Source organism: Xenia sp. Carnegie-2017, unplaced genomic scaffold (genome assembly GCF_021976095.1).
Source record: "Xenia sp. Carnegie-2017 unplaced genomic scaffold, XeniaSp_v1 HiC_scaffold_14, whole genome shotgun sequence".
Lineage (NCBI taxonomy): Eukaryota > Metazoa > Cnidaria > Anthozoa > Malacalcyonacea > Xeniidae > Xenia > Xenia sp. Carnegie-2017.
Window position 1 is genome coordinate 2,711,010 of NW_025813447.1, and position 52,339 is coordinate 2,763,348.

The following is a 52,339-nucleotide window of genomic DNA, read 5'->3' on the forward strand; positions in this document are numbered from 1 at the left end:
TCAAGATATTAATAATTAAATATGCTTAAAATAAAAAAAGGCGATATTAATGATTACAACAATATTGAAATATTTACAATTCAACCATTACGTTATGTCTAAAGATCTAAAAATCAAAAATTTATATAAAGATTTATATTTGGGCACCTAAAATGGTTAGAATATTCTCTGAACACATGAGCAACCGATTTTAACTTGCATGAACCTTATATTTGTAGACTCAAGTTTCACCTGCCACCGCCACCCTCCTCACATTACAGCAAGGATATGCAACATCTATTCGACGTAAATATTCTCTTTTATTTTAAAGGCTATAAGCATGCGTCTTATTTATACAGAATGTGAGACTTCCAAGATTACGCGTTTTCAAATCCCTGTCACATGCTACAAAAAAGGTGTGAGGTTCCTAATGACCTTCCCTCCTCCCCACCATACCCCAACAGGAATGCTGGAAGCGCCGTCAAGAAAAACAAAAGAAAAGAAATAGTTAACGAAGTTGATAAATGTGCTACAATACAATTTCTCCATATTCAATGTTCACTGACGTTACGCTCAAAAGATGAATTTACTAAAATTGATTGGACATAAATAGCCAAATATGTAAATAATATGCCAAAAAACAACGTTTCTTGGACATTTAGACATTTCAGATTAAAATTGAAGTTGAAAATACGATTGCCGTCAGTCCCAGATTTATGGAAATGCATTACCCAAATCAAAACTTTTTGTATAAATCATTCCCGATAGAGTGTACATTATCAATGTATTTATTTGCATATAGCGACTTAAAAACCTTAATTAAAAATTGAATTATTACATAATTTAGTGCAAGTGAGGCATATTTTGCCTATGGTATAGATACACGCAAATTTTTATGGAGCTAATCCCTCAAAAATAGTGCAATAGCCTTAAAAATAAAGTTAAGCGATGCACACATGTGGGTCCGATAACTATCTAAACAATTCTGCATTTACAAGACGCCCTTCATTACATTGCATGTCACGTGACTGTGCTTATTGAGAAAAGTAAAGTCCAAAAGATCATGCATCGAAAACCATTTTTGCTGTGAATACTTTATCCTCAAAAACTCTTTTAAAACAATTTTCTGAACTGTACATATTACGTAACTTTTGCGTTTTACATAAATAGGTTAGCGATATTTTCGACGATGTAACTTTTATTTCGTCTTTAAGTGAGGATTAACGCTTCATATAATGCAACTATATATCGATGAATTATACAAGGTCTTTGTTGTACTGATAACATCACGAAGTACAAAATGCTATAAATTTTCGATCACAATGCACTGAGCGAGCGACGCATCAAATACAGCAAAAATACAACAATCTTAATAACTCAAATGACAAATTGCATTTTAATTTAAGTTCGCAGAAAATTTTTGGCCTTGCTTTCGCTTTGAATATTTCTCAAGCACAAACATCGGTTATCAATCAGCGCATGCGCAGAAGATATCACAAATATTCAAACGGTCATTACGTTTTGAAAAATAATTAATTCGTAATCTTTACACAAACAACCAATCAGAAAGTTTAAGATAATTTTCAAACCGCCCAAAATTCATAAACCGTTTACTTCAAACGAATGATCAATACATGAAATTAAGGCCCGGTTCAAACGTCGCATTTTACATGCGCCGAATCAAATGCGAGAATTATGTGCATGTAAAATGCGACGTTTGAATCAATTAAATTCGACGGATTTTAATTTAATGCGACTTTAGTCGCATATTCGACTGAGTTAGTCGAATATTCGACGGAAATTCGATGTTGATTCAAACGTCGCATTTTACATGAGCCGAATTTAATGCATAATTTATTTTAAGATATTTCTAAGCAAAACAATTATTTCCATGCTAAATGCCATGCGCAAAGTTGTAAAACATGGCGGCGGCGAGTGATGGTAATGGCCCTTGTATTTCGTGCACAAGTTTAACAAAATACACTTGTTTAAAGTGCAAAAAATTTATATGTACAAGGAAAGTTTCCTCGAGATACACGAAATGTTTTTTTGAATCAGAATAAATACTCCAAACTTTCTTCCACCAGCCGGAATTTCTACTTGTCTTCGACATGATCGATAAGGAGGGCTACGTATGAAGGCTTTTTTTTGACCAATTAACGGTAGAAAAACATGGGAAATTTGCATAAGCTGCCGTCTCGTTTCTAATAGTTTATTTGCTGAAGCATGCATCAATATTCGTCTTTTCCTATTAACACGAATCATATTTGAAATGCATAAACTCTACATTTTTCTGTTCGCCATTTTAGGAAATTAGTACAAGAAAATGAATAAACTATGAAAAAGTGGAAGCATAACTATAATAAATGCGACTATTAAATTCGACGTCTGAATCAAACTACGCATTAAACTATTTTAGTCGACTAAAACTCAGATTTGATTCGGCGCATGTAAAATGCGACGTTTGAACCGGGCCTAAATATCCTTTGCGTACCTCAAATCGCCCATGCTCGATTGCAGATCGCATGCCATTCCGGTTATCGTGCCAGCGAAGATATAGGTTTTTCCGTGCTAGCAATTTGTTTCTAATCCCAAGTTCAACTAAAATTTTCCCCCAGAAGCTATTTGACTTTCTGTAAGAATTGTTTTGGTCGCCAGACACATTTGACATAGCTGCAACAATTGCATTCACGTAAAACGTGTATTTCGATGGACGACCAGCAGTGCGCTGAAAAGCACAAACAAATGCAGTGAATGATAAAGGACATGAACGACCGTAAGACAAGAAGAAGCGATAACGTACCTTCATCATTTAGCGTTACACGAAAACGAGAAGAGCACAAAAGATTTAAATATAATCCTGAATTAACTTTTCTCGCAAAAGTAATAATTGCTTCGATAATACAGGAAAACCGTTGACATCAACGATTCAACGGTCAGTCAAGAAAGACGCAAACACAGGATACGACAAAGGTTTTAAACCGTGAAATTCTTAAAATGACGTTTGCATAAATTAGCATAAACTCAACAATTCGACGAAATAAATAAGACAAATATGTTCTATATTGCAACAAATTATATAGCACAAAAGTGTTGTTCTTTTCATAAGCCGTAGATTCTCTCCTCGAACTTGTGCCACGATAATCAGAACATCTTTCCAATCTTCAGAATCACATCTTTAAAATGGTACCCAATGAAAAATGATTGCAGCGTGTTTACCACTACTTCAAAATTAGACGTAAGTACATCTCATTTAAATAACGCACAAATTAATTAAACCAAAAAAGAAAACTATTTCATAAGCTGTAGAACCGCTTCACGAATTTGGACCAAGATAATAAAGATATATTTGTAATCCTCAGAACAAGATCTTTAAGACGATACTAAACACAAGTAAATTGTAGCGTGTTAACTTCATCAAAATTTGATATATATAAACATGTCAGTTAAGTACCGCGAATATTAATTAACGCAAAAGTCTCCACATTTCGCTGTAGATTCGCTCCTGGAATTTGGCCACAATAATAAAACATATTTGTAATCCTCAGAACAAGATCTTTAAGACGATACTAAACACAAGTAAATTGTAGCGTGTTAACTTCATGAAAATTTGATATATATAAACATGTCAGTTAAGTACCGCGAATACTAATTAACGCAAAAAGTCTCCACATTTCTCAAGCTGTAGATTCGCTCCTGGAATTTCGGCCACAATAATAAAGATATATTTGTAATCCTCATAGCAAGATCTTTAATCTGATACCAAATACGAGTATATTGCAGCGTGTTAACTAGTTCAAAACCCGGCATATTTAGACGTTAGTGAAATAATGCAACATGACAACTTGCCTATTAATTAACGCAAAAAGTCTCCACATTTCTCAAGCTGTAGATTCGCTCCTGGAATTTCGGCCACAATAATAAAGACATATTTGTAATCCTCAGAACAAGATCTTTAAGACGATACTAAACACAAGTAAATTGTAGCGTGTTAACTTCATGAAAATTTGATATATATAAACATGTCAGTTAAGTACCGCGAATATTAATTAACGCAAAAAGTCTCCACATTTCTCATGCTGTAGATTCGCTCCTGGAAATTCGGCCACAATAATAAAGATATATTTGTAATCCTCATAGCAAGATCTTTAATCTGATACCAAATACGAGTATATTGCAGCGTGTTAACTAGTTCAAAACCCGGCATATTTAGACGTTAGTGAAATAATGCAACATGACAACTTGCCTATTAATTAACGCAAAATCTCCACATTTCCAAAGCTGTAGATTCGCTCCTGGACTTTGGCCAATAATAAAGACATATTTGTAATCCTCAGAACAAGATCTTTAAGACGATACTAAACACAAGTAAATTGTAGCGTGTTTACCGTATAAAAACCGTACTATCTTGAATCCTGTGGTACCTTCACAGTCCACTTTGCATGGCTGTAGATTCGCTCCACGAATTTGAGCCACAAAAGTAAAGATATATTTGAAATCCTCAGAAAACGTACTTTCGGATGTTACCAAACACAAGTATTTTCCAGCGTGTTTATTTCTTGAAAATTAGGCCTTTTTAGATGTCAACATTTATGCATTGTAAACATCGCGCAATTATTTAACGTAAAGAGACAAAAGCGGAAGTAGTCTTTAAAAGGCTGTAGATTTGCTCCAAGACTTTCGACCAAAATAAAAATAGTATAATCCTTGTCTAAATAACTTGGTCTTTACAACGGCACCAAACACGTGTGCATCTTTTGCTTTTTTGTAGCAAAAAATACGGTTTTTTTCTATTTTGTTTCTGAAACTGATGTTATTTAATAATATTAAAATGAATGTGGTGTCAACTTCACACTTTATGCTAATTTTGAATGTTGTGGTGAATCCTGTGGTGAATGTGAGGACGAATGTCAGGATGAATGTCAGGATGACTCCTGTGGTACCTTCACAGTAGTACAATCACAGGATGAATGTCAGGATGAATGTCAGGATGACTCCTGTGGTACCTTCACAGTAGTACCTTCACAGTAGTACATCTAGTCGGGCTCATTTTCAAAAGCGTGACTTGAATTTTGAGCTTTCGAACTATACGTTCGGAAATCCTCATAACTTACATTACAATGGCTTCGGCTAATGAAATCGATATTATAAGTGAACTACAAAAGAAACCCTTTCCTGTTCGACAATCAGGCGAGCAAAATATACTCGTAAGGCAGCGGCCAATTCCAAATTTACAAGCGACTACAGGCAATAGAAGCTTTCAGGAAAGTTGGTACTCGAAGAAAGATTGGCTTTGTGGTAGCTCAGAAAAGAATGCATTGTTTCGTTGGCCTTGTCTTTTATTTTGCCCTGGATCGTCATCTTTATGGACGCAGACGGCATTCAAAAACATGAAGAATTTCTTATTCGATTGTAAGAAGCATGAGAAGGCAAAATCGCACATGGGTGCCTACAAGACCTGGAAGACCTATGGTTTTCAGCCAAGTATCGACTGTCTCATGTCACAAACTAGACGAAGAGATTCAGCGTCATAACGAGGAGGTAAGGCAAAACAGGGAAAAGTTGAAAACCATAACAGAAGCTGTTTTATACTTGTCTAGGCAAGAGCTTGCATTTGGGGGACATGAGGAATCTAGTAGCAGCATGAATAGAGGAAATTATAGAGAGCTACTTGAAAGTTTTGCCAAGATGGATTCTGTTTTTGAAAGGCGATTACATGGAAGGCTTGCTGAAACCCACCTTGCTGGGGGAGGGCGGTTTACTGGAGTCTCTCCTGATATTCAGAATGATTTAATTGATTGTCTTGATAAGATAATAGAGGATGAGATTTTAAAAAAATATATTACTGCAATTTCTTAACTATACAGGTTGATGAGGCAACTGATGTTTCTACCAAAGAACTATTGAGTGTAATTGTTCGAATGGACAAAGGGGAAAGTGTCATTGAAAGACAGCTTGGGTTTGTTGATGTTAGTTGTGATAGGACTGCAACTGCTATATCATCAGTGGTTAAGGGTAAGTTAAGTCAATATAATAATGTGAAAGAGAAATTTATTGGACAGACTTATGATGGTGCATCTGTTATGTCTGGTCATCTCAATGGTGTTCAAGCTCAAGTTCAGCAGGATTATCCTTATGCTCAATTTGTTCACTGTGCTGCCCATAGACTAAATCTAGTATTATGTCAAGCTGCATCCTCCATCTCACCTGTTAAGATTTTCTTTGTTAATAGTGCTTTCTGCACCTTTACTAGCAATTCCCCAAAGAAAAGCTTTACTATCATCCCATAGGCTTGAGTTTCCTAGTCCTGGTGACACAAGATGGTATTATAGGCTCATGTCATCAATGTCTTGCATTCTAACTATGAGAAACTGATAGACATATTTGAAAATCTTACTGATAATCCAATAGGTTGGGATGATGAAACGTTAAGTAAGGTTACTGGTTTACTTGGCTACCTTAATGGCTTCTTGTTTTGTTTCTTGGTACATGTTTTCCAGAGAATTCTTGAGCAGTCATCCATACTTTATTCTATCTTGCAAGACAAGGACACTGACTTTCATTATGGAATGAGTAGGTTTGAGAGATTCAAGGCCTTTGTTGCTTCTCTGAGAAATGATACAGAATATTGTCAGGTGTACGACCTGGCTGTTGAGAAAGTGGGACCACCAGTAACCAGGTATGACCAACGGCATAATTACAAACAAATGTTTTTTGAAATTCTTGACACAATTGTGACTATGCTGACTGAGCGATTTCAGGATAAGGAGCGTTTTTAAGTGCCCTCAGAAAAGATAAATCTTCTAATGGAGATTTATGGTGATATGTTTGACTTACCAATTCTAGTTAGCCAACTTTGTTTTATTTACAGAGATAAAGACTTTCACTGTGATTCATGCGATGAATTATTGAAATATATTTTTCAGTTCCATTATCAATCTAGTATTCCAGAAGTTGTAAAACTGTTAAAGATAAATGTCAATTACAAGTGCTTCAGTTGAGAGGTCATTTTCTTGTTTGAAGAGGGTAAAAAAATTATCTTAGAAATACTATGAGCCAAGGACGTTTTAGTTCTCTTTGCAGGATTTCCATTCACAAAGACATACTGTCAGAGAAAGAAGACGCCAACACATTGCATGATGAGGTAGTAAAGAAGTTCATTGAAAAACCACGAAGACTTGCTTTCTTATACAAATAGGTATTCATATATGGCTGATAGCAAGCTGATGATGTCTTACGTCCATGGCATGTGAGAATTTTTCCGGGAACTTTTTAATGCAGTCAATGATGATTGTCATTTCAGCACGACAATTTCATCACAACTTTTGATAGTTGTTGATGACAAATCTGAGCCTTTTTCGGTTCTTTTGTCAAAGTTTCTTTACAAGATGTACATAGGTATCTATTTATGTATGTGGTGTTGAGAAAATAAATCACATATCTGCAACTATTTTTGAACTGTTTCTCTGCTTTACTATAAGATCCTTCGGCAATTTAAATTAACCGAAATGGTTCTATTTCCTGCATAAATATCACGCATTTGCTTTCTAAGATAGCCGTTTCCGACGTTCTAGGGAGTCTAAATTTGGAAAATTTTCTCGCTCGGCGCCAACCAAATGTTTTCCGCTAGCTACGCCACTGCTCATAATGACAACTTATATATCTTTCAATGCATTTTACTAAAATCATAATCAAATTTTTCAATCAGCTTTTTTCACGCTTAGAGTCATATATGAAAATTATTGCAAACACGCGCAAAACTTGTTTACTGACTTTGCTACTGCCAGCTATCTGACAAATAAAATGACGTTTCAAATCACATAAATATGGTAAAGTTGTTTAACGGTAAAAGTTTCCAGGCATTACTATGCAGACGCCATTTTACAAAGACTAATTTATTCAAAGGTAACGAGTACTACACATTGAACTAAAATACATGGGACGCTACCTCAGGCAAATAATAGAGAGTTTACGTTGCACGGTTTTTTACGACGGCGACGTCTTGTGTTTCACAACGCCGGAGCAAGTGTATTTTTAGTTTACGCAAATTTACAATGCCGCCTCAGCGGAAAAATAATTGGCGGGAATATAAATCAGAAAACATTGCTTTCAAAAAAATTCAAAAACAAAAAATGCCGAAGTTGAGAGCAATTCGAGAGCGTCTTTTTATGTCTTATTCGGATCAATCAATCGACGACGAAGACTTTATTTTGCTTTTTAACTTAAATACTGCTAAAATTCCGGATTTGCCTTATTGGAAATACGAAGAGTTTGATTTAGGTAAATTAAGCGACGACGATTGTAAAGCAGAATTTTGGTTTATGAAATCGCACATTTACACTCATGTGGATGCTTTGAGGCTACCACAATTTACTACATGTTATAACGGCCTTACGGTTGATAGTGTTGAGGCATTGTGCATATTTTTGAAACGTTTTGCCTACCCTTGTCGATACCAGGATATGTTGCCAAGATTTGGTAGACCAGTCCCTCAACTCTGTATGATCAGTAATGCCGTCATAAACTTTTTATACATGGAGTGCAACCGTTTGCTGTTAACATTTGATCAACCATGGTTATCTTCAGGCAACATTCAAGAATTTTGTAATGTAGTGTTTCAGAAGAGTGGTGCCTTAGAAAAGTGTTTTGGTTTTGTCGATAGGACAGTACATCCAATTTCTAAACCTGGTCAAAATCAAAGAGTTCTTTATAATGGCCATAAAAGAGTCCATGCCATAAAATTCCAGTCAGTTTCTGTTCCAAATGGTCTTGTGGCTAATCTCTTTGGTCCTGTGGAGGGTAGACGCCATGAGAGCGCAATACTTGCAAGGTAGCAAGAATAACTCCTCAACAGCAACAATGGAACAAAGCAATGAGCAGTGTAAGAGTATCTTTCGAATGGATTTTTGGGGACATAGTTAATTATTTTAAATTCCTTGACTTCAAAAAGAACCTAAGAATACAACTTAGTGCAGTAGGGAAAATGTATATTTGCTGTACCTTACTTCATAATGTAAGATGCTGTTTTTATGGGTCTACAACAGTTTTTTGAACTTCAACCTCCTTATACATGAATATTTTGTGTAAAAAGTTCAAAAATATTCAATCTTACCATGCATTACCTCGTTTCTGTGATCCTTTTTTGAAGTTCCATGAATTGAAAAGTACATTTCACGAACTAGAATTTCATTATGTTCATTTGTCCAAGTCATTGCTTTTTTGCTAAAATTACAAATATAAATAAGAACGCAAAGGAAACCAAACAAATAAACTAATTATAAATATATAATATTTCGTGCATATAAAAATATAATAAAATATTAGTTGAGTTGTAAAATTTTAAAAAAAAATCGATTTAGTACTCTGTGTGTTAAATAATTTGCCCTTATCTCAGTACAAACTGAAGATGACAGTAACTCATTGCTAAAAAATGCTTTAAACACTTAAAACTGTTCGATTCCTACCTTTTTGTGTTTTGATGTTCATCCGCCATCTTGAATATGCAGGACGCGCCTAAAGAAGACGCTTTCACGGCGTCGTCGCCAAAGAAAGCAGCCAAAATGTCAGGAAGCATGTGCACTAGCATTAACTCCCAGCGTCGTCAAAAACATAAGTTTCGTAAACTCTTTAACCCATAGATTTATATTTGAGGACGCGATGTCAAAGACGACGTGATTTGACCGAGGTGGTCTAGGTCGACAACGCCGTCGTCTTTCATGTGAAGAGTGATTTAGATTATGAGAGAAGACGACGAGTTTTTACGAAAAAAGAATTTCATAGTTTATGCGATTTTACTGGGTCATTTAGCATTTGTTTCTATAGTCGCTGATAATTCAAGAGATTATGGAGGAAAAAAATAACACTTTAGTTGAGAATAATAGTTGGTTTGCACGGATAGAAAAACATAATACATTTCTTTTAACTTACATTCATTTTTGTTTATCACACAGGGACGGTCTAGAGTATGTCAAATCCGTCGCGCGACAGATGTTTGAAATTCAAAAATTACCTATTCATATTAATTAAATATTCATTAATTATTCTTACGTTATTATCGCATTTACTTCGTGATAAAAATCCAGCTTTATTTATTATTGAAAACTAATGACTAATCCAATGATTATCTCCTTGGTAACCAGATCAGTTGAATTTTAATTGACCTGGAATAACCGACTGATAAGCGGGGTGGCTTGACTGGTTCGACTTATAAAGGAGTCTATGAACGCCAGAAACGCTATTTTATTGGTCAATGGCCAGATCAGTGGACAGTCTGGAATAATCTCGACCGATAATAGGGTGGCCGGACCTATAAGGAGTCCAATTGCTATCTTACAATTGGTTCATTTGAATTTTGTCTTACTGTGATTGGTTTGACCGATTTCGACTGATAGCCAACTGAACTAACATAGTCAAGCTCAATGTCTGAATTGAATGTTTGATCGTTCATAGTAATTTTCTGAAGCATGATAGAAACTAAACTACAATCAGATGGAATTTATGGAAATCTTTACAAATTCATATGTTGACATGAATGCTGCTTTCCAAACTGGGAATTTTTCAAGAGGGTGAAAAATTTATGGATGAATTGTAAATGCTTGGCAAAGACGATCTCGCGAGCGACATTTCAGTCATTGATGTTCAAAAGAAAGCCAACATTGTTTTGAATTTTATCAGCAGAAATTTACATCGAAAATCGTAAGTAAAGGACAAGTGAAGTGTATGCATGAATGCAATATATCAAAGTCAATTTATGCGAGTGTGATGCGATTTATGTTAATATGGCGTATGGTAAGCAGATTGATGCTTCTAAAATTGTTGTTGCCGAAGGACTTTTAGCTATGATTTCTTTAATGCTTGGGGAATCGTGGCCGTTATATGGCAGCGAAATCCTACATTTCTGCAAATATATTTCAATGGACAAAAAATCTGTAGCCATAAGGTGCCATACTATTATTTACTTTATCATAAACAAATGTTTGGGGCTTTTCAGTTTATGATCATTGATCATTCAATCATTGGACAGTTATACGACATATTGTTTAAGATTTGAGAAAACTAACATTGATTACATGAGAAGCTGTTTACTATAACCTGTGATTTTGAGTCTTATGATCCATGAAGCTTTTATTTTGACAATTTGACTGGAATGGTATTAAACCTGAGTATTTCACATACATGAAATGTTGTCCCATGTCACATATTGTCCCTTTTCTAACTGAACACCTCATGTAGAGATGTAAAGGTGTGTTAATCTACGGCTCATACCAGATTGTTGCCATAAATTCCAAAGGCTATTGATATGTATATGAAAAGCATTTTTATAAAGTAAAAATGTCTTCCTATGTATGCAGATAAACCTTGAAATTTGGCAAAACAGCAAAGTATTTTCATGATCACTAGGTAATTTTTCTGATGATCATTATAATTTCTAAACTAAATTATTTTAGATTTACATTTAAACAGCTTTGATCATATGAAAAGATATTTATCATAACCAGTAAGCATGACACATAAACCATTTTAACATTCATGTAATTATATAATTAAAGACATGTTGGTTACATTCTGTTTGTATTTGATAATACAATGCTACTAGTGATTGCTATATAGCACACCTTGCAGAAGATAATAGTCTAGTGAAATGCCTAATAAACATTTATGGCATTAAGCTTAACTGCAAATTTTCACTCTGATAATTTTTGCTTAATCTTTGGCAGAAAAAAATTTTGAGTTTTTCTCAAAGGGTGAATTTGCTGGCACTGATGTGGAGATGGGTAAAGAGTTACAATAAACTTGCATGGTTTGAAGTCTGAGCTTTTCTATATCTATGAACTGTCACTTATAGTACCAAATTTCTAACTTAACTTATTACATAGAGGTTTGAATGGGGGTCTATGCCTGACAACTTGGTAGAAATTTTAAAGAATATATCTGTTTTTGAATAGCATTATTGTAAAATAAATTTACGTTCCTAGACATGCTAATGAGCCATATATTTGGCATGCTAATGAGCCATATTTTGGCATGATAATGAGCCTAAATATTTGGCAAAACATTCAAGTATTGTTCACTTTATTTTTTTTGAAAAACGTAAGAAAAATGTGTTGTTTTACGCAAAACGATGCCCACAAAATACATTTTGTATTGCTCTAAAACGCTGAAAATGGCATTTTCAAGGCTCTGAAATTCAAAATTTCTCAGGGGAGAATGCCTCAGACCCCCCCAGGTGCAGAGCACCTCCGACGTTTTATGACTGATGTTTGAAAAATCCTAGATCCGCCCCTGTTATCACAGTACTGCTATTTTATGGCATTTGACTCAGATTTGCAATGGTAAATTTGAGTTGTAGATTGGTTTATGTTGATTGTATTAAATATAGCGCAAGTATTAACAAAACATAATAAAAATAGCATACAAGACACGCCAAATTTCAATGAAATGTAGATCTTCTTTTTTAAAAGCTGCTTTCTCTAGTTTGGATTATGATTTAAGGGCAGCATTGCAATCAATAGAAGGAAAAATTTATCTAAAACAAAATAAAAACGAAATTATTTATGTTGTTGATTGTTCACATGAACAACAAAGTATGCTTACTAAAGTAAATGGTTTCAACCCGGGAGTATCGTTATATGTTAGTAAATGATGATCGTCCAGGTTAATAAAGTCCTGAGAAGGACTGTTTTTGTTGTTGTAGACTGACGTTTCGACAACACATTGCATGATGAGGTAGTAAAGAAGTTCATTGAAAAACCACGAAGACTTCAAATTTTTATTTCTTTTGAGTTCGACCACATGCTGTAATTTCGGCTAAACGAGCAAATGGCAATTTTTTGTGAACACACATAAAGTTTCTATCGTATAAGAAATCAATCCGATGCTAAAGCAATCCGCTATAGTGTAAACGTGGTCTAAAAAATTGTGTCGTTGCGTATTCGTTGAGCAGAATAACAGTCACAAATCTCGTATATTCCAGTGTACAGCACAGCTTTAATTCTTCAGATGCAGTAATTTGTTTGTCTGCTGGTGAATTGCTTTTTTCTCATTGCGATGGCATGGATTCTTTTAAGTTCCTTCGTCTGCACGAACACTAAACCAATTCAATTTTGTGTTGTTTCTATATTTTCTATTATGACCTTATTGTATTTAGTCCCATCAATTTATTATGCAAGTAATTGTGCCGGTGACTCACAAGGGCATGCATGCATATATGTAATTAGTATTTTCTCCATTACAGCATACAGTCCTCAATATGTGATAAAACCTTTTGTTAGTTATGAAAGCAGAAATCATCTCGTCTGTTTTCTGCCATTTTTGTAGAATTCAAAAACTCAAAACGACTATGACAATGCAAGATTTCCAGTACAACTATGAATGACCGAAGGTTTCAATATCTCGAGAAGGTCAAGTTTTTGTTCCCCTACTAAAGACGTGGCATGGAAAGTACTTTGTGACAATGGCAGGAAAGATCTGTTTTGCGTGACTCAACTCCATTTACGTATGAATGTACAATCATGTAAACCAATATTCGTATAAATTGAGGCTTGACCTCTATTTGGACATCATTTCATGAGCTCGTCTACCAACTAGTTCAGACTTATTCCAAAAGGCACAATAGCTGTTAAACGTCAACAGAATCGTAGACTCCCAAAATTTGTTAGCCAAGCTCAGAATATAACAGCACCCGCAACTTTAGGAATGCAAAGAGCTTGTATTTCTTGGGCGCAATAAGTTTGTCATGTTAGAGTTCTTTGTCTAATAAAGAGTTTCTTTGTTTTTCGCTTTTACAGTCGATTTCTGCACAAGCACGAAGATTTATAACCTCATAATTAAACAAAACTCCAACATATTTGCAAAATATTTCAATAATAAATTCGTCAAAGTGTACATGGTTATAGAAAGAAACAAATAAACGTCATCTGAATGTTTTTGTGTTTTTTGGTATCTTTATTACGTGAAGCATTACCTAACACTGACATGTTTACATTCTTCAAAACTTTATAAAATTTCATCAATTGTTATTAATATTAAATGCTATTTCATGTGACCCAATTACCATATGCGCTCTTAAAGAAATTTTTACATACGTATGTCAAATCCGTCAATTCGTCGAACAGAGTGGTTGCAAGACGGCGCGCTTGGATAAGATACTTTGCTCAAGACGTTTTTGCTTTCCGTACTGTCAACCAAATCTTGTAAACGTTGTCCTGCTACTCAAACGTAAGACGTGAGTACTTCATAACCATTTCATATATAATGACTTGCGTAACGCAAAACACAAATGTTGTGATGGACAATGTCTCAAAAAAAAGGTTTAGGAAATGAGTTAAGATTTCTTCGAGGTCATCAGAAAAGATCTGTTAAGAAAATTGGATTACCTGTTTCTTTTGCTACATACGCTAAGTGTTATAGTAATTCGTGAGATGGTCTTCAAATTCAAAACGGAAGTTTAAATTCGTTTTACGCCATTTCTGTGAATGTTTACGTCCTTAAAACAAGTACTTTACTCAGTTTAGTGAGAGTATTTCAAACATTGAGTAGCTATTTTTATCTCAAAATATTAGTGGTAATCAACCATTATCACTTGTTGACCAAGCGCGAGGATTTTTGTCCTTTGGAGAAATATCGGACCGAAGTGTTTTGTATAGAACGAGATTGTGATGTGTACAAACTATTCTAACAGATCTTTAACATTTCATCTGGTAGAAAAACTGTGAATTAAAAAAATTTGCCTAAGAGTAGGATGACCGAGCTTATCTCGGGGACATAAGTTCTCGCCACTCCGAATTAAAAGCTCAGCATTTCTACTGCATTTTTCATTGTGTCCTTGCCACTCTTCTAAGTGTACACAGCGTTACTATCAAGAGCTGAAACTATATACTTTGACGTACTTAAATTCGTCGCCAATCACACACACACATCAGTCGCTCTGGGTTTAGCTTGGCAAGTCGATCAATCCAAAACGCCAACCTTCAATTGGTCTCAATTCTATCTTGCCTGGCTTTTGTTCAATGCATATGACTATCATAATATAATTCACACACTATTAGCGTCCCATGTTTTCTTACATTATTCTTCTGCCTCTCTTATATGGAATTTCTTACCACAGAAGTTGATTAAAAAGTAAGCGTGCGGGGGCTGATTTCAGAAAGTAAAACGTCGGCAAAATTAATAAGGAGCGAGGGAGGGGAATAACCCTCCTCCGTCCCTGCCGGATTTGATGACAAATCTTTAAACATTAGCAAAGCAGAATGATGCACGCGTAAGTAATCTAGTTTTCTTTATATGTGTTTTTATGGTGACAATTGGTTTCTCGCAATTTAACGACAACCGCATTCATGAAACAAATATTCTATTCGTGGTATCAAAATTTTCACCATCATTGGAGAAATCATTTCATATACAATATAGGCGATATAAATTTAATTATAGCCGTTAAAACTTCGAAGTAGTTATTTGCCAATGTAGGAAGAGCCCAATGATTAACATGGACAGCGCCTCAAAGTAAACCTAGAGAGGGAAGGCTAGAATTTGTATTTAGTAAATTTACTGCGTCTTGCTTTTTTAGGCTAAAATTTAAGGCTAACATAAGTTAAGGCCTTAAGTTAGGCTAAAATAAATATATATAGTGTTAGCAAAAGTTTTATAATCTTGAAGAAAAGTGAGGGAGGCCAAACCCCTCCCCAAGCGCCTGAAAGTAATGAGGAAAATTGTTTTCTGGTCTTTTGTTTCTTTATTATGAGAAGAATTTCGCCACAAACAACATGTTTTCAACCCCAAGAATTTTATAATTTTTAAAAATTATTACATTGATACTCTATACCTAATGAATTAAATGCAGTTTCACGTGACCTTGACATCATGCTGCGCTCATTTTATGATTTCATTGTCAAATTTTCAAAGCAGTTAACAGTAGATATCAACGAGTCGGCTTGTCTAGACCAAGATAACTTATTGAAGAAGCATTTTGGATTTTTCTCGATTGACCACATCTTCTTAAACATTGTGCTGTGACTCAAAGGAAATAAGTAAGTAAAAAACCATTACTTTACTTCGTGTCACCCGAGGTAAAATAGTGAATTTATATTGCGTCATTTGGTTTGAAGTTCGCTGTAAATGCTGCACGTAATACATAGTTGAAATGATATAGCATTGATTAATTTCTTAGAAAACTTCAGTGCAAATATGGTTAAAGTTGAATGGACTCTTATGATCTTATATAGGAAAGTCGATCTCTGTACGGGTGTAAAGATGGCCATGAAGACAGCAGCGTCGACATTGGACCAGCATTTTCTTGATGAGGTACTCTAAATAGCAATTTTTAGCAACTATGACACAAAAAGGATTAAGAAATATAGTAAAATATTGCATAAGCCCTTTCTTTAGCAAAGGCAAGTCACTTGCCTAAATTGCTACCTAAGTAATTTTACCTCCTACGCTCTTGTGTCAAGTTTAAATCCAACAGCATAGCACATTTCTGTCAGTTTTCACGGCCCTATATCTGTAATAACATCAAATGGGTTTCATTGATTTTGCAACTTTCTGTATTTTCATCAAAGTGTTAAAATGTGATTGCAATATTAACAATTCCGTGTATTGAATGCTTGAGCGCTCACCACTTCACTTGAAACTTAATGTCAAAAATGAACTTCATTTGTGAAAAGGACTTTCTGTAAACATGTAAGAGTTATTGACCTTCATTTTCCAGTAGTTTGTAGCCAGCTGCCTATTTAATTGAGCTACGTAAATGTTTTGGCGTCAACTTACGGTAAAACAATGGATTGCCAACGAGTTAAATTAGGTCATTCTCGGGGATTTCCCAATTACTGCAAGACCAAATAATGGTCTTGTGATAAAATCTACACATTCAATGTAGCATTTAATGTAATATAACAACTAAATTGAAACAGGCAGTAATACACTTTCATACACATACAAAATAACTAATCAAAAACGTCCTAAAATTTCAGTCAATTTTTGCTCAAAGTTTACTCTTGAAATCAGAAACTATGTATAATGATTACATTATCGAAAAATCATCATGAACTCGTGTTTTTTCTTGTAAACAACAAAAAAGGTGGACCATAGCTTAAATAATCAATTGAAAACATCACTTTCGTAAAAAGTGGTAAACAAAAACCTGAAAATTTTGACATCACCCGACAGCAAAAAATAAGCCTGGATATCGTGCTGATAATTTATTCATTCAAGATGTTTTGATTTTGCAAGGTGTAGTAACTGCAGTTTGTATGCTCTTTAAACGGTTTTTTACCTCCGTAGGACTTAATGTACGACATAGCTCAATAAATATTCGTTCTATGGTTGATTGATTGAACTGGATATGATAACGTGATTAATGGAATATACACCACATATTATTGTAATATGCTGAACTCTTGGAATTAGAATGTATCTTAAAATCTCAGGAGCATACGTATAATATTGCACAGGGTATGTTTTGCTAAAAATTGATAGTATCTGCTAAGCAATAGCAGGCTTTCAAGTCTTTTTTATCTTTCTTTGATTTTTTTTGTACTGACGTAATAGTTATTATGGCGCATGAAGTGTCCAAAAATCGTAGAAATCTTAGAAAGAAGAAGAATGAGAAAAAACTCATGCTCTTGATTTGCATGCACAGGGATGTTTGCAAAATAAAAACAACAAAACGCGTGCGCTGATTGGTCAATCACTGAATTTTTATCAGCCTGTGCAAACCGATCTGAGATAAATCAATTGAATAAATCAAAAAGAATTGTCAAATCAATCATGAATAAATGTCAGAGAAAAAATTGAAACAGTTTTTTTAAATTTTTCCGTTTTATAGTTCTCTAGAACGTCGCCTCTGCTTGCATAAGCATGTGCAAACAGAATAAACATCTTTACTTCTTGATTAAAACATGATTGGTGACACTTTTTACAAAGATATTTCTAAAAAATTACAGTTTGCCAGGCAAAAGGAGATCGTAGCCGAAATAGAATTGCAGTTGGAATGTTTACGATCAATCCATGAACCGCTGTCGTTGGAAGTTGCACCTGAAAACATTAGTTTATCTCGACGTCCCCTTCAAACGATTATTGAAATTTGCAAAGTCGGAAAAAGAAGAGTTGAAAAGCTTGAAAATGAACTCATATCAAAGATGCGCGATAAATTTGCCAATATGAAGACAGAGGTAATTTTGTAAATTTTCATTTTTGATAAAAAAAAGTCTGTCAAACACTGTTTGTGCGAATTTGTAGCCAAATACGTCGTATTACTCTTCATCTTTGATAAAAAACTCAAATTATCAGCTGCGGTTTGCAGAACAACACAATTCATTATTCTCAGTAAAACCAAAGTTTATACTTACTCTACAACGAATACATGAGAACACTGATTCAATCGCTTGAGCATCTCGATAAGTTAGCGCTTATTTCAACAAGATTTCATCTTTGAAAACATAGTATTTGAGCCTGCGCGCGCAAAAAATCTTTAATAAATCAGTATTAGGTATTTCTTTTATAAGTTGTTAGAATAGGTCACGGTCAATTAAATGAGCACAACGATACATATAGAAATTTAAGAAAATGTATGAAATAATTAAGTAAAAGCAAATCATGCTGGATAACATAGTAGATGTCGAAAAATTCATCGACTATGTCGGAAAAAGACAAAAATTTGCAAATAATATGACCGGTGAACAGCATATATTTTTGGTTATGTTGAGCGTCGAGCTACAGGGCCACGTTTCTGATGCAGCGCTGCTCGCTATTTATTTCTAAATTGGTGTTTTTTTAAAGTCTGTGATGTCGATATGTGAATAAAAGCATAAATATAACATTACAGCATTATCGGCAAAATTAAACTTCGTAAAAAGTTTTTTGTGTGATCCATGTCATCATATTTTACCATATAAATTCCCTTTTGATATACATAAATTCGATTTCACGCATATGAAAACGGCAGTAAATAATCGAACATTTTGCTTCTTGAACGAATTTTTTTAAGAAATATTTTTCAATTGCAGCGGAAAATAGTCCAGGAAACGACGACAGGTGTGCCAGAACAAGGCGAAGAAAATGAAGGTCAACCGGTATGTCTTTACTTGATCGGCATAGAATTATGTATAGGATTCTCATTCAAAATAACTTTCATTGATCTCTTTTCAGCATGAGGCAACTGAGGAAACTGAATCACTGTTATTGACATCCAAAGAACACGAAGAAAATGTGAATGATGTGAGTAAAGTGATTGATATGAAGATAGACTCTTACATCAGCTTTTTTAATCAGTCAAATTCGAGACTGTTTGATTGAAAAGTTTAATCTTGGCCAATGCTTAGTATTAAAAAAAAAGACAGCCAAGGGTTCCCTACTGTTTAATATTTCACTCATTGATACACAAAATCATAATTCTGTAGGCACTTCAGTATCAGTCAGTATGCATATTCTAAAAATGGTATACTTCTCCCATCATCTATGTGCCAATGCTTTTTCTTATCCAATGACTGTTCATGCGCATGGATAAATTTGTAGTCTAAATGTGCTTTCTATATCAATTAATGTAAGTTTTTGTTTATTGTAGTCTAAAATATACTAAAGACCGAGGGAGAAAGTCTTCCACTAGAGCACAATGAATCATGTATAGACCATCAAGTATGTGAACATGCTGCAAACTATGGCCAATGATATTTTTCTCAAATTATCCGTTCTCGGGCTTCGTCTTTGTGTAATATTCACTCATAGATCTTTTACACTTTTTAATTGTTGATTCTATTTAGGTTTCAGCCCATCATCATGATTTTAAATTTCTAAACTTGGTTATTAAGTATTGTTTAGAATTTAGAATGTAGCAACTCGTTATTTTACATGATCATAATTTCATACTTTAATAGCAGTAAGATTTTATTTTCCATCAGTAGTAGCTACTTCTCCATTTTCCTGGTTGCATTGATCTTGTTTATTTAATTACGATTCGTGCTTATGGATATTACAGAAACCGTACAGTCTAACTGTCCATATGTACGTTGAATATTTTTAATATGTTGTTGTTGTTGTTTATTTATTGTTAGACAAATATGCTCAACTCTCACAGAGTTCCTTTACAATGCAACGAGTCAGACAACAGGCAACGACAACGGGTAACAGACAACGAAGTATGCGTATATTGCTAACTATTGACAATCCTAATTTCTCAATTATCTTCTTCAATAACCCCAATTATCGAGTTTGCTACGATGGTAAAATATACTATAATTATATAGGTATGCTGTCTTGATCCACGGAAAATGATTTTTTGCAAACGGTCATGCGGTCTAGTTGCTCTGCAAGTGATGCTACGCGAAGAAGGCGTTCCTTTTTGTATGTCAAGGTTGTGTCAGAAATTGCAGCAAAATTTGTTGACCAAAAGGCAAGAAAAACTTGAGAAAATGGATGGTTTGTTGCCATGCCCGAAAGTACTTCCTTTCCTGTATGAAAAAAAGTTCTTTAAAGAAATACTCCTCGAACGAGGGTTTTCACTGGAAGAAGTGAAGAATGCTTTTAAAATTCAGGGCGTAAAGCAGGTGTTTTGCTTTATCACACGAAGAGCATAAGCCATTGTGTTAATTTGGTGAATCACATGAAGGAATAAAATTCATGATTGGACTAATGGCAGAGACGATCCGATAGACTTTGAAAAGCCCTCTCTGCTCAGGTTGTTGTTTTGTCTTATACAAATGATGAAGATGGTAAAATTTATGGCATTTCCGTCATTGGTAATGAATGGGATGATTGCTATTCAGACATTTGCAAAACGGAATATATCCAAAGTCACGCAAATAACGGAAATCTTAGTTGTTCAAATAGGGAGGAGGTAGCTGATGGACTTTAAACTTAAAATTTGTTGTGAGTGTCAGCCAAATTCTCAAATTCCCCACATCCAGTCAATTATAATAAAGTTATAAGGAAGCATATAAACTTACAAGATGTAGATTTTACGGCAAACAAGAAGGCATTGACACCTCATCCCACAGCATATGTACCAACATACCAAGCATCCAAAACAAAAGCCTCCTATCGACCTTCTTCTAAGCAAAAAAATAACCAAAAAAAGATCAGGATATTATGTAATATGAGCTAACAGAAATGAATCCATGGGAAAATGACCATTAGGCGCTCATTATGCCAACCAAAAAAAAACAGATAAAAGCTTCACAGGAGAAAAGCAACAAACGAACTGACAAGATGAAAAATTGTTACCCCAAAAAAGAAAAAATCCAGAAAAGACCTACATGCGTAAGGAAGAGAAAAATATAGCTAAAACACAAGTTGCAAAGCCACTTGGATTTAAAAATGGAATTCATAAAAATAGGTGAGTACATGGAATATAGATTTCTTCGAGCATACAAAAATGCTGGTTGTATTTCTTCGATAGGATGAAACGTGGTTACAATTGAATAAACGTATAATTTAATTGATAGAGCAATTCATCAGGGGAATAGTAAAATTTCGAGTGCTTACGAATAAACATACGAGAGTGAGTTTATTTTAAAGACTGCAACGAAATACTATCGAAGTTCGAGCGCTGTTTACAATCTTTGCAATTTTCTAACTTTCATAAACATTAACCACAAAAACATTACATTCTTTACATTTTATGAAATTCTTGAATTTCAGAAGATTGCAATTGTGGAGATCTTTGTTTGCTTAAAACTGCCACCATGTTTTTTATGCATTGAATGAAAGGCAATTACACTTTTTTGCTGGGCAATTACAAAAAAACTGCACTGCAGTCTACTAGTGACAATTTACAAATGACTCAAAGTATTTTATTAATACCGTGACAATTTTTCCTTTAAAGGTTTTGAAAGAAAAGAAAAATTCCATCTACTTACCAACTGCATATAGCATTAACCAGTGGCGATCCGATTTTTTCCAACCATCCTTCTGAATATTGCTATACGATTTGTGCAGTAAGTATTCTTTTTATTTTAGCTGTAAGGAAGTGATGAGTAGTCAGATTTGAATTAAAAAGATTGAGTGACGTCACTGTACGTAAACGTTTCAGGTCACTGACGTCGCCTGAAAGTGAAAACATTTTGGAAAACATGCATGGAGTATTTAAATAATTCAAGAATTTGCTGGAGAGTAGTCTTTAAACTGAACGCCTAAAATGGTTTGATGTGAACTTGTGCATCAAGATCAATTCTGTAATTTGAAGTCTTACGACCGTGAATCTTGTTTATGGGACTAAATTTTTTAGGCTAAGATACGAAAAAAAGATGAACTTTTGTTGTTGCTTTTGATTAGCGAGTGAAACTTAAAAAGAAAAACCAGTTTAAGGACACTACTTTTTCAATCAATAATTTTCTCCTCGGCCAAATTCTTCATATGTTGATTTTGAAGGCTAAGCTACTTTATGGTGACTACTCATGCCAGAAAACACACAAAACAGATAATTATGTGTAGAAACGATTTATTACCAGAGCCCTGGACCAAACAATTTTTAATTATTATAAGAACGGAGTAAACGTTACGACATTTAACAGTGCGAAGAGAACAGTTCCATCGCACCATTTGGATGAACATCACTTGACAATTTATGCCTCTAGGTGTTGGATAAATCTTATATTAACTTTGTTTGGTAAAATGACCCTTGACTTAATTGGTGACATATGGTGAGCACTACACCGTATTTGAAAGGTACAGGTGACAAAGTGTAATTGTTTTATTTGATAGGGATACACGTGACCACAATTTGCTGTAAACAAGACCTGGCAAAGATGTTTGAACAGTTTGATATGAATGAGCGCAATCATAAACGAAAATTATATAAACTGAAACGATTAAAAGTATTCATTGATGGAAGACTGAATAGGAAGATAAAAGTGAAACAATAGCTGTCAGAAATCGTAGACGGAGTTGAGGCAGCAATCGCAAGATAGATCATTAATTTATTTGTTGAATATTTTGTTTATGTATAATAGCTAGCTATTTACCATAAGCAATAACGCTACCATTTAGAAATTTTTTGATACATCAATACCAATGGCGTATCTAGGGTACGTCAATGAAAATTATTTATTGTACCTCGTTTGGGGTTTCAATAATAGTTTAGAGACAACTTGATTGGTATAATTTTATAATTTAGAAATTCAAATATTTAGTATTTTTAGGAAGATTTCTTGAATTAAAAGGGAGCATCTATAAATTATTTTGGCAAACGCTGGATCCACCTATGTAATATGAAAAATTTAATCAAAAAACGTCAACAGAGTTGTACATAAATAAAGTTATATATATTATTAAATTTAGCATAAATCAGCGTATACATTACGTAAATTGCTCTTCTGAATCTAAGTTTCTTGATTACACACAGTACTGCCTAACAGTGACAACTAACTTTTCAATTTTTCATCATGTTTCTAATCAAGTGCTACAGGCTATACCTTGCCATGTCTTAGCATAATCATATTACAGTATTTTCAACCTTAATTCTAGGATAAGACAGACTGCAACACTTTATCGAAAATTTTTAAAAACTAGGCTCATATTACTGATATAAGAATTTAAATAGCTTTAAAGTGCCCTTTCGGCAAAAATTTTAATAGCAATATTTAATTTAGGCGTGATTTTCAACGTATCAGTAAAAGGTTTTAGGTTTGTCAAATCGTTCCATTTTTATTGCTATTAAAAGTTAGCAAAAATTTCCCATTTAATGGACCTTGTCCGTCGTTAAAAAAGTCGGGAAAGACTTACTTTTGTGAAGTCATGCAAGGGATTCCACTATTAACTACCTTGGATGACGTCAGAATTTGGCTAGACCCAGACTTCATGCCACGACGGACAAGGTCCATTGAAAGGCAACTTTAAACCTCCAAACAAGAAAACAGTTTGACCAAATTGAAATAATTTTCCACCGACACGTTAGATATTACACCAAGTTTTGATATCGCTAATAAAAGTTTTTGCTGATAGGGGCACTTTAATCAATTGCAGTTTCCTGTGATGGTATTTGTGATTAATTTCATCTGGATTTATTGGTAAGGACATTTATGTACTCTTATTTATTAACATTGTTACGACTAAATATTTAACATGTATACTTTTTTACAGGCTTTATTGAAATGAATATGATATTGATGATGATTATAAAGAAAAGTTTCTGTCATTATAAAATTGGACTTTGGACTTTCTATGATAAAGTAAATGGTTTGAACAAACATGTAACTTTCTATGATATCGTTTAAAAATTGGACTTTGGACTTTTGCCAATGAAATATTGTGTATTGTATAGTAAATATTTCTTTTTTTTCAAATATACTTGTTTAAATATATCTTGTTTTTTTATTACATTTATATTAATGTATATGTGTATATCATCACAGGCTCACCCTCTATTTTTTATGTTTATTACCACTGACTACCTCAAAAACGATCCCCCGGTTTGTTTTATTATAAAGTGTATTATAACTATTTTTAGACATAATACAATATATAATAAAAAATATGAGCCTACGATGATATACATATATATATTAGTTAACTACTTCTACTATAAACGTAATGTATTGTTCTTATATAAGCATTTATTTTATGTTCTATTTCGAGCTGCGTTTATAAAATTACTTCCATAAAATCAATAAGAACTTTTAAGTTAAACGTGTGTCTGAGCGTTATTGTTTATAGTTCCTTATGAAAAGAAATCGAGCACAATATAAAAGAAGTTGGCAGCTGCCAACAGGACACTGAAAAACAACAGTGAACTTTTTCTTCCATCACACGATGAAGATTTTCAGCTGCAAAACAGTTGCTTTATAAGTGTGAATCCTGACAGTGGCAGAGACTCTTTAGCTGACGAAAATGAACAAACCCAAAAACAAATTTGTGCCACTCTTCAACAAATCGCATGTGAGGACATAGATCTTTACCGATCATGTAAGTCTAGCTCATCAGGATCTGAAACGGATACCGACCCAACACTTAGTGAAAGGTTAGTTAAATGGGCAAACAACTTTTAAATTAAGCAAAATGCTCTTCATAATTGGCTTGGCCTACTTAAAAAAATGGTTATCCAGGTTTACTTGCTTGTGCTCGTACTTTAATTGTTACAAACACCACGAAATATACCTGTAAAACAAGTTTCTTGTATGAAGTACAGACCAGACTGCAACCAGGCTGACCGAATAAAAAGTAATGTTAAGTCCACGGACAATGCGTTCATTTTTAATGAGTCTTCTTGTGGTGAAGAAGTTGAGCAAACAGGTGAATCTAATGAGAACGGAGATGAAACTTTCTCTTGTCGAATTTATTTGAATGCAGAGGCTCTGTTCACAACGCCATGTGATTCGCGATTGGTTGGTGTTTACAAAACCTGTAAAGAAGAACATCCATGAAAGTGCTCACCACAGATAACATTGAGAAAAGGCTATTTAAATAGATTTCCCAAATGGCAAATGTGTGTTTATGGCTATTTTGCATTGCTATCATTGATTAATGCTTGTTATGTTTATCAAAATGCTGGATAACTTTCGCAACATTTCTAGATTCAGATACGTATTGAGCTGCTTTATCGACACATAAAATCACACTTGTATTTCATTTATTTGCAATATTCTTTTGCATAACATTAATAAGAGAGCATTGCTAGAACCTTTTTAATTGACTTTGATTTTAGATGCTAAGTAATAACTTTGCTGTTGTTGAATTTCTCGAGGAAAAGTAGGTTAAGTTGGATAGAAACATGTGATGGTGTAAGTGCAATATTCAAAGAAAAGATTATTTTTTCTGTAGCTAAGTATGGTTCTTTGTTCCTATTTAGTGACAGATTGTCTTGCAAACAATTTTATAGAATCTAATATGCCTTTGGCCCCGAACAAGCATTAGATCAAGAGCAAAGAGACTTGACTTTCCAGAAAAAACTGCTTGGAAAGGTTACAGAATAAGGATACTCACTTATACAAGTAAATTACACATTAGAGTCAGATATTCATTTTCGGCAGCGATATTATAATTGTTATAGGGCTTATATACATTGAATTTAGAAGAAACTAATAAATTCTTTTCCCGAAAGTCAATCTGTTGTCGTCCTGATACACATAACAATGCTCCATGGAACAAGTAGCATCTGCAACTATACTTATTTTAATCACGTGTAGTTTGGATTCTGACAAAGATTCAGATGTAGAACCTCTAAAGAAAAGTCCTCATTTAAGAAAAAGCTATGAAGAAATACTGATCATAGTGATGTTGAGTGTAAGTTATTATTAAAAACTTACGGTCATCTTGATACCATCAACAATTTTTGCAGTGCTAACTGTTCAACGAACTGTTGAAATAACCACGTGTAAATGAATGAACTGTTGCAATAGCTACGTGTAAACAAATTTTTTTATTAGTATTATCTTATCCTGTTTCAGAAGACACAAGTGAATACGTTTCGGGCTCTACTTTAGCTCCTTTATTGCCAGCAGCCCGCAGCTCCATTTTTTTCGCCTCAGGTAACCCGTTGCTTAAATGAAGCCACTGAAAACCGAGTTTTAACTGTTGTGAGACAACTGATGACTTCAAATTCTAGTTTGTACCAATTCAAAAATATGTAAATCGTAACTGAACTTGTCTATACAAGTTTAAATGTACTCATTTTTTCTTTTATTCAGGAATGGTTAATGATTTCAATTTTTATGAAAGCGAGCGCAACATGGATGAATTGCCTAATGAAGCATCTGGTAGGTAGTGAACAATGGACAATGGCTTCTATTATTCATCATTCCCACTGAGCAGAAAATGCAGTTGACTGGCTGCCTTTATGGTAATCACATTCGTAATACAATATGTGGCCTGGAAAACTATTTAGACCTGAATATAATCGATTGCTAAAGAAATGAAGTATAATATTTTTCGGAAATTCCATAACCGGACCAAAACTTGCGAGTTTGCTAAGTTACAGCAGTACATTTAATTAAAGTGACAATCTTTGCTTAATTTGATTAATTGAATGATGTATAATAACGATATTCTACAGCCTTCTTTTTAAAGTTTTCGGATAAAGGATAAAGTGCTGCAGTCTGCCTTTTATTACAATCTAAATTGAAAATACCAGAATATGATGCCACTTTCCCAAGATGTAGTAGACCATTTAATATACAGCGTTCATTAGAAAAGTTGATTGAAAATTGTGAAGCTAGTTGTCATTCTAGGTAAAATTCAAGTAATAAAGAAACTTAGATCGCGAAGAAAAAATTGCATGTTGAATGCACTGATTTCTGCCAAATTTAGTAGAATTCAAAACTTTATACGTACAACTCTGTTAAAGTTTTGTAATTAAATACTTCTTATTACAGTGGAAGATCCGGTGCTAGTCAAAAAAAATATATAGATGCTCAATTTTACGTACAAAATAACTTCAGAAGAAAACTAAATATTAGAATTTCTAAATGATAAAATTTCACCAAAATGTTACCTCTATATACCCCCAAACGAGGTACAATAAAATATTTTGATTAATTCACCCTAAAGATCCCGCCACATTTCCGTTTTCTTCAGCAACTTTCTGAGTTGTGTTTCCTTGAACTCTTAGTTCCATCTTCAAGCTGCGTGTGTGCATGTAATATTTCTAAACAGAAGGCAAACCTCGATTTGTAAAAACATCGGTTCGTATGATTGTGTATTCATATACGTAGATCTAGTGGCGCCATTCAAAACAGGTTTTTGTCATAATGTTTTTCTCCATGCTTGCCACGTTTTTGTGGCATGGACAAGTGGCTTGACCTCCTCAAGGTATTGAAATGCTTCAGTCGTTCTTCATTGTGCTTTGCTTTTCTATTTGGAGTTCTTGAATTCTACTAAAATAATAGAAAGCGATGAAGAATAATGCAGACAAGATTATTCCTGCTTTCATTACTGTGATAGACAAGCTTCTTCACACAGTTAGTTTGAGGACTGTACTGGGAGATGGAACACCTACATATAAATATCCTTCCAAGTTAAAATGCAATTATTTGTATAGTGCTACAAAAAATTCAATACAATAAGGTTATAAGGAAAAATTGAATTAAGTAACACAAAATTGATTTGGTTTTCGGACAGCTGTAGGCTATATATACTGGATGCGATTTGAAAACATCTTAGCTACATCAGGAGAAAGTACGCTCTATTCCACAAATACAAAGTAAAGTTGACGTAAGAAAGACAGCACGAAAGATGCATAAATTTTTACGTAGTTGCACGTCGAGGAATGAAATTGAAACTACAAGAAAAACAGATGTTGTAAAGAAAGATATTTTTATCAAAGCTTTCTATGGTGTTTGTTCATCAGGATAGCATTTTTATTGGTTGAAGTGAGAACTAGTGTCAGTTTCAAATGTTCAAATTTATTGACGAAATAGTTTTATGGTTTCCTCCTATATTGGGAAAACTGGCAAGAACTTAAACATAAGACTTACTGAACACAAACGAGCTACTAGGAAACAAGACAGAACTAATCACATTGCCGAACATCACCGAATCACAAAGCACAGGATTGACTGGGACTCGGCAAAATGCATTACTTACAGTACTGACTATAGACAACGGCTTACATTAGAAAGTTGGTATACCAACTTGGGACAAACCCCCCTGAACAGATCATAGCAATTACCGGCACCTAACAAACGACTTATTCACAGTACAAACAAACGATCAACTAAAAACATTACACATCACATTAATCCACAATGACAATACACAATTGACAGCCACACATTTCCTGTACACACAATACCATGACGTAAGAACCAGATAACAAATACGGCTAACCTGACGTTTACTCCTCATTTGACTCTGAAGATGACTGCCGCTAAGGTTGTCGAAACGTCAGTCAACAACAACAAAAACAGTCCTTCTCAGGACTATACAAACCTGGACGATCTACATTTATAAACATGTAACGATACTCCCGGATTCAAACCATTTACTTTATGTAAATAATTGTTATCGCTTCAACCATTGCTCAAAAGATTGTGAATCCATTTGATTTACCTTCGGTAAATTTAGTTAGATTACACGTAGTGGTTGTAGCATTTTTATCATTCCTATTGGCCAAAAAGGAAGTTTATAATTCTGCTGTTGTGGTAATCCCTTGCGTAACAGGTTATGCTTGAAACAAAAAATTTTAATGAGTTTGCCCTGCTGTATATTTCGTCACTCTGTGCCAAGTTCATAGGAAACTGCATTTAATTAAAGCCATGAATTCCTATAAAAGCCTAGTTTTTAATGTTTTTTGATAAAGTGTTTTAGTCAGTCTTATGCTAGAATGAGGTTTGAAAATACTGGAATATGGTTCTACGCTTCTAAGACATGGCAAGATACAGCCTGTAGCACTTGATTAGAAAAGTTGATGCAAAATTGTCATTGTTAGGCAATGCTGTACATAATCATGAAACTTAGATTCAGAAGAGAAATTTACGTAAAATATACTCTGATTTATGCCAAATTGGATGATGTTCATAACCTTATTTATGTACAAGTCTGGGGACAAGTAGCAAGGCTTCACATGCCGTCCCTGATTTTGACTGATTGCTACAACACGCGCAACACTTCCAAACTTCCAGCCCGAGTTTGGATCGCCCTGGCGCGAAAAGATATGATGATGATGATGTACAAGTCTGTGAAGGTTTTTTGATTATATATTTCATATTACAATGACGGATGCAGTGTTAGTCAAAATAAATTACAGATGCTCAATTTTAAATGCAAAATACCTTAAAAATAAAACTGAATATTTGAATTGCTAAATAATAAAATTTTTCCAAACTTGTTGTATCGAAGGTATTTTTTAAACCCTAAACGAGCTTTAATAACTTATTTTGATTGATGCACCCTAGATCCTGCCACTGATATTGATATATCAGACAAAATTTCTAGATGGCAGCTTTATTGTATTTTTGTACACAATTTTAGATAGCTATTTCTCCATTTTTATCTTCCCATTAAAACTTCCGTTAGAATAGCTTATAACAGCAGTTAGTAATCTTATTAAACATTCACCATAAATATGCACAGCAAGCTGATCAAGTGTCCCTTTTGTATACTGATTCGTAATTCTGTGATAATATTGTGGTCCTTTCAAAATTTTTGTATACACACTACACGAGTTTGGTAACAATTGGTGGCAACATGACATTTAGAAAAGATACTTTATTGAAAGTACGTTTTGGTTTTCGCCATTGTCGAATGTCGACGAAAGCTTTTGATGAAATTCCAGCGACTTAAAAGAACGAAGTGAGTATTTGATAATCAATTGTTCATTTATCGTTTATCGGTTTAACATTGAACAGAAACGCCGTGTCATCTTACAGAATACATTGCAAAGATGGCTGCAGTAATTAGATTATCAATTCTGATATGACAATTGAATAGTCTTGTATATAATATCACAAAGTTTGTGAGCAATTGTGAATATTTGTTGATCTAAAAGTGTTTCGACGAATTTATAACAATGGGGCAGCCATTCAACATGTTTACTCATGCTATGTACACGTGCACAATCGTGGGTGACAAAGATACAACAACCTCACTTAAACACGAGTTAGTTATTGCAACAGTTCTAAAAATGAGATGAAAGCTGAATGAGCAAGGAAAGAAAAAAATTCGGTAGCTAAAAAATCAACATGAATCAGCTTAAGGAGAGCAAAATGCTTGCTGTTGCAGTGTAACTTGTTTATTCCGTCGGATCACTTGAGCGGTTTGGCGGGCAATATCACAGGAAACACTTAAGCACAAGGTCTTAATGGAAGTCATACCAACAATACAATTATGATCGTTATAGCACAATAGAAAGCTTGGATAAAAATATCTTTGTTAACAACATTTGTTTTTCTTGTAATTTCAATTTCATCCCTTGACGTGCAACTACGTCAAAATTTATGCATCTTTCGTGTTGTCTTTCTTACGTTCACTTTACTTTGTATTTGTGAAATAGATTGATCATCAAGATCTCCTATAGTCCAAGTTTTAGTTCAGCTTCAATGCTTCCAACGGCAATATATTGTTTGTCTGAACGTGCTTTCTTCTGATGTAGCTAGATGTTTTCAAATCGCATCAGTATATATGCCTACAGCTGTCCGAAAACCAAATCAACTTCGTGGTATTATTTCTATTTTTTCCTTATAACCTTATTGTATTGATTTTGTTTGTAGCAATATATAAATAATTGCATTGTTTGACTTGGAAGGATATTTATATGTAAGTGTTCCATCTCCCAGTACATTCCTCAGACTAACTGTGTAAGAAAAGCTTGTCTATCACAGTATAATGAAAGCAGGAATAATCTTGTCTGCATTATCCTTCATTGCTTTCTGTTGAAGAACGACTGAAGCATTTCAATACCTTGAGGAGGTCAAGCCACTTGTCCATGCCACAAAGACGTGGCAAGCATGGAGAACAACATTATGACAAAGACCTGTTTTAAATGACGCCACTAGATCTACGTATATGAATACACAATCATGCGAACCGGTGTTTTTATAAATTGAGGTTTGCCTTCTGTTTAGAAATCATTCCATGCACACACGTACATCTGGATAGAATCAAGAGTTCAAGAAAACAGAACTGAGAAAGTTAGTGAGGAAAACGGAAAAGTAGACAATGTCTTGATTAGGGTAGGAAATTTAATTTAACGTACAACAGAATCGGAGATTCTAACTATTTTTTTTTCAAGCTCAGAATAACAGCTTTCCCAACCATTTGGGATTTGCAATGTACCATGTAATACACGTGTTTAATATTAGTGAATTTTGACATGTTCTAGGTTCCAATTTCCTTCTAAAAAAAGAGTTTCGTTGTCTTCCTTTTGTTATTTGTGCAAGTTGAATGCCAAAAAATTCAATAGAATTTTGAATTTCTCTTTGGATGCATGAATTTATAGAGGGTCAAGCAAGGCTCAAATGTGTCGTCGCTCTTACACAGGCGTCAGGGCAAAATGACCACAATTACAATCGATTGCAGCATGTCTACGAAGGTATACCAGCTCAAAAGATTGAAAAAGATTTCGTGCTTTACCTTCAAGCTTGATTCCTTTTACAATGAAAGAACTTTATAAAAGGCACCAATGAAGTCAGACAAATTTCTCTTGGTTCAATGCATTTCTTAATTGACGTCATGTATTCCACATGTTTCGTCTGAACACTACATCATTACAGACATTTTAACACAAACTAAGGATTTAGGAGGCACAAAGATACGTTATACGCAACTTAAGCAATCAATAAGGAAGACTGAAAAATTAGGATACAGTAAAAATACAGGATGCACGCGCTTGAACAAATATAGAGAACACTTGAAGAACTAGGATACACTTAAAGAATAGAATAAATTAACTTGCAGAACGAGATAGGACACAATGAAGATAAATAAAGTACCCAAGTAATAACATTTTCCTTTTTTTCAAGATATATCATTCAGAATATGAAGAACAACGTGAATATAATATTACTGCTGTTTGTATTTGCCTCGGCTTGTAGTCAGGTAAATGGTAAGTTCACGTAAATGCTAAACGCCAGTATGTAAAAACAGAGTAGCAGAGAAATATTCAACACAGTTATAATTCTTTTACAGGCTGGGAATGTGTACATGGAAACTGTTACTACTTCAGTGATAACAAGACTACCTGGCTTAAAGCAAGAAAGTTTTGTATGGATAAAGGTGCTGACCTAGCAGTTCCCTTCTCAAAGGCAAACAATGACTATCTTTATTCATTAATGAGTAAAAAAAGCATCAATAAGGCCTTCATCGGATTGTTCAAGACGGCGCCAGGCCTCGGCTCAAAATTCTACACTACCAATGGTCACCTCCCAGTTTTCATCTACTGGGGGGACTTGCAACCCAGTAATTGGGGTGGCAATGAAGACTGTGTCGAGATGATTGCATCTTCTAAATATTATACAGGAGGAAGGCACAACGATATTTCATGTTCCGTTGATCGCCATTTTATTTGTCAGATAGCGGGCAGTTGCAAAGCCGGTAAATGAGTGTAAACATTATTATGAACATTTTAAACTTTCCGATTGACGATATTTTTGTACAAATTGCACAAACAAAACTTCATTTTTTAGTAACAGTAATTCAGTTAAATGTGTTGAAATAAAAATCGATTTCCTCAATTGTGATAATGATTGTAAACATTCTTAAAACTCGCTTAACTTGAAATACTTGCCCGAAAATTTTTTGTTAATACATCTATTGCAATGACCTGGAATCCGATATACCTGACGTCGCAAAAATACTAATGAATAGTTCCAAAACTGACGATGTGTACGGCTAAACCGTGCCTCATCAGCGTTGGTATACACAGTTAAAGAATTGATAGTCTTTCATAGTTTTTAAAATATGTGATAGGATTGGTTTTTTAACTATCTTTTAACTTATTTTGATCGACTGTCTCTTTTTTTGCCAATTTCTAATTCTTTAAAGAACAGAGTAAACGATACGACATTCAACAGTGCGTAGAAAACAGTTCCATCGAGCCATTTGGTTGCCACGTCACGTGACCATATATGACTTTAGTGTTGCATCTTAACTTCGTCGAGGAAAAATGCCCATCAACGTAATGATAAATTTATCACTACACAGAAATTGAAAGGTAAATGTGACAAAATGTCTATTTTCTATTTGATAGTGGTACACGTGATCACATTTTACTGTAAACAAGAACTGACAAAGACGTTAGAACAGTTTGATGTGAATGAACGCGACTATTTAAAAAAAATTTAATAACAATGACGCGATTCCAAAGTTTTTATTAACGGAAGTTTTAATGGGAAGATAAAAATGAAGCAATAGCTATCTGAAATTGCGTACAAAAAATACAATAACGCTGCCATCTAGAAATTTTATCTGATATATCAATATCAGTGGCGGGATCTAGGGTGCATCAATCAACATAAGTTATTAAAGCTTGTTTGGGGTTTAAAAAATACCTTTGATACAACAAGTTTGGAAAAATTTTATTATTTAGAAATTCAAATATTCATTTTTATTTTTAAGGTATTTTGTATTTAAAATTGAGCATCTGTAATTTATTTTGACTAACACTGTATCCGTCATTGTAATATGAAATATTTAATCAAAAAACGTCCACAGACTTAAATAAGGTTATGAACATCATCCAATTTGGCATAAATCAGAGTATAATTTACGTTAATTTCTCTTTTGAATCTAAGTTTCCTGATTATGTACAGCATTGCTCAACAATGACAATTTTGCATCAACTTTTCGAATCAAGTGCTACTTACTGGCTGTATCTTGAATTGTCTTAGAAGCGTAGAACCATATTCCAGTATTTTCAATCATCATTCTAGCATAAGACTGACTAAAACACTTTATCAAAAAACATTGAAAAATAGGTTTTTATAAGAGTTCATAGCTTTAATTAATTGCAATTTTTCTGTGATCTCAGCACGGAGTGACGAAATATACAGCAGGGCAAACTCATTAAAATTTTTTGTTTCAAGCATAACCTGTTACGCAAGGGATTTCTATAACAGCAGTAATATAAATTACTTTTTTGGCCAATATGAATGATAAATAGGCTACAACCGCCGCCTGTAATCTAATTAAATATAGAGTATGTAAGTTATATACCCTGCGATATAGCCTCATCTAAACTCTATATATTCTGTTACCCTATGAGCGCTGTTCTATAATTTTTGCATAAACATTACGAAATTGATCGCGAGTGGTAACAACAAGACGGTTGGCAAACACACTTTTGTGAAAAGTAAGTTTTGGTTTTTTCCATGTTAAATAAATATTCCGAACAATGTCTAGTGACATATAAAATTAAAATGAGTATAATTTACAGCGTTAAATATAAACGCACGTCTTTTTAACTTCACAGTAACTGAGAAGGACTGTTACTGCTAAGGTTGTCGAAACGTCAGTCAACAACAACAAAAACAGTCCTTCTCAGGACTATACCAACCTGGACGATCTACATTTACAAACATGTAACGTTTATAGCGTTGCAATGACGAGCTTTGATGTTAAATTATTGTTTACCAACACCTCAGTTGATGAAACAATCGCTATAACTACTAATCAACTCTTCTCCAATAACATGTCTTTTCAAGCCTTGATCGCTTACAATTTACTTAGCTTCTCTCTCTCTCCGTCAAAAACTGTCATTTCATCTTTAATGGTCAAGTTTATTAACAGATTGATGGTGTGGCTATTGGCAGTCCCCTAGGACCTCTATTTTGCTAACGTCTTCATGTCCTTCAACGAGATTTGATGGCTTCACAACTGTCTCTCCGCTTTCAAAACCCTTCTTTATCAACGTTACGTTGGTGATCGCTTTCTGCCCTTCCGATCATTGGACCACGTACCTCTCTTTCTTATCGACCAACATCCTAACATTTGCTTTAAATCTGAACTTGAAAAAGACGGCACACTCCTTTTTTTGACGTAAAAATAACTCGCTCAAATGGCAAGTGTCCCCCTCTGTTTATCGTAAACCCACATTCACTGGTCTCTTTACCAATTTCATAGTTTCATTCTAATTTAATACAAACGCTCTTTAATCTCCTCTTTACTTCACAGAATTTTCAACCTTGGTTCCAGCTATGAACATTTTCATACTGAAATAGAAGTTGTTAGAAAACTGTTCAACTTAAGCATTTTCCCTTTATACATGTTTGACAATTTTGCTCACTGCTTCTTCAACAATATACTTGAACGCAAAGATCCTATTCACACGTAAATTAACGCCCTGTAAATATATTGTTGTATTTAAAACCTCATGTATAAAATTTATCTCATTTAATCTGATGATGTGTTAAGTTAAAGACGAAACGTAATTGTTTTATTAGAAAAACCTTTTATCTTGCCTTATTTCACTGTTGTGTTGGCTTTTTTAAAAGTCTTATGTTGTGCTGTTATGTTCATGTTGAAAATTCACTTTCCGCCTGGCAAATCTCTGGTCATGTTTTTAGAGGGAGTTAACACAGAAAATTCCGGCTGGCTGCGCCTCTGTGAATATAGAGGTACATTCGTGTACAACGAAGTATGTAACACAGTTCGAATACTCATAAAGATAACAATGATAAATGGAAATTATTCCAGAATAATTATTTCTGAATTGTTGTAATTGGGAATATTCTAGTTCTCAGGTGAATGCAAAGCTCTTATGCTGAGGAGTATTTTACTCAAATAACATGCAACGGTTCTACACAGTACACATAATCCCATCAATTTTTATTACATTTGCGTGATGTTTTGTACTTCGTCATATATTCATCCACAAAAACTTTTCAGCCAATATTTTCGAGTGAAATCCGTTTTAAGAGTAATGTTTGCATGTATAATGACATTGCCAAATTATCTATATGTTTATTTCAATACATTTTACAATTGCTAAAACAAATCACTTTTTCATGCAGTTTTCTACAAATCCAAATCATAGTATAGTTACTCATGCAACTTGTCGTAAAACTTTACACACTTATCTACGAGCTTTGCAACTGCCCGCTATTTGACATATAAAATAGCGTTGACATGTACATGGCAAATCATTATGTTTTCCTTCATTATTTCCATAGATCTCAACACAATGTTCTTTGCTTTTCTGATTATTAGGTTCTCCGCTTGCCCAGTTGATGAAAACCTGAAGGCGACCGTTTGTAGTGTAGAAGTTTGAGCCGAGGTCTGAAGCCGTCTTGAACAGTCCGATAAAAGCACTTTTGATCCCTTTCTTCTTCATTTCCGAATAAAGATAGTCATTGTTTGCCTTTGAGAAAGGAACGGCAAGATCGGCACCTCTATCCAGACAATACTTTCTTGCGTCAAGCCATGTAGCCGTGTGATTACTGAAATAATAACAATTTCCATTGACACATTCCCAACCTGTAAAATGATTCAAATTCAAGTCATAGAATCACTAAAGTAGTAGCAGTTTTCACAAACACATTCCCAACCTGTAAAAGAACACTAACTGTTTTTAATATTTCCGTGTTGAAGTAATTTTATAATCTAAGGATATGTGGAAGTTAAATTAATTTAACATTTAAGAGCACTTACTATTCACTTGACTCAAAGAGCAGGCGAACAAAAACAACAGTAAGAGTACTTTCACGTTGTTCTTCATTTTCTTAATGATGACTTATCTTTAAAACAAAATAGTGTTTTCTATTAATCGTACCTTATTTTTAAATGTATCCTACTTCTTAAAATATGTGCTTTTTTCCTTAGTGTATCTTAATTTTTTTAAGTTCTTTCGATTTATTTCTATGTATCTTTAATGTTTTCTAATGCTTGCATATATTTGCTGCGCACCCTACATCGCATTCCACCTTTAATTGTCAACGATAGAGCCATGTTTACACAAAAGTAAAACAAATTAGTTTTAAATAAATTGTAAACAACAAAACACTAGCCAATCGCATTTATTTTAAATACACAATTCCAAAATAATGAAATATTAAGTTAGGCCTGTGTAGACGTCACTTCCTGTTGAATATTACTTCCGCTTATAATGTTATATATAGAGGACATTTAGATAGGAGGGTCACTTAATAAAAACTCTACATGGTGGCAGTGATGGGATTCTGTCTAAAATGGTAAAGACCAGTGGACAAGAGACGTTGAGATAAATAAGAAATGGCATTTCAAACACAATTTCCATTGCCAGAAAAATTAGATTCGAAAAAGCCCGAAGATTGGAAGCGATGGATTGAACGATTCGAATGTTATCGCATCGCAGCTGGCTTAGACGAAAAAGATGATAAAGTACAAATCAATACTTTGGTATATGCTATGGGAGGCAATACCAATGATCTATTAAAAAGCTTTCAAATAAGCAAAAGAGATATGGTGTACGGAAATGTTGTAGAACAATTTGCATCGCACTTTGTTGGTCGATCGAACACAATTTTCGAGCGTGCTTGGTTCAATAAACGAATACAGGGTGAAAAAGAACCAGTCATCGACTTTGTGTATGATTTGTACGAACTGGCGGAAATTTGCCAATTTGGAACACTGAAAGACGAGTTGATACGAGACAGAATTGTCGTCGGTATACAAAATGCAAACCTTTCACAAAGGCTAATGCAAGATGATAAATTAACATTGGAGAAAGCTATTAGGGAGGTGAAATCATCGGAGCTTGTCAAGCACCATCACGATATTCTAAAGGAGACAGCAAAATGGGATGATTGCTCGCGTAAGAACAAATCGACGTAATGATACGACACAAAAATCGAAGTTAAAATGGAATCAGAATAGGAGTCCCGATCAACATTCGAGCAAGAAAAACCGTCAATGTTCTCGATGTGGAAGATCAACAATTCACAAAAGAGAGGATTGTCGAGCGAACAATAAAACTTGTTTAAAGTGTAATAAACAAGGACATTTTGCAGTGGTATGCAGAAGTAACTCAAGCGCAAAAATTCATTCAGTTGATGACAAAAGCACGGATTCCCCAGGAGATTTTTTTCTTGGGACAATTAACGATATAGAAAATGAGCGAAATGGGCAATCGACTTATTATTAGGAAAGTCTACAGTGATATTTAAGATTGATACGGGCGCTGATGTGACGGTGATTCCAGAACCGGTGTTTATACAAACAGGCATAACACGGATGCAATCAACTAATAACGAATTGTTCGAGCAAAGCCAAATCAAGCAAAGCTCTCAGTAACGGAAAAAATTCGAGCAACATTAAGAACTGCCACTTCAAAAACAACAGAGCAAGACATTTATATTGTGAAAAATTTGAAAGAGCCATTGCTGGGACGTCCAGCTATCAATGCCCTTAATTTAATAGCGACAGTCGAAGCGATTCAGTCAAATGATGCAAGTGATATGGAAGAAGAAGCCTTTGGATAACGTTACAAAATGGGATGACATTGACCTTTTGTAACGTTATAAATATAGCATGGTTTGGAGCTTCTCATTTAGCAGACGTTGATACCTGACGAGTAGTCTGCCGAAATGCATAGTGTCTCTTTCTAGCTGTAAATAACGGTTCCTTTGAATTGTTGGGTTAGTGTTCTGGTTAAAACAGATCTTTTAAGAACTATTACATTGTTATTATCACCATTCACCATGGTATTTGCTATTTTGAAATCCATCTTAAAGTTAAATGAGTGGGTCTTGGCGAGAAATTTATCCACTTCCGAAGATCGAAAGTCTTTTGGCAGAAATAAGAGGATCAAAATATTTTTCGAAGCTAGATTGTAACTCTGGTTTCTGGCAAGAAATACTAAAACAAAACTCTCGTTTGTTAACTACATTTGTTACTCCGTTCGGAAGATTCTGTTTCAACAGAGTGCCTTTCGGTATTAAATCTGCACCTGAGCATTTTCAGAAAAGGATGAAAAGATTCTGGAGAAACAAGATGGTCAATTAAGCATAATTGACGACGTACTTGTTCATGGAAAGACAAAAAATGAACACGACAGTAGACTGAAAGCTGTGCTGAAAAAATTTGACGATGCTGGGGTAACACTAAATCCTAAGAAGTGTGAGTTTGCTAAGAAGATGGTAAACTTTGCTGGTACTATAGTGAGTGAAGATGGAATTAAAGTAGACCCAGAAAAGATTGAAGCAGTACAAGATATGAAAGTCCCACAAAATGTGAGTGATGTGCGAAGATTATTGGGAATGGTTAATCAATTGGGAAAATTCATTCCAAATTTGTCCGAAAAAACAAAACCTATTAGAGATCTATTGAGTACAAAGAATGAATTTCAGTGGGGAGGTGCTCAACAAAAACCTTTTGAAGAGATGAAAACTGAATTAAGTTTTGTACCAGTTTTAGCCTATTATGATTAGTTATTCTTTATATTATTTAAAAAGGGAAGATGTGTAGACGTCACTTCCTGTTGAATATTACTTCCGCTTATAATGTATATACATAGAGGTCATTTAGATAGGAGGGTCACATTAATAAAAACTCTACAAGGCCTTTAAAAAGGGAATTGCTTCATCTAAATGGAGACGACCGTTCAAAAAGCATGACTTAAATGACAAAAGGCAACCGCTTTAAGCAATCTCGCTTCACAAAGATTCAATTGTTGTCATGCTTGTTAACTGAACTAAACTTGCTCACAGCCACATCTGTAATTGATTCCAGACCTCAGCAATCACGTACATAGCACGTAGACACCGTGTCATATTAAACTGACACTTTTACTAGGCAAATTTTTTGAAAAGTCTGTAAAAATTTCGTTTGGTATAATTGTTGCCATTTGGCAAAACTACCTAGTAAATGGTTAATGGTTAAAGCGTCCGGAAAAGTTTGGCATCCTCATTTTAACTTTATCATTTTTGTCAAGAGAATAAAATTTACCTTAGGCAGATTTAGCTTACTCTCAAGTCATAATAATAGCTAATTTAAAACAAAAGTATTCCGAAAACGAGTCCCTTCGTCCCTTAATTCAACATTTGAAACTGAAAAACACTTCTTCTCATAGTAACCAATAAAAGACTTCTTATAACAAACAGAAAGCTTAGGTAAAAATATCATTGCTTGAAACATCTTTTTTCTTGTATTTTTGCTTTCACTTCTTAACGTGCAAGATATAAAATGAAGTCAAAACTTATAGGCATCTTTCGTCTATTATCTTTCCTACGTCAACTTTGCTTTCATTTCCTTACCCAATATGTGTCTGCGTATTTGTGAAGTAGATTTATAACGATAAACTAGGTATTCCAATGTAGCTTCCCAATATACGTAATAACTCTTGATTCAAATCTTTCATGCAGTTGCAATGTAGTCTGTCCCGCACAATTTGCTCTCCACTAATGTAAGCTTGAATTATTTCAAGTTGCAGTTCAGCTGTCCGAAAACCAAACTAATTAAATTTTGTTTAATTTGCTTCTCATTGTTTAAAAACTTATCGTATTGTTATTAGTTCTGCGCTTATGGAAATAATTGCTTCGCATGTATAATAATATGTGTAACTGTGTCCTCTCTTAATACAGTCCTCCCTGTCCAAGAAAAGCTTCTCTGTTACTGTATAATGAATATGGAATAATCTCGTCTGCATTATATTTCACTACTTTAAGTCATTCCTTTTTTTTAGGATTGAAGAACTCTAAACGATTATATGACAATATAAAACTCCCAATCCAATAAAGAGCAACACTGGAAACACCTGCTTTGCAAGACGTCACTAGATAAACCTATGAATGTTTAATCGTGAGATGCGATGTTTCTAAATATCGAGCCGCTTTAGAATTCATCTCATACACACACATACAGCTTGACAGAATAGGATGCTCAAGAAAACAGAATATAGTAAGATTGCATCTTGTTTAGGAGAGGAAATTTAAAGATAACTAAAGATAAATAGACTGCACATGTAATAGGTAGTACTCTCCAGTCAAGTTGAAGATACATCATGGAAAAAATGAAAAACAACGTGAAAGTACAGTTACTGCTGTTTGTGCTCACTTGTCCTTGGAGTCTGGTAAATGGTAAGTGATCTTAAATGATTAACCGCGCCAGAATTTTCCAGAATATATAATAGGTTTCCCAGTGAAATATTGGAAACAATTTGAATCATTTTACAGGTTGGGAATGTGTCAATGGAAATTGTTATTATTTCAGTAATCACACGGCTAGGTGGCTTAATGCAAGACAGTATTGTCTGGATAAAGGTGCTGACCTTGCAGTTCCCTTCTCAAAGGCAAACAATGACTACCTCTATTCAATAATGAGTAAAAAAGGCATCAATAAGACTTTTATCGGATTGTTCAAGACGGCTCCAGGCCTCGGCTCAAAATTCTACAAAACCGATGGTCATATTCAAGATTTCTTTTACTGGGGAAACATGCAACCCTGTAATTTAGGTGGCAATGAAGATTGTGTCGAGATGATTGCATCAGACCCATTTTATACAGGAGGAATACATAACGATGTGCCGTGTTCCTATGAACGCCATTTTATTTGTCACATAGCGGGCAGTTGCAAAGGCGGTAAATGAGTGTGAACATTTTTAGACATCTTAACTGTCTGTATCGATATAATTATCTAAACAATTCTTAGTATTTATAGAAAACTGCGATAAAAATTGTCTTTTCATCTGCTCCATGTTAGTAATATACAGCTATTGAAATAAAAAATTATGTCAATTTTCATTAAGAATGATACATACAGTATTTAGTTACTTGAAATGATTGGATACATGCAAAGTTCTTGAGGATGTATTTAATGCAATTTTATAGAAACCAAATTAGTAAATACCCGACTCCACTAAACCTATTGCCATCTTTAGGAGTGACAAAACTTGCAATTCATACGACTGAAATATGCTTCGTTGGCATTGATATATAGTTGAAAAGCCGGAGGTGATAGTATATGTCTGGTTTTCCCAATATTGTTTTTGTTAAACGTAGTTAAACGTCCAGTTTTTCGTTTAGCCTGTACAAGTGAAAATAGCGTACTTGTCTCACCTTGACAAGGTTGTCAGGCATCCATAGGATTGATTGATGTTGTAAAATTACATGACGAAAATGGAATGAAAATTAAAATGGATTTATGGGTACTAAGGCTGCATTTTGTTTCAGTTTATTCCCGTTCAGAAAATCCTTGACCTTCGCTTGGGGATGGGATTATGGGAATACGCAGTATTAATAATCCAAATATATTGTAATAAAGGCCTTTTATCCTTGTCACCTTTATCGCTTTATGAATATTCAAAAGATGTCATACGCTTGTAGTTTATGCGCACGTTCTAACAATATAAAGGATGATTGAAAGTAATTAATTAAAGCCATATTTTTTACTTCCTTCAGTTTCTTGTACACGAATGTTACTCCAAATCACTCGAAATTTTAAGTCCATTCGACAATTTTTCATCCGTGTCACAAATGTGTAAAAGAATATGGCAAAAAAGGTTTCTGTGAAACAAGTAAAGTATAATGTGGGACGTGACACTGTGGCTGTGAGCAAATAAGTAAGCTTTCAGCTTGCATTTCATACATGCTTTTGGTGGTGCTGTGTGTTATGAGATTTGTGGTCGATGCTATATCCAGTTTAATATACATATATCAATTCACTGCGAGCTTTGTTCTTGTCAACAAGAGCACGTTTTGCCGTCCATATTTTTTACTATGCTAAAATTTAGTTAAAAGCATTGGGTGGCATAAATAATTTACAACAGCTGTTATAATTATCCAATAGACACGTTCAATTGCATCTTGCGAACGCAAGTCGAATAGTCACGTATTGATTTTTAAAAGTACACGCGATTAAGTTGCCTTAAATGCCTAACACATTGACTACTATATTAGCAACTGCCATCATTGGTTCATTTGGCTCAAGTTAGGCAAAAAATGTAGTCCAGATAATGTAAAGTTGGATGAAATTCGTTTAGGTTACGCAAAATAGGGAAGTTGGGCGAAATATCATCTTGATAAATTCAGTACTAACTGGACTGCGAACCGCAAAACATTAGAATCAAGGAACTTATAAGTTTTCTGTCTAGTATTTTACAGTTTAAAATCTAACTCATATTACTGTACGAATTTCACAATAGGCAACTGCCTTACTTTCTTACCCCTTCACAAAGGCGGCGGAACATCGATGATTGGGGGTATTCTTTATATATGCATGTTTTACTTTATTAGTTTCTATTAGAATCAATTGTGTTTACGGATTACAACATATGAATTTATGAATATAGCCCCCCTCAATTATCAATGTTCCGTCCCCACTGCCCCTGGAATACTCCCTCCCCGCTAAAGATCTGTAACTTCTTTGGGTAAAATGTCCCGCAACATCAAGAGGATTGGTGCTCTAAATCATGGTACAGGTTACAATTTTCAGTTTGATAGCGATACAAGTAAAAAATCTTTTAGTGAACAAAAATTTTCGAAAATGTTAGAAATGTTTTAAATGAATGAACGCCATAATCCACAAAAATTGAATTCCACTGACGCGATTCAAAATGAAACATTGATGGAAGACCAAAGAAGAAAAGAATTCATTATGTGAAATTATGGATAAAGTTGAAACAACAATCGCAAGATTACTATTTTGTTAGTTAAATATTTTTTATGCAATAGGTGGTGTGCAACCACTCCCTTGAGAAAGAGAGAACAATGGAATTTTTGCCATGTTGGATGACATTTGCGTTGTAAATAAGGAAAAATGCTTCGTTAAAATTATTCAAAATGGCAGCCATGACATAACTTGCACACCATGAAAAGCTACATCAACTTTTTAAAAGCAAACCCTCTTACTTGGAAATGTTTCCTGTTATATTCAAATGTTAGTAGTAAATCAAGGGTACGTGAAAATAAAATTACTGAAGTTCATACGGGTTTGTTCTCATTTCCAAATACCTTCGAGGCAACACAATTGGTAAAATTTTGCTATTTAGATACTAAATTTTATTATTTTTTAAGATTATTAATTGAGCAGCTATATTTCATTTTGAATATCGCTGGATTCCCCATTGTAATATGAAATATTTCATTTGAACAAATTAAAAACAAGGCTCAATAAAATTGTCATTAAAATTCAAGCTTTTATTCAAGTGCAGTTTAATGTGAACAGACAGTACACATCGTCCTCTATCTTCTGTCATTTTGAAACATATCAGTGGCGACATAAACAAACAGTTTCTCGTCCACTTTTCAGCCAGATCAAACGGCGTAAATTATAGCTATTTTAAAATTACAAAGTAATACATTTTGTTGAACGCAGTTAATTTATGCAAACGTTCTCACAGATTTGACGTATGCTGGACGAGCTTTTTTTTTCATACACCATATATACATCATGGTCCATAATGTAAGTGAATGCAGATTTAAGTACGTTTGCACTCATAGTCACAACTTATATATCTTTCAATGCATTTTACTAAAATCATAATCAGATTTTTCAATCGGCTTTTTCACGCTTAGAATCATATTTGAAAATTATTGCAAACACGCGCAAAACTTGTTTACTGACTTTGCTACTACCAGCTATCTGACAAATAAAATGACGTTTCAAATCAAATAAATATGGTAAAGTTGTTTAACGGTAAAAGTTTCCAAGCATTACTATGCAGACGCCATTTTACAAAGACTAATTTATTCAATGGTAACGAGTACTATACATTGAACTAAAATACATGGGACGCTACATCAGGCAAATAATAGATAGATTTAGATTTGAGGACGCGACGTCTAAGACGACGTGAGTTGACCGAGGTGGTCTGGATCGACGACGCCGTCGTCCTTCATGTGAAGAGCGAGTTAGATTTTAAGAGAAGACGACGAGTTTTTACGAAAAAGAATTTCATCGTTTATGCGATTTTACTGAGTTATTTAGCATTTGTTTCTATAGTCGCTGATAAGACAAGAGATTATGGAGGAAAAAACAACACTTTAGTTGAGAATAATAGTTGGTTTGCACGGATAGAAAAACATAATATATTTCTTTTAACTTACATTCATTTTGTTTATTACAGTACTGCTATTTCATGGCATTTGAATCAGATTTGCTATGGTAAATTTGAGTTGTAGATTGGTTTATGTTGATTGTATTAAATATAGCGCAAGTATTGACAAAACATCATAAAAATAGCGTACAAGACACGCCACATTTCAATAAAATGTAGATCTTCATTTTTAAAAGCTGCTTTCTCTAGTTTGGATTATGATTTAAGGTCAGCATTGCAAACAATAGAAGGAAAAATTTATCTAAAACAAAATAAAAACGAAATTATTTATGTTGTTGATTGTTTACATGAACAACAAAGTATGCATACATTATGCATCTTATTATTTTGGTAAATTTGAATGCAAAAACACACAAAATTTAGCTGAATTGCTTCAATACTAAACTATGAATACATACAAGTTATAAATTCCATAGAATGTTCTTTCGCTTGTTGAGCTAAATCAAGCCGCATTTCATCAAAAGTCAAACATAGCTGATAGCTTTTTAAGAACATGCAAATTTTGGACACTCTGATGATTGGGGAAATTTCGGATGAAATCTAAGTCTTACACCCAGACACGCGTGCTTAGTGTTTCGAGATTCTCTCGCGGAGTGAAATTAATTGGCTACACACGCGTGTCTGGAAGATTTGGCTTCATAATTTATCTCGCTTTTCTATTACAGGCAGTGTTCTATGTAAGTTAATTCAATGGTAATATACAATTTTATCACATATATTGCCACATCGGTATTATAATTTATTTATATTTCTTATTTATTGTCATCATAATTTTACCTGCTTCCTGTATCCTTCAAGCAAAACTGGCTGCATCCAAGAATGTTTTCGATCTTGCATTGTGATGCAAAGACGTAAAATAATTTTTGAGGGGTGATAGGAAAGCTATTATTCAGCTAGTTATTGCTCAACACAACACAAAACGAAAGCAGTGTAACACTGTAAAGATAAAATCGCTTTAAAAGAGTTTCAAATCCTATTTTGCCTTTTGCATGGGAAGATGTACGAGAACTTAGGAAGAAAAACAATTGGCTGTCAAAATAACAATGACTGTTTTATATGTAACATTATTTTCTTTTTACATAAACGAAATGGTTTCATGTTTTTGTGTGTTTGACGGTGTGATGGATCTTGAATGATACAAGCAGCAAGCTCATCTTTCAAATGGTTCGATACATGTCTATTACGATCAAATTTGCAATCATCAGTCAGAAATACTCAATTGTACTGAATACGTTTAATAAAAAAGTGGGACAAGAAAAATCTGTGCATTGATAGCTTATGAGAGCTTCTTTGACATCAAAAGTCAATTTCGAAAGTGTTATTAAGGCCATGTTTACATTACACCGAATTGCATCGTCGCGCCGTGATTTTGGTATCGGATAGGGTGGGCTGTTGTCTAAACTGCGTCGGATAAATTCCGCATCTCTAGTGTAGCGGAAATCGTTTCGCCCTGAAGATGAGACGAAAGCAATAATGCGTAATACAGAAACTTTAATAGTTCAATTTGCGTAACATTTGACATTTGTTACGCCCAGAATTTCACAATGATTGCTATTTATCTTACGAGATCAACGGTAGTCCGGATTGTGCCTGCTATTTTTGATATTACAGGGTATCATTCATATATTGTTCAAGTATTTTGTTCATCTTTTGTTGTATCCCGCACCTTTCCAGTCGATGACGTTGTTGAACTTTTGCAACGCAAATTATTTAAATACGGAAAGTATCTAAAAGTTTTTCCATGGCTTTCAAGTTTTTTATTTCCTTTGAGTTCGACCACATGCTGTAATTTCGGCTAAACGAGCAAATGGCAATTTTGTGTGAACACACATAAAGTTTCTATCGTATAAGAAATCAATCCGATGCTAAAGCAATCCGCTATAGTGTAAACGTGGTTAAAAAATTGTGTCGTTGCGTATTTGTTGAGCAGAATAACAGTCACAAATCTCGTATATTCCAGTGTACAGCACAGCTTTAATTCTTCAGATGCAGTAAACTATTTGTCTGCCGGTGAATTGCTTTTCATTGAGATAGCTTGGATTCTTTTAAGTCGCACGTTCCTTCATCTGCACGAACACTAAACCAATTCAATTTTGTGTTGCTTCTATGTTTCTATTATGACCTTATTGTATTTAGTCTCATCAATTAATATGCAAGTAATTGTGCCGGTGACTCACAAGGGCATGCATGCATATATGTAATTAGTATTTTCTCCATTACTACAGCATACAGTCCTCAATGTGTGATAAACCTTTTGTTAGTTATGAAAGCAGAAATAATCTCGTCTGTTTTCTGCCATTTTGTAGAATTCAAAACTCATATAACAATGCTAGATTTCCAGTACAATTATGAATGACCGAAGGTTTCAATATCTCGAGAAGGTCAAGTTTTGTGTTCCCTACTAAAGACGTGCAAGCACGGACAGTACATTGTGACAATTGAAGGAAAGATCTGTTTTGCGTGACTCAACTCCATTTACGTATGAATGTACAATCATGTAAACCAATATTCGTATGAGGCTTGACCTCTATTTGGACATCATTTCATGAGCTCGTCTACCAACTAGTCCAGACTTATTCCAAAGGGCACAGTAGCTGTTAAACGTCAACAGAATCGTAGACTCCAACAATTTGTTAGCCAAGCTCAGAATTTAACAGCACCCGCAACTTTTAGGAATGCAAAGAGCTTGTATTTCGTGTGCGCACTAAGTTTGGCATGTTAGAGTTCTTTGTCTAACAAAGAGTTTCTTTGTTTTTCGCTTTTACAGTCGATTTCTTCACAAGCACGAAGATTTATAACCTCATAATTAAACAAAACTCCAACATATTTGCAAAAAAATTTGAATAATAAATTCGTCAAAGTGTACATGGTTATAGAAAGAAACAAATAAACGTCATCTGAATGTTTTTGTGTTTTTTGGTATCTTTATTACGTGAAGCATTACCCAACATTGACATTTTTAAATTCTTCAAAACTTTATAATATTTCATCAATTGTTGTTAATATTAAATGCTATTTCATGTGACCCAATTACCATATGCGCTCTTAAAGAAATTTTTCATAAGTATAACAAATCCGTCAATTCGTCGAACCGAGTGGTTGCAAGACGGCGCTTTGATAAGATACTTTGCTGAAGACGTTTTTGCTTTCCGTACTGTCAACAAATCTTGTAAACATTGTCCAGCTACTCAAACGTAAGACGTGAGTACTTCATAACCATTTCATATATAATGACTTGCGTAACGCAAAACACAAATGTTGTGATGGACAATGTCTCAAAAAAAAGGTTTAGGAAATGAGTTAAGATTTCTTCGAGGCCATCAGAAAAGATCTGTTACGAAAATTAGTTTACCTGTTTCTTTTGCTATATACGCTAAGTGTTATGGTAATTCGTGAGATGGTCTTCAAATTCAAAACGGAAGTTTAAATTCGTTTTACCCCATTTCTGTAAATGTTTACGTCCTTAAAACTAGTACTTTACTCAGTTTAGTGAGAGTATTTCAAACATTGAGTACCAATTTTTATCATAAAATATCAGTGATAATCAACCATTATCACTTGTTGACCAAGCGCCAGTTTTTTCCTTTCGAGAAATATCGGACCGAAGTGTTTTGTATAGAACGAGATTGTGATGTGTACAAACTATTTTCACAGATCTTTAACAATTTATCTGGTAGAAAAATTGTGAATTAAAAAATTTGCCTACGAGTAGGATGACCGAGCTTATCTCGGGGACATAAGTTCTCGCCACTGGAATTAAAAGCTCAGCATTTCTACTGCATTTTCATTGTGTCCTTGCCACTCTTCCAAATGTACACAGCGTTACTATCAAGAGCTGAAACTATATACTTTGACGTACTTAAATTCGTCGCCAATCACACACACACATCAGTCGCTCTGGGTTTAGCTTGGCAAGTCGATCAATCCAAAACGCCAACATTTAATTGGTCTCAATTCTATCTTACCTTGCTTTTGTTCAATGCATATGACTATCATAATATAATTCACACACTATTAGCGTCCCAAGTTTTCTTACATTATTCTTCTGCCACACTTATAGGGAATTTCTTACCACGGAAGTTGATTAAAAGTAAGCGTGCGGGGCTGATTTCAAAAAGTAAAACGTCGGCAAAATTAATAAGGAGGGGGAGGGAATAACCCTCCTCTGTCCCTGCCGGATTTGATGACAAATTTTGTCTGATTCTTTATCTTATGTATCACTGAGTCGTAATATTCATGTTTTGGCTTAACACTATATCATTCGCGCAGGAAAGCTTAAAGAAATGCATGGTTTTTCGTGGATGTATTTGATATCGATGAATCTGTGTATGTATTTCGGTCTCGTGCTTGTATTCTACGCTCAAGTTCTCCTCGTTTGCATAAGTCTTATCAAACAATAGTAAACATCTTTTATTAGCTTTTCATCAAACTTGAATCAATGTAGTTTCTGCAGTCTTAAATACTAAATGTAGCAAAATCGATACAAATGTCAGATGGGAATAAAAGAGTCAATTGAATTTTTTCGTAGATTTAGCCTTCTTTAGTAAGTAAAGAATTACCTTACTATGACATATTTACATTCCACGAAACTTCAATTTTAACAATTGCTATTATAATTCATTCTTTTAGTTTAATGCAAACTTTTTTGTGAAGTTAGAGGGCATGTTGTGCTCCCATCAAAATTTTCGCATACATATTATAACTTGTTGCAACAGGTGCTGTCTTGGAGATGGTTCGTGGAATCACTTTATTGAAAGTAACTTCTTGTTTTTCTTTCATCACTGTCAAACAAATCCCTTTAATAATTGTCCTGAAAGAAAATTAGAAGAAAGAAGTGAGTATTTGATAATCCATTACTTTTTGTATCGTCGTTTTATCCCAGGTGAACCGTGAATTAGTGCTGCGCAATTTCCAATTTGTGTTTCCAGTTCGTTGTAATGTCGCATGAATTTCTAATTCTGTCGATCGCGTGTTAAAGACTTTATTCATTAATCAGCAAACAACTTCACAAAGCTAGATGAACTGGAAAGTATTTTCGTCTTTGAAGAAGCGGAAGTCATTCTCTAGCGATTTGGTTTTGACAAAATACGGAATGGCAACCGGAAATTCAGAGAAAATTTTTTATGTCGTGCGTAAAATACAAATTTTGTGTTAAAGACCATGTCCAAAAAAAAGGTTTAAGAAATAAGACATTCTTTAGGCCATCAGAACAAGGTAAGTCTCAAAGATAATTCCTCAGCTGTTTCTTTGCAACCCACGATGTTATGCTGATTCTCGGCGGCAAATTGAGTTAGTCGTCAAGTTATAAATAAAGCCCGTAATGCCAGAAAATGATCAATGGCGAAGGAAAGAGGCCCATTGATTCATTAAACTGTCATTATGCACGGATTCCAATTAAAACTAATAGCGATTTTGCTACTTTCAAATTTTTCTAGGACACTTCGGATGAAGGCATTTACAAAACACATACATATGAGCACACATCGCGTGTCCGTGTCGCCTTACTCAATTTGCTGGGAAAATCAAACATCAGCTAAATTTTGTCTGGTAAATTTAACGGGTGGGACACGTAAAGAACCGATACATCAGAAATAATGCGGGCACATAGTTACATGAAATGGGTGAAAGCCAACAAAGATATAAAATGTTATCGTTTCATATCATTGTTAGCTCTCATCTATTTTATAAATTGAAGTACCTTTCAAGAAAATGCATGATCAGTGACGCTTTTACAATAAGGCAAAGAAAAAGTCTAAAGACTCACTAACCAATGTGCGTACCTGTTTGATGAGATAGGTGTTGTGAATTCTCGAGATGATTCCAATAACTAATCAACGCAGAATAAAATCTAGTTCGCTATCTTAGGTTCTGATGAAGGAGATGATGAAGGATGGCACAATTTTGACTATTACGCGTAATTGTGATAATTGAACTTTCAATGAAGATCCATTATTGAGTTTTCAAAATCAGCGTGCATGAGTAAATGAGTAATTCGTACATGAGTAGTTTAGCTAAGCAAGAAGATAGCTCGAAAATCATCTCGTTTTATTTAGCTGTATATATGAGCTACATTAAAAGCACTTGAACCGAAAAGGCTCTTTATGCAGTAGATAGTGCAGAATATCCAGAAAAAGTTATCATTTGATAAGATGGCATACGCATGTACTTTATTGCAAGAATGATACTGGTAACGGCAGAGAACTTGGAAGTTGGGAGTTTTAAGATGAGGATTTCAGTATTCAAAGACGAGAAGAAAAGAGACGAGCCAAATTACTTATTGGCAAACGTTGCTGACGAAAGAGAGCAACAACAAAGGAAAACGCCAACAATATTTATTATATATCAAACAAATGTGACCAGAAAACGAATGCTCCCCTTTTAGAAATGAAATTAATTCACAGAAGCTCACATCATTAAGATTTACAACCATAAAAAGATAAAGATGAACATCTGTTTGGGTGTGTTTTTATGAAGAAGCCAATGTTTTATGCATGTTAAATGTCACACAAACAAAAAGAACAATTTGTTGGCACACAAACACTACTAACATGAAATACGAAGCAGTACTATAAGAGTTAACTGTTTAATGAGTAAAAACAACATTTGTCTGACTAAATAGAAGAGTTTGACCGAATCGAGTCCTGTGCTGTAACTGACATTATGTACATATATGAGGTGGTTCGGTCGTGGCAAATTGGTGTGTCTTGAAAAGGAGAATCGGATGATTTGATCGAGAGAAAGGTCTACAAGAAAAAAAAGATATCACACCCTATATTGCAGCGGTTCATAATGCCAAATATATGAATCATTGGAAACAGATTTGAACACGCTACTATTATGTAAGACAAAGTTTGATTTTTTGTAAAAAAATAATACGTGTCAAATTTAAATACCCTCTTTACCATGAAGGTGTCCTAAAAGTTTTTTTTTAATTCCCCCTAACTTAAATGTGCTTCCGACGCCCCTGAGGAAAGG

The 52,339-nt window shown here is 34.3% G+C and overlaps 4 protein-coding genes and 2 long non-coding RNA genes across 10 annotated transcripts; 4 read left to right on the top strand and 2 right to left on the bottom strand.

Moving 5' to 3' along the window:
• Positions 1-2,942: 2,942 nt before the first annotated feature.
• LOC124434488 lies at positions 2,943-3,310 on the bottom strand. Its single transcript, XR_006944785.1, has 2 exons — positions 3,246-3,310; positions 2,943-3,155 (listed from the first exon to the last, which is right to left on the bottom strand). It is a non-coding gene; the product is annotated as an uncharacterized LOC124434488 (long non-coding RNA).
• A 1,659-nt stretch (positions 3,311-4,969) lies between these two features.
• On the top strand, positions 4,970-7,429 carry LOC124434941. 4 transcript variants are annotated; one of them, XM_046984889.1, is made up of 5 exons: positions 4,980-5,520; positions 5,847-5,994; positions 6,391-6,658; positions 7,063-7,123; positions 7,178-7,429. In XM_046984889.1, the coding sequence occupies exons 1-5, from the start codon at positions 5,401-5,403 to the stop codon at positions 7,193-7,195; spliced, it is 615 nt and encodes a 204-aa protein (XP_046840845.1). In that variant the 5' UTR covers positions 4,980-5,400; the 3' UTR covers positions 7,196-7,429. The 4 variants fall into 4 exon arrangements, 2 of the variants coding, with proteins under 2 accessions (XP_046840845.1, XP_046840844.1); XR_006944942.1 differs by having other exon boundaries at positions 4,982-5,520; positions 6,480-6,658; positions 7,063-7,429; XM_046984888.1 differs by having other exon boundaries at positions 4,987-5,520; positions 7,063-7,429.
• Positions 7,430-14,032: 6,603 nt separating this feature from the next.
• LOC124435012 lies at positions 14,033-20,581 on the top strand. The gene is made up of 8 exons (XM_046984961.1): positions 14,033-14,203; positions 16,200-16,278; positions 17,919-18,146; positions 18,981-19,046; positions 19,123-19,191; positions 19,538-19,608; positions 20,025-20,108; positions 20,217-20,581. The coding sequence occupies exons 2-6, from the start codon at positions 16,228-16,230 to the stop codon at positions 19,550-19,552; spliced, it is 429 nt and encodes a 142-aa protein (XP_046840917.1). The 5' UTR covers positions 14,033-14,203; positions 16,200-16,227; the 3' UTR covers positions 19,553-19,608; positions 20,025-20,108; positions 20,217-20,581.
• Positions 20,582-21,794: 1,213 nt separating this feature from the next.
• Positions 21,795-23,274, top strand: LOC124435027. The gene is made up of 2 exons (XR_006944974.1): positions 21,795-21,905; positions 22,672-23,274. It is a non-coding gene; the product is annotated as an uncharacterized LOC124435027 (long non-coding RNA).
• An 8,231-nt stretch (positions 23,275-31,505) lies between these two features.
• On the top strand, positions 31,506-42,062 carry LOC124434857 (lectin-like). Of its 2 annotated transcripts, XM_046984781.1 has the most exons (3): positions 31,506-31,571; positions 32,361-32,443; positions 41,484-42,062. In XM_046984781.1, the coding sequence occupies exons 2-3, from the start codon at positions 32,377-32,379 to the stop codon at positions 41,894-41,896; spliced, it is 480 nt and encodes a 159-aa protein (XP_046840737.1). In that variant the 5' UTR covers positions 31,506-31,571; positions 32,361-32,376; the 3' UTR covers positions 41,897-42,062. The 2 variants fall into 2 exon arrangements, with proteins under 2 accessions (XP_046840737.1, XP_046840736.1); XM_046984780.1 differs by lacking the exons at positions 31,506-31,571; positions 32,361-32,443 and adding an exon at positions 41,115-41,387.
• Positions 36,135-40,724, bottom strand: LOC124434858 (collectin-10-like). Its single transcript, XM_046984782.1, has 3 exons — positions 40,566-40,724; positions 36,985-37,070; positions 36,135-36,810 (listed from the first exon to the last, which is right to left on the bottom strand). Exons 2-3 carry the CDS (start codon positions 37,049-37,051, stop codon positions 36,410-36,412), a joined length of 468 nt encoding a protein of 155 aa, XP_046840738.1. The 5' UTR covers positions 37,052-37,070; positions 40,566-40,724; the 3' UTR covers positions 36,135-36,409.
• Positions 42,063-52,339: the final 10,277 nt, after the last annotated feature.

What these genes read in the sequence shown, in the direction of transcription:
- LOC124434941 (XM_046984888.1), top strand. Translation starts at nt 5,401, where the DNA reads ATGAGAAGGCAAAATCGCACATGGGTGCCTACAAGACCTGGAAGACCT. An exon ending in TATATCATCAGTGGTTAAGG is followed by an intron (nt 5,995 to 6,390) that starts GTAAGTTAAGTC and finishes ATAATCCAATAG; the next exon opens with GTTGGGATGATGAAACGTTA. An exon ending in GTGGGACCACCAGTAACCAG is followed by an intron (nt 6,659 to 7,062) that starts GTATGACCAACG and finishes TTCTCTTTGCAG; the next exon opens with GATTTCCATTCACAAAGACA.
- LOC124434857 (XM_046984780.1), top strand. Translation starts at nt 41,312, where the DNA reads ATGGAAAAAATGAAAAACAACGTGAAAGTACAGTTACTGCTGTTTGTG. An exon ending in TCCTTGGAGTCTGGTAAATG is followed by an intron (nt 41,388 to 41,483) that starts GTAAGTGATCTT and finishes ATCATTTTACAG; the next exon opens with GTTGGGAATGTGTCAATGGA.
- LOC124434858 (XM_046984782.1), bottom strand. Translation starts at nt 37,051, where the DNA reads ATGAAGAACAACGTGAAAGTACTCTTACTGTTGTTTTTGTTCGCCTGC. An exon ending in CTCTTTGAGTCAAGTGAATA is followed by an intron (nt 36,811 to 36,984) that starts GTAAGTGCTCTT and finishes ATCATTTTACAG; the next exon opens with GTTGGGAATGTGTCAATGGA.
- LOC124435012 (XM_046984961.1), top strand. Translation starts at nt 16,228, where the DNA reads ATGGCCATGAAGACAGCAGCGTCGACATTGGACCAGCATTTTCTTGAT. An exon ending in ACCAGCATTTTCTTGATGAG is followed by an intron (nt 16,279 to 17,918) that starts GTACTCTAAATA and finishes AAAAAATTACAG; the next exon opens with TTTGCCAGGCAAAAGGAGAT. An exon ending in AAGAAAATGAAGGTCAACCG is followed by an intron (nt 19,047 to 19,122) that starts GTATGTCTTTAC and finishes ATCTCTTTTCAG; the next exon opens with CATGAGGCAACTGAGGAAAC.